We start from the raw sequence: 72,089 nt of genomic DNA, 5'->3' as shown, positions 1-72,089 counted from the left end.
GTTCAAGCCATCCCATTTGTGGTATATTCTTGTCAGAGCAGCACTATGTAACCAAACACAAGTGTAGGATAGTTTTCACTAGTTGCAGGGAGAAGTGTCCAAAAAACCAAATTCACTGCTGCCAAATCGGATCTGACTCATAGGGACCCCTCCCTGGGCTTCCAAGGCAGTATCACTATGGAATTAGATTACCCAATCTTCCTTCCAAGGAGTGGCTGATGGGTTTGAACTGCCAGCCTTCTGGTTAGCAGTCAAATGCCTTAGGCACTACATCACCAGACCTCCTAGGGAGAAGAGTCGCTGGATTTAAATAGGCCACAGGTCTGATGTTAGACACAGTCAAGAGGAGATCTTCATAGGAGGTGAGGCTGTGGGCAGAAAGATGTTATATCAAGGCAGAATTATGGAAGGCAGACACAGCATAGTTGTAGTTGTCTGTAGTTGTCTTGACTTCCCTATCATTTAGAAGTTCTATAACTACAGTTTTTTTCCTCTTCATGGTTTGTAGTTGTCCTCATTTGTCAATTGATGTCTCTGGTTCCCTGTTTACAATCTTGTAGGATTATTTACTTTGGATACTTCCATATCTGGGTTGGTTTCTGGGTTATGTCATCATGTGTGTTAATGGTCAGTTGTTGTTTGCTGTTGTAGCTTCTCTGTCCAAAGGGCTCCCTTTAGCACCTCTTGTAAGGTTGGTCTGGTTTTAACAAATTCCCTTAATTTCTTCTTATCTGAAAATGTCCTAATTTCACCATTATATTTGAGGGACAATTTTGCTGGTATATAATTCTTGGTTGGAAATTTTTCTCTTTCAGTATTTTATATATTGTTGTTGTTATTTGCCGTCGAGTCGGCCCTGACTCATAGCGACCCCTCCTTGGGTTTCCGAGGCAGTATCACTACGGAAGTAGGATTGCCCAACCTTCCTTCCGAGGAGTGGCTGGTGGGTTTGAACCGCCAGCCTTCTGGTTAGCAGTCAAGTGCCTTAGGCACTATGCTACCAGAGCTCCCATTTTTATATATACCATCCTATTATCTTCTTGCCTGCATGGTTTCTGTTGAGAAATCCGAACTTAGTCTTATCAGTTGCACCTTGTAGTTAACTTTTTGTCTTTCCCACGCTGCTCTCATGATTCTTTCTTTGTCTTTGGTTTTGGTAACTTTGATGATGATATGTCTGGGTGATTTTCTTTTGGGGTCTATCCAGTTTGGGGTTCATAGGACTTCCTGAATGGATATATTTTCCTCTTTCATCATACCAGGAAAATTCTCTTCCAACAAATCTTTGACAATTTATCTTGTGGTTTTGTTTGTCTTTTCCTATTCTAGAATTCCAATTGTTGTTGTTAGGTGCCGTCAAGTCATTTCCAACTCATAGTGACCCCATGCACAGCAGAAAGAAACACCGCCCAATCCCGTGCCAGCTCCATGATCCCTTCTATACTTGAGTCCATCGTCGCAGCCACCGTGTCAATCCATTTCGTTGAAGGCCTCCCCCTCTTTCGTCAACCCTCATTTTTATTAAATTGTAAATGGCAATCCATTTGGATAAAAAATCTCTTCCCAATACATTGACAGGGATATCAGAACTGATCAAAAAAAGGAATGCAAGCCTAGGATCAAGAGACTAGAACAGGTTGGAAGTTAATCAGCATTGTTCTTGATTGGTGACCCTAGTACTTTTCAAGTTTTAGTATTCTAGGGAAGAGATGTTTATAAGTAGATGTGGTAAACAGCAGACAGTGTGGTTCTCTAGCTGTCAAATAAAAATTGAGAAATTTCTCTACTAATAAACAAAGTAGTCTCTCCTTGTGAATTAAGAGCTACCATAGGAAAAGTCCCTGTTTTGTCCCCTTCATTATGAATCAGATTGTAGGATTTTAGAAAAGGGGGGGTAGCTATGTCAATTCTTTGTTTATTTTTCAACTTAGAGTTCTCATTTTTCCAATTGCCAGGTGTTTTACAATAGTGACATATAGCCACTTTGCTATTGGAAAGTTTAGTAATTTTATTTTGACTGGAGATTGTTAATTACTGTAACTGAAGGGCCATTAATTTATTAGCTTTAGAAACCCTTTCAACCAAAATCTGGGAAATTTTGTAAGCTCAACAATAGGAGCTGTCTTCCCGATTATTCAATGTCATTTTACTAAGGGTGAGATTTAAGGCTTAAGACTGGTTATGAATACAGCATTGAAAGCAATGGAGGCACTAGGTATAGTCAAAATGCAGTCAGAGTGTTTGAAAAACTTTTGGAACAGACAAGCCTGATAATCATAAGCACTGCCATCTTTGTTTACAAGAGTGAATTGCAGTCAAATTAATTAGTGGAGGAAAGGCCTTTGGGATAGCCTCTAGCAATTTTTCACTCATGGTCCGGTCCAAGACTTTCCAACAGCTCAGTGACCATTTGATCAATATTTAAGGCTAAACTACCTATGAGGTCTTTCAATTCTGCCTGTTCTAGCCATAATTGTATTTGCCCTAGGGCGGTAATCATGTGGACAAGCTGATATAACTTGAGGAGCTCAGGTTGTTAGGCTTCAACAAGGATTGTAAATTCTCTAGAAAATGTGTAGGGGTTCTCATGGAATTCAGGAGTATGTTTCATACTGCTGCATAATTCTGAGCATGTCCATGGGGCATATGTAACAGGAGGGAAATATTTGACATCATTTTTGGGGTAAGATTTCAAGGGCATTTCAGACAAGGGTTTGCTTTTTTTGTTTGGTTTGTTTTAGGGAGAAAGGGAGTAGGAAGACAAAGGAGGGTACAAACAGGTATCAAATGGAAGGGAAGTGAAAGGAGCAGGAGCTGTTGACATTGTGATTCTTTATTCTGCTTAGTTCATTTACAGAAGGTGTCCTTCAGGGAAGCAATTTTACTGTTTTGATCTCTAGTGGCCTAGTGCCTAAGGCATTTGACTGCTAACCAGAAGGCTGCCAGTACAAACCCACCAGCCACTCCTCGAAGGAAGATTAGGCAATCTACTTCTGTAGTGATATTGCCTCAGAAACCCAAGGAAGGGTTGCTATGAGTCGGATTTGACTTAATCGCAGTCAGTTTGTTTTAGGAGCTCTGGTAGGAGCTTAGGTAGTGCCTAAGGCACTTGACTGATAACCAGAAGATTGGTGGTTCAAGCCCACCAGCAACTCCTCAGAAAGAAGATGGGGCAATCTACTTGTGTACAGGTACCACCTTGGAAACCCAAGGAGGGGTTGCTATGAGTTGGATATGACTCTATGGCACATAACAAGAACAACAACATTTACCAATCAGGGAGCTCTGGTGGCATAGTGTTTAAAGCACTTGACTGATAACCAGAAGATTGGTGGTTCAAACCCACCAGCCACTCCTCAGAAGGAAGATAGAGCAATCTATGTGTGCAGAGATACCACCTCGGAAACCCAAGGAGGTGTCACTATGAGTTGGAGATGGCTCAATGGCACATAACAAGAACAATAACATATATCAGTCAGGGAGCTCTGGTGGCATAGTGCTTAAGGCATTTGACTGCTAACCAGAAGGCTGGTGGTTCAAACCCACCAGCTACTTCTGGGAAGGAAGATTGGGCAATATACTTCTGTAGCAATACTGCCTCAGAAACCCAAGGAAGGGTTGTTATGAGTCACAATTGACTCGATGGCAGTGAGTTTTGATATACAAATTAAATTAGGCATCCCACTGGGACTTAATCTGGGAACCTTGGTTTTATAACTTACCAAAAAAAAAAAAAAAAACCAAACTCACTGCTGTCAAGTCAGATCCAACTCATATCAATCCTTCCTTGGGTTTCTGAGGCAGTATCATTACGGAAGTATATTGCCCAATCTTCCTTCTAAAGAGTGGCTGGTAGGTTTGAACTGCCAGCCTTCCAGTTAGTAGTCAAATGCCCTAGGCACTAAGCCACCAGAGTTCCTATACAGTGCATAAAAATTAATTTAGGGAGATTAAAAAAAAAACCAAAGTGGCCACTGATTTTCCAAACTATCTTGAGTGAGGTTATGCCAGACAGACTAGAACATGTACAGCAAGGACCCATAATGCTTATTTATGTAGTGAACAGAAGTCCCAGAAAGTGGCTCCAAATCTCCTTTAAACACAGCATTCCACATTTTGTAATGACAATAACAACAAACAAATTTTAATTGCCAGAACCAAAACAAATTCACAACAAAACTGAAAGAGTTATTAATGCAAGGGAGCAGAGACCACATTTGAGAGGTTTTTTACTTTAAAATATTCCTGAGAATTTGTGGGAGCAGAAAGCCCAAAGTGGCTCAGCAGGTACAATGCCTGGGGATCCTCAGAGATAATGCTCTTTTGAATTCTCACTTCTGATACCAGAAATGTCAAGATGAAAATCTTGTAGCCTGTGGGGGTAAAAGAGAGAGTTTTATTGAGGAACATTGCAATTTGAGCTGAGCAATGCTATGTGAAAATACAAATCACTCCACTGTTTAAGCAGACAGAGAGGTCTATATATAAAGAGAACAAAGAAAAGGTTGAGGGTTAATGATTGATTATAGATAAGATCAGCATCAGCTTGAAGTCTTTTGAAATATAAAAGTCAGACACTTGGCTAGGAGCAATTCTACTGTTTTGATCTCATGTGACCTAGTGCCTATGGCATTTGACTGTTAACCAAAAGGCTGGTGGTTCAAACCCACCAGCCAACTAGGTGAGTGGTACCAGCTGATTTGTTTATACATGGTTTCAGTCATGAACACCCCTCCACCACCACCACCACCACTACCACCAAATTCTTTACATTTTGACCCATTCTTCCCATGATCGAATGGTTTACATCCTGACCTTTTGCTCCCTGGGAATGCATGTTGGCCCCATCATTCTTACTTCAGACACAAGTGCCTCCAGTTTAACTTTTTTCATGTCCAGTGGTACAGATAAGTGCTACTTACATTTTCCACCTCTGGGGTAAATTGCGAAGCTTTTTTCCCATGTATATTTTGTTCTGGCATCAGGATAGGGACTTGGATAACTGTATAAAATAGAGGAAAGTTCATTGGCAATATATTACTGTGTTGAGAGGGCATTGTATGTGTGGTAGTTATGGTTATGTCAACTTGGCTGGGCCTGGTTGAGTGGCTGGGCAGCTAGATGTAGTATTCCCCATGATGAGACTGGTAATCAACTCTGGTGGAAACTACTGCTAGCAGCTGAACAGCTGCCTTTGGGATGTGGTCTGCTCTCAGTATATAAGGAGAAGCTTTAGGAATGGTCTGTAGCTTTTTGGTATGTTTGGACTTTGTAGATGGGTCTTCATTCATTAGCCTGCCATGTTGTCTGCCAATCTTGGGACTCTTAGTGGACTTGAATCAATGGTCTGCCTTGTGGTTTGATAATATCAGGACTGTGCCTTTTTATTTGCGGACCTTAGGTTTGTCAGCTTCAGCAGCCAGCAACTGCCTGGGTGAAAACCCCTCCAGCTCCAGCGGGCCTGGAGCAAGAGGAGGAGCTGAAGCTCAATGCTGATGGGGTTTCACCCAGCCCCTAGAGCCTGGCACTTTGAACTTGTACTTCTAACCTCCAAAACTATAAGAGAATAAATTTGTTTAAAACCATCCATTTGTGGTTGGTGTTTTTCCTGTTAGAGCAGCACAAAGTAACCAAAGCAGTATGAGATGTTGCGTCGTATAATAATGATTCTGTAAAACTTTTTATCTCTTTGACTTCTGTACAGCAAGATAAGGCTTGCAAGTATATTTACTGTTTCTTGTATGCTATTGGAAAGGTATAGTGTTCAGGATTAGGTAATATTCAAGTAAATATCTTTTTCATACCTCATGCCACCTACCCTGCCACCAGAGTCCATTGGGGTATGTATCCCACATAATATTTGTCAACATTCATCACACCTAACAAAAATTTTAAAATATTCAATGATTCAGCATGCATTACATTAGTGAAAAAATATATATCTACAAAATCTTACAAAAAAAAAAAAAGTAATGAAAGGGCTAAAACTTTTTTTTTTTTTTTTACAATACTTCCCATAGGATCATCCTTTGTATTTACTCTCAAACGTTCTCTAAAGAACGCAAAGAATTTTTCAAATGGCATTCTTTTTACTGGGTCTTTTTGGCAGAAGGAAAATGTGCTATGGGCTCTTTTCCAAATTATGGATGTATATAAACAAAGTTCATATTTAGACTTAAATAGCATTTCTCAGACACCTACCAAGTGATAGGCACTGTGGTGTTTTTATAGTTGTGGCTTTCATGTAATTTTCACAAAGACATTTCGAAGTAGATATTAATGTCCCCAATTTACAGATAAGGAAATTGAGGCTCAGGCTCAGGTTCTTGGTTTCAAATGCTTGTTCATTGACTCCAAGTCTCTTATTCATTTCACCTTGCCCTGCATATGATCTAGTAAATGTGTCAAATCCCATGAAATTGGAGGTCTGTTCTCTTTCAGCTTAGAAACAACTACTGTGGTTAAAATGAGTTAGTACTCTACTGATCTTTGTTTCTTATGTGTGAATTAAATGAGATGTAAGCCATATGATTTCAGGTCACACACTCTGGTTAGAAGCTTCATCTTGGAATTTGATTGAAATATTTTTAGAGCATGTGAAATCACTCACTTGCATATAAGTGCACTTGATGAAGTAGTCCTAGCAGGTTGTAGAACAGGGCTCTCACATTTGAGTTTGCCAAAAAAGCAGGCAAGAAAGGATATTCCTAACATATATAAAAGCCCACATGTATTAAAGTGCATGGCCTGATGGCAGAAAAACAAGCTGTCTGACTTTGATGTTGTATGTATGGGAATAATTGTAAAAGTTAAAATAAGAAAAGGAAATGTTATGCAGATGGTGAAGGACCTTTTTTTTTTTTTTTAAAGCAAATTTAGATCAAATTCTATAGATAATGGGAAATTATTAAGGCTATTTTAATTGAGAAAGTAACAGATAAAATGTATGTTTTTGAAAGAAATTCTTTGGACTTAAAATTAGAAGGGAAAGAGAATCAAGATAAGTGTCAACATTGACGCTTATTTGATAGCCCCAATAAGAAAGAAGAGGGGTTGAACTAAAGAAATAGCAATAGATAAGAAGGAGCATAGTTTCAAGGGATTATTAAAAGTGGACCAGATTGAGTAAAGCATAGAGGAGTACGGCTTGATACATTGATCCTAGATGAAAATGTGCTATTGCTGCACTATCGTCTCACCTGGGGGTGACCTTAGGAGACAGTGGTAAGGGAAAATTTTCCTAGTAGATAGAGATTTGGGCAGTGTATTTGATCATTAACTGTGTGAAGAGACAAAAGTGGCACAAGATAAGGGTTTACATCACTCATGGACAGTGATGAATGGCTTGGTTGGTTGATCAGGGTCCTAGAAGGAGCAAGATTGGAGATTTGGGGTAAAACTGGCATGGCAGAAATATCTGACCCCCTCAAACTCCACAAGGTAGGAGGAGGATCAAGATCAACAGGCCAAAGCTGATTCCTGTGGAGGTAGAGGTCAGATATACCTTCACCCTCTAACATTTTTATCAAACTTCTGACACCAACCATCCCTCCCTCAGTACTCTCTACTTCTCTGCTGGCTTCAGTAATCCAGTGAAATGGCCACACAGAACTCACAGACAAAATGTTATAGAGCTTATTAGGGAAGTAACAAGTTAAAACTCAGGATCATAAATGCTCAGGACATAGTTCTTTGATCAGGATGGTCTCCTTTCAGCCATGCCCAAAGGCAAGTCCTTCTCTGGTCTTTGGCCTGTTGGCCTGGCATCTGTCCTGCTCAGGCAAGTGTTACAAAGCTCTTTTAGTTCTGCAAATAGGTGCTCAGAGAAGCACCCCACTTCGCCAGTGTGCCTCCTGCCCGAGGGCACTCAGCTTTCTTGTTCTGTGGGCCAGACAACTTGCAGCTTTGTCTTGTGCAAATCTCTTAGTTCTGCTGCCTCTGCTGCCACCTTTTCTCTTCTACTGCTTCTCACTGTCTGTGGAGTCCTCTGTTGCCTGGATTGAGGAGGTTCAGCACAGGGATCTGAAGTCCAGAGGATGCCTTCCACTCTTGGCTCTTCTTTCTTGATGTTAGATCTCATCTTTCTGCGATGGCTCATTTTAAGGATGACAAAATTGGCCAATCCCTATGTTAGGATTCTATACACCTTACTTTTATGGTCTCACCCCCACAAGGATGTAATACACCTCATTTACATTATTAGCAAGCTTTCCAATCCCTTTTGTAGGCCACAAGCACCTCACATTTGCCTACTCCTACCCAGTCATTTGGTGGGAATCACAAAGGCCATGGCTAGAAGCACCACACAAAGCAATTTACTACACCACAATTGTAAACAAGAAGGTCTGAGCAGGAGACCCGTGGATTAACCCATGGGAGTAGGCACAAAGTATCAGTATTTTTGTATTATATGTTAATACCCATTAGAACTCATCTTCTGGAAAAGACCACCAAACAACCAAGTAGGCAGGAGGAAATGGGAATTACATATCAGCTAGTCTCTGTTTTTGGCCTGCCAGTGTTTACACAATAGGCTCATGAATGAAGTAGATAAGCACACAGATAAAAGTTGTAAATGGGGCCAACAACATGGGCTCCTTCTCATTAAGGCTTCATGGCATAGTACCTAAGGCATTTGACTGCTAACCAGAAGGCTAGTGGTTCAAACCCACCAGCTACTCTTCGGAAGGAAGATTGGACAATCTACTTCCATAGAGATACTGCCTCGGAAACTCAAGGAGGGGTCGCTATAAGTCAAATTGACTTGGCGGCAGTGAGTAAAAACTGCTGCTGTTGAGTCTGACTTTCTAGCAACAGAGACCAATGTTGAATTCCTTGATATAGTACCATACATTGAAGAGACCATTTATCTACTTAGAGGTAATTTTGATTAATCTAACCCATTTTATCTTAGAAAGGAAGATGTTCCATCCTGATTGGGACTGACACACATTCTGGATATAGATTTGCCTACCTGCCTGGAGGACCTCATCCCAGAACCACTATCTGAAGCCTCAAAAAAATATCTGATCTACTGGCATTTAATGCTACATAACATGGCCTAAGACTAAGGGACAATTTCACAGCAAAGGAGTTATGGCAGTGGGCATATGACAATAGAATCTTTCATATACCATGCTATCCAGAATTGCTTTTTAAAGGCACTAGATTAAGATGACACTCTGTGAGAATGGGATATCTTCCTTCAGGCAATTACATGGTATCTTAGGCTAAGTCCTCTGGAGAAGCAAAAGCAATGAAGCATAAAACCAGAGAAAGAGGGAGAGAGAGAGGGAGAGAGAGAGAGATTGATTGATTGATTGATTGATTTATCTTAAGGTCACACAGTTGTAGAAGCTGGCAAGTTGGAGTCTTCTCCAACTCATGTAACTGTAGGGGCTGATATACCAAAGATCAGCAGGCAATATAGCAAACCACTGGGTTTGGAGTCTGATGAGTCCAAGATCATCAGGTAAAATGGTAAATTGTTGGTTCACAGGCTGCAAAGACAACAATCCCAAGATTGGTGGTAACACAGGAGGCCACTGATTCAAGTCCAGGAACCCAGAGATGATGATGAGCCAGATGCAAGATCCAGATCCAGCAGAAAGCTAGAGAAATTTGCCAGGATGTCCATATATACTGGAAACGGGCAACACCTCTGAGGAAACTCTCCTTCAACTGATTAGTTGCTCATAGCACATCTCATCATGGAGGTGATTACATTATATCAGATCTCATCATGGGGGATGACTATATCATAACTGCTAAACCATTGAGAATCATGACCCAGCCAAGTTGACAACCTTAATTGTCACACATGGGGTATGTTCCTAGTATGTGAATCTAAGAATCAAGGAATAGAAGTAAGAATGGTCCCACTCACCATTATTCTCATTGACCTATTTCAGAAATTTGTGTTTAACATCCCTTTGACTATAGTTCTGTGTTCTTAGAGGTCCTTGGTTCCAGAGGGGTACACATCCCCTTGGAGACACAGAGAGAGTTCCACAAAACTTAAAACTATGGCTATCATTTGGTCACTTTGGGATCCTTGTGCTGTAAGACTGCTAAGCAAGAGTAATTGAACCTGATTATCATAAAGAGTTTGGATTATTGCTGCATAATGGAGAAATAGAGGAATTTGTTCAGACTCAAATATTCCTCAAGAATGTCTTTTAACTAAATAGGAAGCACAGCAGCTATAGTCTGAGAAGGACTAAATCTCTAGAGTCTCAGAACCCTCAAGGAAGAGAGTCAGGGTCATCCAACCAAGCAATCTACCTAGAACAGCAGAAGTGCTAGTCAAAGTGAAGAAGAATCTAACATAAGTAGAGGAGGAAGAAGGTGATGAATATCAGTTATGACCTCAATACCAACTACAGAAGTGGTTTATGCCACTAATTCCCCTCTAGAAGTTTTCTAGAAATTATGACCAACTGAAGTCCTAGAGAAGTTGTGCCTGGATATTGTGAACTTAATATAAGAAGCAAATGAATCTGAATAGCACAAGTGTTGCATTAGATTCCCTGCCCTGCTTAGATCGCTTTCACCAGTGTACCAGTACCCCAGTTGCTTAAGTTCTGGCTGCTGAATGTATGTAGCTGCCCTTTAGGAACAGGTAGCCATCTTGTCCAGGAGATATATCTCCAACCTCTCTCCAGGAGCAGTGAGTCACCAATGACTGACTGACATTGGAGTATGAGAAACCGGCCATCTTGGTGCAAGGTGATACCACTAGTTTCCAGCAGAGAACACATAATTGCTTAACATTTTTCTCCCATACTGCTTTTCTCACTTTCTTTCCTATGAGGATATACTACAAATAAATGAACAAGAATCCAAGTCTCAGGCAGTGCCTTTTAGAAACCTGACTTGAGTCAGGAGATCTGGGTGACAGATAAATGTGGAATGGAAAGCCCATAAGTAATAGTTGATTGCATGAATGGAATGGATAATAGTGTTCCAGTAAAATGAGAAGAAAAGAAGAACAAAGAAAAAAACTTTGAAGAGCACCAGTTTTGAATGGAAGTTCAGAAAAAGAACTTAAAGTACAAGATGATAGAAGAGAGAGAGAAGGGACAGTCAGAAAGTAGTGGAACAGAATATTCCAGGACTTAGCTCTTCTAGATTACAGCAGTAAGTTCCTAACTCTTGCCTTGGATGGAGAATCCAGAAAAGAGTTTCACAAAAAGATTGGCATTGTCATGGTAAAGGTTGAGAAGAGACTGCCAAATGTGATTGGAAATTCATTGGGATCCTCAGAAGGAATAGTTTTATATTTACTATAAAAACCTTGTGTATTCATGACTCAATAGATATTCATGACATCCTCCACGGTGTTCTATGTTCTACTCACATGTGCTTACCAATACTGTTCAACGTACGTGATTTTCCTTAAATTATCAGGTTGTAAGTGTTGGGACAGAATAGCTGAAAGATATTTGTGTCTTAGTGTACCATTGAGCATGAAAGTTGTTTCATAAATGATGTTGCAACATGGCTGGCCATCCGAAAAAAAATGAAGTGGGTTTAAAACTCACTTCTTACATTTAAATTAATTCCACATGGGCCAAAGATTTTAACATAAAATATAAACTATAAAAGTCTCTGAAAAAAATGCAAGAATTTTTATTGCTTTGGAGTGGAGAGTCTGCTGCTGTGGGAAAGTGTGGGTGCAGGGAGGAAGTGGGAAGAATGCTGTTACAGTGTGGGGTTTGCATTAAGTGTCACAGAACAGAATGTGGATGGATTGTTGAATGGAAAACCAATTTGCTCTGTAACTTTCACCCAAATCACAATAATGATAATAATAAATACTACAAGGCATCTTCTCAGATCACAGTTCTTTAAAATTAGAAATCAATGACAGGACGATCAAGGGAAAAAAATCAAATACATAGAGCTGAATAACAAGCTGCTTAAAAACTACTGGGTGATAGAAGAAATAAAAAAATGAATCAAAATAATTCCTTGAATCGAACAAGAATGAATGAAAGCACACTATACCAAAATCTTCGAGACACAGAAAAGCAGTGCTTTTAGGATACTTTATGACAATAAACACACACATTGAAGAAGATGAAAAAACCAAAATCAGCACCTTAACCTAACATCTCCAACAATTAGGAAAAGAACAACAAAAAAGGCCTACCATCACCAGAAGAAAATAAATAATAAAGATTATAGCAGTAATAAATGAAACAGAAAAACAAGAGAGAGAAAGAATCAAGACTAGAAGTTAGTTCTTTGAAAGGATTAGTAAAATCGACAGACCACTGGCAAATCTAACAAAGGAAAGGAAGGTGCAAATAACATGAATAAGAAATTAAATGAGCAATGTCATAACAGAATCAACTGAAATAAAAAGGATAATAGTAGAATACTTTGAAGAATTGAATTCCAACATACTTAAAAACTTACAAGAAATGGACAAATTTCTAGAAACACACTACCAGCCTAAATGAACACAGCCTGAGGGAGTAAATTTGAACAGACCCTTTATAAAAGAAAAAAATTGAACAGGTCATTTAAAAAACTCCTAGCAAAAAATTCCTGGCCCACACAGCTTCATTGGCAAATTCCATCAAAGATTCAAAAGCACTGATATCAATTCTACTCAAACTATTTCAGAACATAGAAAAAGATGGAATACTCCCAAACTCATTCTGTGAAGCAAGCATAACCCAGATGCAAAACCAGCAAAGTTGCCACAGAAAAAGAAAATTACAGACCAATGTCACTCATAAACATAGATGCAAAAATTCTCAACAAAATCCTAACTAATAGAATCCAAACACATATCAAATAAATAATACATCATGACCAGGTGAGATTCATAGCAGGTATGCAAGAACGGTTTGAAATTAGAGAAGACAACATAATCCACCACACAAATGAAGCAGAGAAACCTACATATCATTCAATGCAGAAAAGGCATTTGGCAAAATCCAAAACTCATTCCTGATTAAAAAAGCCTCAACAAAGAAGAATAGAATTCTTCAACATAATTAAGAGAAAAACCTGCAGCTAACATTATTCTCAATGGAGAGAGACTGAAAACATTCCACTTGTGAACAAAACCAGAGGAGGATACCATTTATCACCACTCCTACTCAATATTTGTATTGGAAGTCTTAGCCAGAGCAATAAGGCAGGAAAGGGAAATAAAAGGCATTCAAATTGGCAAAGAAGTAAAACTATCTTTATTTGCAGATGATGCAATCCTATACATAGGAAATCCCAGAGACTTAACGTGAAAATCATTAGAACTAAAAGAAGTATTCAGAAAAGTGGCAGGGTACTAGATCACCATAAATCAGTCAGATTTCACTACACTAACAAAGAGATCTCTGAAAAGGAGATCAGGAAAATAATAGCACTTACAATAGCCATGCAAAAAGATGAAAGTACTTAGTAATAAACTGAACCAAACACAAAAAAGACCTAGTCAAAGAAAACTACAAAACACTACTACAAGAAGCCAAAGACCCCGCTTTAGACAAGCACTACTAAAGAAGAACAAAGTAGGAGGCCTCATACTCTACGATCTCAAAACCTACTATACAGCCACAGTAGTCAAAACTGCCTGGTATTTGTTCAATGACAGATACATAGACCAATGGAACAGATTTGAGAACCCAGAAGTAAATCTATCCACCTATGGACAGCTGATTTTTAACACAGGGCTGAAACTCATTAAATGAGGGATAGAAACTTTCTTTAATAAATGCTACTGGCATTTTGCAAAGAAATAAAACAGGATATATATCTCTTACCATATACAAAAGTTAAGGGGAATCAAAAGCTAAAACTTAAACCTATAAAAATCATCAAAGAAAAAATAGGGGCAAACTTAGAGGCTCTAATAAATGACGCAAGTATACTATCAAACATAACTAATAGCACATAAACAGCAGAAGATAAGCTAGACAAGTGGGAACTCCTAAAAATTAAACATTTATGTATATCAGGAAACTTAACCAAAAGAGTGAAAAAGGACCTACAGACTGGGAAAAATGTTTTGGTAACAATGTATCAGACAAGAGATTGATCTCTAAAATTTATAGAAAACTCCAGCACCTCAACAATAAAAAGACAATCCAATTAATAAATGGGTAGAGGACATGAAGAGACACTTCACCAAAGACATTCAGGTGGCCAACAAATACATGAAGAAGTGCTAACCACCACTGGCAATTAGTGTCTAAGGCATTTGACTGCTAACCAGAAGGCTGGCAGTTCAAACCCACCAGCCGCTCCTCCGAAGGAAGGTTGGGCAATCTATTTCTGTAGTGATACTACCTCAGAAACTCAAGGAGGGGTCGCTATGAGTCAGGTTCAACTCTACAGCAGTGAGTTTTATTGGCAATAAGAGAAGAAAATCAAAATGACAGTGAGATATCATTTCACCCTAGCATTAAAAGCAGAATTTGAGAAAAACAGAAAATGGAAAATGCTGACAAGGATGTGGAGAGACTGGAACTGTCAGACACTGTTAGTGGGACTGTAAAATGGTGCCACCACCGTGGAAAACTACGTGGTGCTTCCTTAAAAAGTTGGAAATAGAAATACCATATGATCCAGGAATCCCACTACTAGGTATATATCCTAAAGAAATAAGAGCCATGACATGAAAAGATGTATGCACACCAGTGTTCACTGCAGAATTGTTCACAATAACAAAATGATGGGAACAACCTAAGTATACAATAACAGATGAACAGATAAGTTGGAGTCCACACAATGAAATACTACACAGTGTTAAAGAGTAATGATGAATCTGTGACACATCATAACATGATTGAACCTAGAGGATATTATGCTGAGTGAAATTAGTCAACCACCAAAGGACAAATATTGTATGAGACCACTAATATAAAAAGTCAAGAAAAGGTTTACACACAAAAAGAAACATTCTTCCAAGGTTACAAAGATGATAGAGGAAGGGAGGATAAATCACTAATTAGAGAGTAGATACATATTAACTTGGGTGAGGGGAAGGCAGTATAAAATAAGGTAGAGGTTAGCACAAATGATCAAGGCAAAGGAAGGCACTGAAAGGAGCATAAAAGTTAAAAGCAACAAAGGTAAACAGTATTCCATGTATAATCCTGTAATAATATTAATTTATGAGCAGATACATAGACACACAAGCTGAACAGGTGTGAGAAGACAAATGAAGCTCCTATGAAAACTTCTTAGCCATAGCTAAATATCTTGAGAGAATGAGTCACCGGGCCTGGGCTCAGGAATGTAGTCTTGGGTGACACTAAGGTCAATTGGCATGACATAGTGCACAAACACAATAATTTACATCCTACTTTGGTGACAGGAGCTCTGGTAGCATAGTGCCTAAGGCACTTGACTGCTAACCAGAAGGCTAGCGGTTCAAACCCACCAGCCACTCCTCAGAAGGAAGGTTGGGCAATCTACTTCCGTAGTGATACCGCCTCGGAAACCCAAGGAGAGGTCTCTGTGAGTCGGGTCCGACTTGAGGGCACATAACAACAACAACAACAACTTTGGTGATTAGCAATTGGAGTCCTAAAAGCTTGTGAGAGGCTATCTAAGGTGTGAAGAAGAGTGGAGAAAATCAAAGATGCGTGGAAGCAATTAGTCCAAAAGACTAAGGGACCATGTAAACACCAGCCTCCGTGAACCTTAGGCCAGAAGAACTAGATGGTGTCTGCCTACCACTGCTGAGCACTCTGAAAGGGATCACAATAGGAGGTCTTAGGTAGAATGGGAAAAAAATTGTGGAACGAAACTCAAAACTATAATAAAAGACCAGGCTTAGTGGTCTGATAAAGAGTAATGAAACCCCTGAGACTGTAGCTCTTGGACGTAAGCTTGGAACTGAACTCACCCCATGGCTCAACCTTTAGCCAAACAGTAGGCAGGCCTTTAAGGTGAGCAATAACACCAGATAGGTACACATTCCTTAAAACAATCAACCATACTAGATCGAAAGGATAGGAATAAAACTCAGAAGGCATGAAGGGGTAAGAAAGAAGGAAGAATGGCAAAGGCAAACACAGGGAGGAAGTGAGAAGAGTGCTGTTACATTGAGGGGATTACAGTCAATATCACAAAACAAAGTGTGCATGAATTGTTGAATGGATAACGAATTTACTCCATAAACTTTCACCCAAATCAGAATAAAAATGTTCCATTTGGTCCTTTAAATTAATTTCTTAATTTTATTCATATTATCTTTTAAATATCTGAGCAAAGTTATATTGAGTTTTGAGGCTGAGCCTCTGGTGTTTAAAACCCAGCGAGATGCACCTGGTGCACAGACAACAGCCCAGCTTATAGACTGAGACAGACTAGGAAGAAGGAAGAGGCTGTTTACTTCTCAAAGAATTGGCCAGAAAAAACCTTATGAATAGCAAAGTTATATTAGCACTTTTAAAATCAATGTCTGCTAATTCCATAATCTCTGTTACTTCTTGGTTTGTTTATGTTCCAAGATTTTTTTCTTCTGGTTATTGATCATATTTTCCTGCTTTCATTGCATGTCTCATAAATTTTGATTGGATGCTTGCCATTGTGAAGATTTTGTTGTCCTCTGTTTTATTTTCCTTTAAAGAGTCTTGGAGGACGTTAATGATAGGCAGTTAATTTACTTTTAAATCATTTCAGTCTTTTGAGGATTGTTTTAAATCTTGTTATGGCATGTCTGGAATAGACTCTTCTCTCGGGTTTACTTGATTTTATTTCCAAGGTGTCTTCTTTTCTAGGAGTCTTTCCCAACTCATAGCGACCCCTCCTTGAGTTTCTGAGGCGGTATCTTTATGGAAGTAGATTGCCCAGTCTTCCTTCTGAGGAGTGGCTAGTGGATTTGAACTGCCAGCCTTCTGGTTAGCAGTCAAATGCCTTAGGCACCACACCACCAGAGCTCCCTTATTGAATCTCTCTGTGGTAACAAATATAACAAAACAAAACTCTGTTTTGGCTAGATAAAACTATCTCTGGTCTCATTGTGAGCTGTGGAGAACGTGAGCTCATGATTCCCTCATAGATCTTTGCCTGGCCTTTTGAGTTTTATTGTACACATTCTTAGTTTATTATTCAGCAACAGATTCAAGAGAAACCCTGTGCAGCTTTTTGGAGATCATTCTCTGTGTAAATCTATCTTCTCCAATACTCTACTCTGCAAATTTCATTCATTTCAGTCTCTTTGAATGCTAATCTTTGTCTCCTCGATTCAGTGAGAACACTATGGAAACCCTCTCCCTGTGTTGTGGTTCAGATAGTACCTCCAGGCAGAAATTCAGGACTCACCTTGATGTTTTCTCCTAAGGGTTTATATTCCTGAACCAATTTTTTATTGTCGAATATCAGAAAACAGGTGTTTTATATATATTGTCCTATTTTTTAGCTATGATGTATAAGAAGGCAAGTTTAGTACCACTTACTTTGTCATAGTTAGGGGTAGAAGAAATCTACAAATGCCTTTAATGTTTTGAGAATATGCTCCACTTCACTCATAAATAAAGTACTGCAGATAATTAGAATGTATATATACATATGGGTGTGTATGTGTATGTGTGTATGTGTGTATATATTCCAAGTATATATGTGTATATATATATATATATATATATATACTTGGAAGGAAGGTTGGGCAATCTACTTCCGTAGTGATACCACCTCGGAAACCCAAGGAGGGGTCACTATGAGTTGGGTCTGACTAGACTGCACACAACAACTATATATATATGTAATTCTGAAATTGGAAACATTCATGTATAGGGTAGAAGCAGAGTCCAGTTTGGTAATCTCCCCTATCCTTAATGCACAGAACAGGGAAACCAAGACCTCACATGTAGGTGGTACTCAATATGTTTGTTGGGAAATCCTTCAGGCAATCAGGGGATATTTGTTTGTGTGGAACATAATTCCAGGGGAGATTTTGAGCCCGGATCCAAATGTCTAGCCACCTTATCTTGGTAGTCAGTTTGCTTCTATTTCTAACTTCATTGTAGTAGTTTTGGGTTGTGATTTATTCTCTGCATGACCATTCTTTAAGGCCTTTACTCCTGAATTGCCTTGGGGCAGTCTAGGAAAATTACAGCTTCCACTGCTGTAGTTAATATGTCAGAGAAGGAAACATAATTATTTCCTGCCAGAAACTGAACTCTGTATGAAACATAAGAAAGGCTTGAGTGCATCTGGAGTTTGCTATTGCTGTCATCTTTGGGTAATTTTCATTGAATTCCCAGGATGTAAGTGTCATCATTTTCATCACTGCTGGGGATGTTACAAAGCTCTGGGATAATGTAGGCATTGGTCTTATAAGAAATATGACTGTTTTATTTTTAAGTCATTTTCATAGAGTAAAGGATATTCGTATAGGGGAATCCTGGCATTGGATTCCCATAGGTCTCCATTCCTTTCTTCACTAGTATACCCAGAAAGAGCTCATTGCATTTCTAATGTTAGTTCTGGCCTCAGTACCTGAAAACTATTCTACCTACTAGATTGTATGCTCCCTTTTTTTTTTAGAGATGGTAGCTTTAGGAAGCAGTTGTAATTAAGTGAATAGATTTTGGGCTTATATAAGACACTTGCCTGCTAACCAGACAGCTGGCGGTTCAAACCCACCAGCTACTCCTCGGAAGGAAGGTTGGGCAATCCTACTTCCATAGTGATACTGCCTCGGAAACCCAAGGAGGGGTCGCTATGAATCGGGGCCGACTCGACGGCACATAACAACAACAACAACAACGTAAGATTTCAAAAGCTAGTACAATCACATTTCAATTCTGTGACCTCAGGAAATATATAAATCCTTTCCAGGCCTATTTCTTCATTTGTAAAATTGGGGTAATGCAATAATTCTTCCTTTATAAAGCTGCTATGTAAAATTCTTAGCCTAAAGTTTGGAATGTGATTATATACCGAACAATTTGTAATTATCATTATTAGTGGATATATATTGCTAAATTTCAAGTAACAGTACATTAAATATTTTAGTCATATGGATGTTTTATTTTTATTCTGCCCTTCTTCACCTTATGACCATGAGGTATTTTTAGTCCACAGTCACCTTTCAGAGGCAACAAATATCCAGCTTTTGCATGTTCAGATGACCTTGCATGATTTGATACTGACAAACCCCACAGTGACAGCAGGAGCCAGAGTTGCCTGTGATGTTACAGCCAGACCATGGCCTGGTTGCCATTTGCTGACTTTCCTCTTCTTGATACATCCCCACCCCCAGAACATAGACACAATGACACAGTGCAAGCTCAACCTAAGGCTGAATTTAGGATTTCAGATGTGAAGCTGCCAGAAAACAGTACTGCCTAGAGTTTGTCACTATCCATCCACATGGGATGCCATTCCAGTAATAAACCCATCTGGGTCTCTGCTGTGCAGACAGATGGTAATTGATTGTTTTTACTAAAAATTACAGTCAGAATTATTCTCTAAAGATATTTCTGATGAGCATATGGCCACAGCTTAAATACTTAAGATTATAGGTTATCCACAGGCCTCAAGGATATTGGTGCAGGGTTCTGAGAGGCAGCCCTACTCTGTCTCCCAAGTGTGTGTTGATGAGAGTGATAAGCCTTGCAGAAGACAGCCAGTTACTCTCCCATTTGGATTCCTTTCTTGTCCTCTCTTCAGGGATCTTGGGGAAATTCTGAGCTGGTTGCAGATTGAGATATCTGACCTTCAGCTTCTTCAGCAGGTTGTAACAATTGAAGATTTTTTTCATTACAAGGAAGTATCTTCATTAATTATAAAAGGAAGACATGATTACTGTAGAAAGCTTATAAATGTATATTACTTAAAAGAAAAAGAAAAATCACCCCCTTTCACTCGCTCCCTCAAAATATTCTGTCATCCATAGATAATCACAGTTAGAATTTGGCTCTTTTCCTTCAAGGCTTCCCCTATCCCTTCCTATAATCAGTTTGGCAGGCACAGTTGGTGGCCTATTCAACAACTATTAGTCTTCTTTTCTTTTTATCAGATCCCTGATATTGTCTGAGGATTAATGTGCCTGGCTTTAAGTGGGGATTCATAATCATGATAAGCCAATCATGACAATTCTGTTCCACTCTGTCAATGATTGGGGTAAGGATAATCATTTGTCCCAGGACAGTGAGATGTAGCAAGCTGGGGGATGGGGGTGGGGGTGGGAGTGAGGGAAACATCTTTATCTCTGACAAAAATAGAATCAAACAAAGAGAATTTTGAATGCTGACATCTCAAGATATTCTGTCTGGAGGATTAGCAGCCACTGCAACATGAAGCTATATGCCTCAGGATGGAAGTCAATACCCTGAGGATGATAGAGGGAGAAGCTAAAAGAAACTTGGGTCTTTGATGATGCTGTGGAGCTGGCTAACCAACCCAACTTCTTGTTAATAAACAATAATGTTACAACGGTGTGAACCAGCGTTAGGGGCTTTTGTTGTTGTTGTTGTTACTCAATGTTGAACACGTAGTCTCTGATACACGTTTCTTTTGAAACACTGTGCTGAGCAAGGCATCAACTGTGAGGCTGAACTGTGTGATTCTTGTTAAGAGAACTAGAGAAACAGAAATCTTCAAGATTAGGCAGGTGTCAAAATCCATGATTTGTGCCCTTCAGATATTATATCTCCATTAAATAAATGTTACTTTAGTGAAGGAAAATGAGGCTGTTCTTTCCTCACGTGCATATGTGTTTTTTGGAGCACAGATTTTTCATGAATTATTTGCATTACTGGCCTGCTTAGAATTTATTTTGCAAAATGTTTGAAGCCTGGCAAATGTGATGGTAGAAACTATGCTGGCTGTATTCCACTCTGGAGTCAGTGAATTGCCATTTGTCTGCTCCTGGAAATGGTAACACACAGTTCAGCTGCTTTTGAACAGGTGTTGCAACATCCTGTAGGGAATGTTGTTCTGGCTACTGGTCAAGGTTTATCTGATTCTATAGGACATGATTACAATAAAAGGGAAGGAAGTGATGAGCTTTTTCTCTGTAGAAAAATAGAGGAGTAAAATAGAGCCTGCTAAAATGAGAATGTTATAACCTACAACATCTTGAAAAAGCTATGTGTTGGGGCCAAGAATAATCCCCAACTAATGTGTATGTTATTGCTGTTGTTAGGTGCTCTTGAGTCAGGCTTTGACTTATGGTGACGTCATGCACAGTTGAAAGAAATGCTGCCCAGTCCTGGGCAATTCCCATGATGAGTTACAGATCAGACAGATATGATCCATAGAGTTTTCATTGGCTGATTTTTTGAAGTAGACTACCAGACCTTTCTACCTGGTCCATCTTAGTCCAGAAGCTCCACTGAAACACGTTCAGCATGTTAGCAGCACACAAGCTTGCAGTGACAGACAGGTGGTGGGTGTACATGAGGTGCATTGGCCAGGAATCGAACTGGGTCTCTTGCATGGAAGGCAAGAGTTCTACTCCTGAACTACACTCCTGCCCCCTTGTTATCCAACTCCTAGAATATGCCTATCACTTTATATTTCTCTCATTCAATTTAATCCTCACAGGTAAGATGACTACAATTAGTTTGTAAGATACTATTGAGCTTCCCACTTAAACAGGAAAAACCCACTCTTATCAAATTTCAACTTATAGTAATGCTATAAGACAGAGTAAAACTGCCCCATAGTGTTTCCAAGTCTTTAATCTTTATAGAAGTAGATTGCCACACCTTTCTCGTATGGAGCAGCTGGAGGGTGTGAACTGCTGACCTTTGGTTAGCAGATGAGTGCTTAACCACTGTACCACTAGGGCTCCCTAGGGCTCCCTAACTTAATTATGAGAAGCAACCTTAAGTAGTAGCCACTCTAGTTAATATTTCTTTTCCATTGCTCTCCCAAATGCCTGTATTTTCTTAGATAGGAGTAAGAGCCACCTAGTGTTCTATTCAGGAGCTCTGGTGGCATAGTGCCTAAGGCATTTGGCTGTTAACCAGAAGGCTAGCTGTTCAAACCCATCTGCCACTCCTTAGAAAGAATATTAGGCAATCTACTTCCGCAGTGATGTGGCCTCGGAAACCCAAGGAGGCGTCGCAATGAGTTGGATCTTGCTTGACTGCAGTGAGTTTGGTTTTTGGTTTTTAGTGTTCTACTCAAGGAGTTCTAGTAGCATAGTGGGTAAGGTATTTGGCTGCTAATCTGAAGGTCAGCAGTCCAAACCCACCAGTTGCAACATGGGAGGAAGATGAGGGAATCTACTTCTGTAAAGATTTACAGCCTTAGAAACCCAGAGCAGATTACTGAGTTGAAATCGGCTCAATGACAATGTGTTTGGTTTTAGTTTAGCATTCTGCTAGTTGAATATGTGACCAATTAAGTTATATTTATATGATATATTGATGGTGAGGAGAGTTAGAAATCGACATGGAAACCATGAAGCCCGGCTCACAATACACGCAGAAAGTCAATTTCTATGTGGATTATATATCTCGATGTGAAGATAAAATGGGAGAACACCTTCATAAATTTGGAGGGGAGATTTCTTAAGTAGGAAACAAAAAGCACCAACAATAAAGGAAATGATTATTAAACTAAAATTTAGACTTTTTATTCCTCAAAAAACATCATTAAGAGAGTGTGATGGACACCTATTGTGTCACTCAGATTTTTCTGTGTAGAACTTATTGCTGGGAGAACTTCTGGCAGACAGCCTTTGGGAATTAGCTCAGCTGCAGAGAGCTGCCTTGCTCAAGATCACACCCCTCCCTGGGGTGGTACATAGCCAATAACTGATGTAGGGGTATAAAGGTCTGATCATTTCTACCCAACTCAGGACAACTCTGAACCAGAATTCCCTGTCTTAACTGAGGCTGTCATTAGTCCTGCATCTGCATGACAGATTGACTTCTCTCTCTGTCCAGTCCTGCTTAGGGCTTCTTGTTTCCACAGTTATTAGCCACAGGGGACTCTTTAATAAACATTGTTTATGCTAAACTCTGAGTCTGCCTCCTGAGAACTTGACCTGTGACATAGAATAAAGAGGAGAAAGCCTCAGAGTCAGAGAAAATATTTGCAATTCATATAACTGACAAAGGGTTCATATGAAGAATTTGTAATATAACTTCTAAAAGTCATTAGGAGAGAGGTGTACACAAGAGATATGGACAATAAAGGCAAAGACTATTGCATACACAGTACTGCATTATCAGTAATAGCAAACACTAATATATGGGTGGATACATAGGTAGACAGGCAAGAAGATCAGGTAATGATAGGTGAATGGGAATATATCCATGACAATATGCAGGTTTGCCAGATGATATTCCTACAAATGTATTTGTATGTGCTATAAAAATATCCATATGCAGTTTAAAGCTAACAGGGCAAAGTTAGGATAAGTTCTTAGCCACAACTAAGCACCTCAAGGGAGTGAGTTGGTGGGCCTGTGGGCTGGGGATCATGGTGATGGGAAACATCAAGCTCAATTGGCACAATATAGTATACAAAAATACTATTCTACATCTTACTTTGGTGAGTAAGTGACTAGGGTCTTAAAAGCTTGTGAGTGGCCATCAAGATGTAACAATTGGTTTCTCCTTGTCTGGAGCAAAGAACAGTGAAGAAAATCAAAAGCACATGGAAACAGTCCACAGGACAAATGGGCCACGAGAACCTCAGCCTACATGACCCTGAGACCAGAACTAAATGGTACCTGGCTACCAATGCCAATAACTCAGAAAGGGATCAAAATTGGAGATGCTGGATAGAGTGGGAGAGAAAAGTGGAACAAAACTCAAAGTCATAAAAAAAAAAAAAAGCAGCCTTACTGGTTTGATAGAGATTGGTGAAATCCTCAAGAATATGGCCCTGAGTCACCCTGCGGGCCTGGGATTGAATTCACTCTCCCCAACTTAACTCTCAGCCAAACATTAGACAGGCCTATGTGGCATAATGCCTAAAGAGTCTGACTGCTAACCAGAAGACTGGAGGTTCAAACCCACCAGTCACTCCCTTGGAAGGAAGATTGGGCAATCTACTTCCATAGAGATACCACTTTGGAAACTCAAGGAGGGGTCACTATGAGTCAAATTGACTTGACAGCATGGCATGAGCTGAACAACTATATTAGAGAGATGCACTTCTTAGAACAATCAACCTTGGGTGATTAGAAGGGTAGCATTTGCAGAGGTGGAAAGGCAGGGAGACAGGAATGCACAGGCAAGGAGGACACAGAGAAAGGGTGAACACAGGGAGCAAGTAGGAGGAGAGCTGTTACACTGTGGGAAATGTAACCACTGTCACAAAACAAAATGTATATGAACTGTTGAATGTAAAATGAATCTAGTTCATAAAATTTCACCAAAATCACAATAAAAAGTTAAAAGTCATTAAGAAATTTTAAAGAATCCAATATAAAAATAGGCAAGAAATTTTAACAGCTACTTCACAAAAGAGGATATCCAAAATGACCAAGAAACGAGAGTGAAGGTTTTTAGCAATCAGAGAAATGTAAAATAAAACCACGATGAGCTGTCACTACCTACCCACTAGAGTGGGTAACACTTAAAAAAGACTATTGATATGAGGTATTGGTGAGGGTATGGAGCAGTAGAAACTCTCATGCATGGTTATTGGTAGTGTAAATTGATATAAACCACTTTGGAAAACAGATTGAAATTATCTACTAAGGATTATATGTGTACACTATGACTCAGCAATTCCACTGTAGATATATCCCTGAAAGAAACGTGTGCACATATTTGGAAGTTAAGAAAAGATCTACCTTTGGAGGACTGTGATTAGGAGGAGGTACAGGTGTAGGTGGGTAGGGATGAAGGAAAACAGATACTGTGAATGTTGTATACATCAATTCATTAAGGTGTACATTGATGCTTTTTGTACTCTGTTGTATATATGTTCCATTTCACAATAAAAAAGAGTACAAAGAGTTAGCTATAAAGCCTAAAAAATGAACTCAAATAGAGGTTTAGTATGAAAGTCATTGTAAGAAATTTTCCTTCTCCAGCACAGGAACAGTGAAGCAGAGAAATAATGAGGTCTGGATGGAAAGCAAGGATATAGGCAGACTGTCTAGAATATGATCAGTATTTAATGGGGAAAACAGCTAGGAACACATGATGATGGTATCAAGACATGATCTTAATTTTTCAGCGTTACATAAAGGTCATGCCACATCATGAAATTACAACAGGGTATCTGCATCTCAATCATATGATAGTAGAAAGAGGAGTCACTCTGTTATTTAACCTCTGAGTCTTTGTATCCTTGTTGATAAATGGTTAACAAGACCCATCTTATGATGTTATTATAAAGAATAAATAAATAAAGGTACATCAAATGTAACATAGCTGTTGTTGCATTGTTAAAGGCAATCATGTCGTTTGTGACTCATAGTGACCCTGTGTACAACAAAACACTGCCCAGTTCTACAGCATCCTCACAATCTTTGCCATGTTTGAATCCATCGTTGCAGCCACCATGTAAATCCATATAATTGACGATCTTCCTCAAATTTATCGACCCTCTACTTTACCATGCATGATGTCCTTCTCCAGGGACTGGTCCCTCTCAATGACATGTCCAAAGTATGTGAGATGAAGTCTCATCATCCTCACTTCTCAGGAGCATTCTGGCTGTACTTCTTCCAAGAAAGATTTGTTCGTTCCTCTGGAAGTCCATGGTGTATTCAGTATTCTTCACTGCCAGCATAATTCAAAGGCATCAGTTCTTCTTTGATTTTCCTTTTCTTGGTCCAGCTTTCACTTGTATATGAGGCAATTGAAAAATACCATGGCTTGGGTCAGGAGCACCTTAGTCCTCAAAGTAACATCTTTGCTTTTTTACACTTAAGGGAGGTCTTTTGCAGCAGATTTTCCCAATTCAATACATCATTTGATTTCTTGACTGCTGTTTCCATGGGCATTGATTGTGGATCCAAGTAAAATGAAAGCCTTGACAACTTCAATTTTTTCTGTGTTTGCCAAGATGCTGCTTGTTGGTCCAGTTGTGAGGATTTTTGTTTCATGTTGAGCTGTAATCCATACTGAAGTTTGTGGTCTGATCTTCATCAATAAGTGCTTCAAGTCATCTTCACTTTCAGTAAGCAAGGTTGTTTCATCTGCATATAACAGGTTGTTAATGAGTCTTCCTCCAATCATGATGCCACTTCTTCACATAGTCCAGTTTCTCAGATTATTTGCTTAGCATACAGATTGAATAAGTATGGTGTAAGGATACATACAACCCTGATGTACATATTTCCAGATTTTAAACCAAGTAGTATCCCTTTGTTCTGTTTAAATGACTGCTCTTAATCTAAGTAGAGGTTCCTCATGAGCACAATTAAATGTTCTGGAATTTCCATTCTTCCCAATATTATCCATAATTTGTTATGATCCATGCAGTTGAATGCCTCCATAGAGTCAATAAAACACAGATAAACATCTTTCTGGTATTCTCTGCTTTCAGCCAAGACCCATCTGACATTAGCAATGATATGCCATGTTCCACACCTTCTTATGAACCCAGCTTGAATTTCTAGCAGTTCCCTGTTGATCTACTGCTACAACCATTTGTGAATTATCTTCAGCAAAATTTTACTTGCATGTGATATTAATGTTGTTGTGCTCCAACACGTAGCAAGTGGGCTCCAACTCCTAGCAACCCTATGTACAATAGAGTTTCCATGTTCTTTGGAAGGGGCACAAATATAGATTTCTTCCAATTGTTTGGCCTGGTAGCTGTTTTCCAAATTTCATGGTGTAGAGGCATGAACATTTCCAGCATTGCCTCTGGTTGTGAAATATCTCAACTGATACTCTGTGAACTCCTGGAACCTTGTTTTTTTGCCCAGGCCTTCAGTACAGTTTAATTTCTTCCTTCAGTACCACTGGTTTTTAATCATATGCTGTCTTCTGAAACGGTTGAATGGCAACCAATTCTTTTTGGTGCAGTGACTCTGTTTAATCTGTTCATCATCTTTTGATGCTTACTGTGTCATTCAATGTTTTGTGCCTAGAATCCTTCAGTATTGCAATCCAAAGCTGGAATTTTTCTTCAGTTCTTTCAGCTTGAGAAATGCTGAGCATGTTCTTTCCCTTTGGCTTTGCATATTTCATTATAATACATAACACTGTCACTGCACATTAAAGTTCTTTTGTTACTACATGCCTTTTCATAATCTTGTCACATTATTTTTTTTATTGTTGTGGGCTTTGGGATTGATACTTCAGCTTTCAGTTCACCCCCTCTTTGTCATGGAGCAACATGTGGCTTTAGAGATATGACTGATGTCAATTATTCGTGGATTCTTATTATCAGAAATTTACGTAAACCAAAAAAAAAAAAAAAAAAGCTCTGGTGACATAGTGCCTAAGGCATTTGACCGCTAACCAGAAGGCTGACGGTTCAAACCCACCAGCTACTCCTTGGAAGGAAGATTGGGCAATCTACTTCCGTAGTGATACCACCTCGGGAACCCCCCAAATTAATGCTTACAGAGTTTTTGTGGTCATTTATTGATGTGCACAGAGAGGTGAAAAATTTCAGTTACCCAATGTGCTTATTCCCGATTGAAGCCAAATCAGGAGATACTCTGCCTTCGGATTTCAGTTTTCATGCTGTAAATAAATGTCTTTTTCCTAGTCAAGTTAGTGTCATGTTTTTTGCATTTTTTGCTTTTTGTTGGTATTTTTGCTGTTTAAAATGGCCCCCAGACATGGTGCTTAAGTGCTGTCTAGTGTTCTTAAGCACAAGATATCTGTGATGTGCCTTATGGAGAAAATAAATGAGTTAGGTAAGCTTTGTTCAGGCAAGAGTTGTAGTGCCGTTGGCCATGAGTTCAACATTAATATATTATGTAAAATGTCTTTAAATAGAAACACACATAAAACAAGATTATGTGTTAATCTGTTGATGAAAATGTTGTGACTAGCATTTTACCAGGACCCAACCCTGTATTTCTCCTAGTAGCAATGTTTTGGTATTCACTAATTCAATGCCTGTGTTGACTTCATAAAACATAACTACCATGGATAATGAGAATTGACTGTACATTCTAGTTCCAAGGTTGGATTCAAGATTGATTTAAGCTGGTTTATTTTGTTGTTGTTTGTTTGTTTGTTTTAAACTGCTTATAGCAATTTCAGTTTCCTTGCTGGTGATTGATTTAAGAATCAAAGCAAAGCTTTCTTTTGTAACTCTTATCTTACGGCAATGAGAAATTAAGCCTGAGAATGAAGGTGATTCACGGCAGAGAGCATCCCAGAGAGAATGGTAGGGAGACATAGCTTAAATCCTACTCATGGCACATTCGAAGGACTTCCCTCCTGCACCTCTAGACTTCTGGTTATATAAACAAATTTCATATTTCTTAAAGACCAAATAGGTTGTGTTTCATATTGACTTGTGATCAGAAACCTTAGATCTCCTTCTTATGAAATATTTTAAAGCCCTTTTTCTTTACAGCTGATTTGGGAACTTAAGTATAATACAGATAATTATCAGTATTAAATATCACTTAATTTTAGTCAGACTGTTCTGATTGGTTTGAAGGTTCTTTGTGACACTCATATTAGGAAAACCACTTCACAAAATCACATTTTCTAGGGAAAAAAAAAAAAAACATCTCTGTAAGAGCATTGGTTTTCTCAACACAAAATGAGTATCTCTTTGTAGTAAATTATCACTCCGTCTTTCTCACACTTGGTCTTTACTACTCTGTGCTGCGGTCTAACTCTGGCTCTCTTTGTCTCTGGATCTCTGTGTCATTTCTTTTTCCTTTTGTCTCTCTGTCTATCTCACTCTGTTTGTGGATCTCTTGCCTATCTTGCTGTTTACCTCTATCTATCTCTCTCCATGTTGTCATTCTCTATCTATATCTTTTTCTCTGTCTTTCTGTTTTCTTGCCAGTATGGGGAAACTTTGTTCTTCTTGCCTAGAAGGATTTGATAATTGTTTAGAACAAGAGTAACCATTGATATGCTTCTGACTATCCTGTTTTCTAAATGGGAGTGTTTATTGTGATTATGCTATTGCCCTTCCATCATTATTTACTGGGTATGTTTTGGGGCAGATAACTTATCTTTCTGTGTATAAGTTACTGGACCATCAGGAGCCCCATCTAGAGCTGGTGGAGCAGACTGCATAAACATCCAGAGATCTTGGATCTTGAACTAAGTAGAGAACCTGAACGAGACTTTGGAGATATCTCCCATAGGAAGAAGTGTGTACAAGGATGGGAATAAAGGTACTCATGGAAGTTTGAGCAGCCAAATCAGCAATCAGTGTCAGAGATGACATGTTGCCCCTCTCCCCACCCTACTGCTGCCAACATCTATTCTTTGTTCTCTGATTCTATGCAGGGAGGCAATGAGACCAATTATAAAGACTTCTTTTTCCAGCTTTCCATGCAGCTAGCATTGGCTATGTGACCAAGTTCTAGCAATTGAGATATATATCATAATATTATGTGAGACTTCTGAGGAGCCTGCTTTATTCAGCTGTGAGGATCACACTTTTGTTCTTTCACCTTCCTTCTTTCTTCTGTTGGGAATGAATACAGTAGTTGCATCCTCAAGTACTGTCTTGGCTCATATGGTGACCTTGACAATAAAAGTCAAAGCTTAGACAGTGGAGCAGAATGATAGGAGCTCTTCTCCCTTCTATTCTTTTCCATTTCATTCTATTGTTTCCTTCCCTTTCTTTCTCATCTTTCTGTTCCCAAAGCCATTATGGGGACAGCACAAGGAAAGCATTGCACTGTGTTGTAAGAAAGGTTTCTATGTAGCAGGGCTATTCAACATGGGAAGTCCTAGCCCCAGCAGAGTAAGGAGGGCATCCCTGTGAGGCAGGAGTCTCTGTGAAGGAGTGGGATAGAAGGTTATCATCGTCCCATCAAATGAGAGATGTATCCATGTGGAAAAGGATACCTGGTGGCACAGTAGTCAAGCACTTGGTGCTTTGAACCCACCAGCTACTCTGTAGGGGAAAGATGTGATGATCTGCTTCTATAAAAATTAGTCTTAGAAACTGTATGTGGAGTTCTACTCTGTCCTGTGGGGTCACATTAAGTCAGAATCGACTTGATGGCATACAGCAACAACAGCAACATCCATGTGGATGAGCAGTCTGGCCAAGGATGTCAGAGTCTGAGAGGTGACAACAACAGCCATGTAGGGTGTGTCAGAATTTGAATGGAGTAAGGCAATACCTCCATAGCAGTGAGTACACTTGGCTTCTGAGTATCATTCTCCATTAAAAAGGTCAAAGTTTCATTGTAGAAATGACTGATTCCTGGACAGTAGATGAGCCTCAAACACCCTTCTGTATCAGAAAGTAATTAAGCGTACAGAGGGAAAGAATGTGGAGGATTGCATGGAATGTTTTGTGTCCAAACTTAGAAATGGTGTACATTCCTTTTCCCATTACATTGACCAGACACAATCACATGGCTCCAATCTAACTGCAAAGGAGGCTGTAAATGTAATCTTTTCCCAGGAACAGCAAACAGGAGTGGTTAGTGCCTAGCCAATATCTTACACAATAACTAACAAACAAACAAACAAAATCCAGTATTATTATTAAAGGTTTGTATCATACTTTTGCATTCACCAATAATGATAGTGTAATGGTCAGTTGCTCTATGCATTTTATGAAGTCTCTGTGCAGATGCTTTATATATGTTACCTCTTTTAATCTTCATAACAACTCTATGAGACAATTATTGGTATTACCATTTACAGATGAAGAAATTGAAGAATGGGGAGATTTTACCTGTGTAATTATGTAACTGAGAAGTAGGAGCCCAAATTCAAACCCAGGGTTGTAGGCTTCCAAAGTCATTGCACATTCCACTTCACCATGCATTTTTGCTATAGTAGTCTCCTTATAATGTATGAATACATTCTTCTTAAATCCCAGTATATACTTACATAACTACACTGTTTTCTCTAAAATCATGAGTTTTTTCCTAGTGAAAATTTGCTATTTTCTCATAAGAATATCCATTTTCAGAGCTTTGGGCATTACCTCTGTTAAAAAGTAAAGCATGGTGATTGATAACCTGATTTTTCAGTCGGACTGAATTGAATTTGAATTCTGACCCTGTGACGTACTATCCTTGTGACTTTGGTCAAGTAAATTAACCTCATTGCCTTCAGCTTTATTATCTGTAAATTAGAGAAAATACCTAACCAAGAGTGTTGCTGTTGGGATTACCAGGAATAATATGTTAAGTGTCAAGTACATAACAGGCACTCAGTTAAAAGGAGTCATAATTGCTCTTCTCTCTTGAATTCTCTACTTTAATATAGCCAAAAGAATGTGTCACATTTTCTCTAAATTTTGAGTAATATGTCATTCTAAATTTTTCATATAATTCTGACTCATAGCAACCCCCTTTGGGTTTCTGAGATGGTAAATCTTTATGGAAGTAGATTGCTCAGTCTTCCTTCTGCAGAGTGGCTGGTCAGTTTGAACTTCAAACCTTCTGGTTAGCTGTCAAATACCTTAGTCCTTCTAAATTGTGGGGATACATGAATTATTGTTCTTGGTGCCTCATTTCTCACTTATTGTGAATTTTTAAGATGGCATGGTTGTTGCACTCTTCTAAGGTACTTAACATTTCCACTGATCAACATATTTTTCTCTTTTCTTGTGATGTTAAGTCCAGAAGAGAATAATGCAGTACACAGAATGTGGTCTTTGGTGCAAAATCATCTGTTTCCTCTGTCCAAGTAGTTTGTGAAATGCTGCCATAGCATATCTTTTCTGTTTTTCTGTTATTTAGCTTGTCCTTAGAACTCTTTATCCACCATGTGCTTCCACATTTAGGTCATAGATTTCATTAAAATAATTTTTCATCTTGACTTAGAAACTTTTAAACTCATTTCTAAAAATCTATTTTCTTTAGATCATATATATCCTCCAGTGTTGAATTCTGGTCATGAATTTCATCAATTCAAATCATAGCGACCCCTCCTTGGGTTTCCGAGGCAGTATCACTATGGAAGTAGATTGCCCAACTTTCCTTCCGAGAAGTGGCTGGTGGGTTAGAATTGCCAGCCTTCTGGTTAGCAGTCAAATGCCTTAGGCACTATGCCACCAGAGCCCCCTATTTAAATCTTGGCAATACTTAACATATTTTAGTCTTATGCTAAAATACTAAATTTATTTGATATATGTAGTCTAGTAGTGCATGCAGTGATATTGTTGTTAGGTGCTATCAAGTTCATTTAGACTCACAGTGACCCTATGTACAACAGAACAAAACCCTGCTCAGTCTTGTGCCATCCTCACAGTCATTGCTATGCTTGAGCCCATCGTTGCAGCACTGTGTCAATCCATCTCCTTGAGGGTCTTCCCCTTTTCCATTGACCCTCTACTTTATCAATCATCATATCCTTCTCCAAAAACTGGTCCCTCTTGATAATATTACTGAAATAAGAGAGAAAGTCTGGCCATTTTAACTTCTAAGGAGCATTCTGGCTATACATCTTCGAAGGCGTATTTCTTTGTTCTTCTGGCAGTCCATGGTATTTTCAATATTATTCACCAACACCACATTTCAAATGCATCAATTCTGCTGTAGTCTTCCTTATTCATTGTCCAGCTTTCATATGCATATGAGGCTATTGAAAAGACAATGGTTTGGGTCAGGTGTGCCTTAGTCTTCCAAGAGACATCTTTGCTCTTTAACACTTTTGTGATAGTTAAGGTTTTGTGTCAACTTGGCTGGGCTTGGTTTTGAGTAGCTAGGCAGCTGGATGTAGTGATTCCCTATAATGAGATTGGTAATCAACTCCATAGTGGAATCTGCTGTGAGCAGCTGAATGGCTGCTTTAGGGATGTGGTCTACTTCCAGTATGTAAGAAGCAGCTTTGAGAAACTTCTCTGGGCTTTTTGGCACATCTGGATCCTGCATTTGGTTGAGTTTTCATCTCTGTGGCCTGCCATGTTGTCTGCCAATCTTGAGACTGTTTCTGGACTTGAACTAGTGGCCGGCTGTGTTGCTTCATAATCTTGAGACTGTGGCATTTTACTTATTGACCTTACATTTGTCAACCTCAGCAGTCAGCAGTTATCTGAATTAAGAGCAGCCTCTAGTTTCAGTGGGCTGGGAGCAAGAGGTAGAGCTGAAGTCTAAGGTCGAGGAGCCTTCACCCAGCCCCTAGAGCTGGCACTTTTAACTTGGACTTCTAGCTTCCTAAACTGTAAGAGACTAAATCCCTGTTTATTAAAGTCATCCTCCTGTGGTATTTTCTTTTAGCACAGCACTAGATAATCAAAACAACTTTAAAGAGGTCTTTTGCAGCAGATTGCAATACAACATTTGATTTCTTGACTGCTGCTTCCATGGGTATTGAGTGTGGGTCCAAGTCAGATGAAATCTTTGACAACTTCAGTCTTTTCTCATTTATCATGATGTTGTTTATTGGTCCAGTTGTGAGGACTTTTGTTTTCTTTATGCTAATGTATAATCCATATTGAAGGCTGTACTCTTTGATCTTCATCAGTAAATGTTCCAAATCTTCTTCACTTTCAACAAGCAAGGTTGTATCATCTGCATATTGCAGGTTGTTAATGAGCCTTCCTCCAATTTTGATGCCATGTTTTTCTTCATATGGTCCAGCTTCTCAGATTATGACTCAGCATACAGATAAAAATTTGATGAAAGAATACAACCCTGATGCACACCTTTCCTGATTTTAAACCATGCAGTGTCCTCTTGTTCTCTTGAACAACTGCCTCTTAGTCTAAGTAGAGGTTCTGCATGAGCACAATTAAGTGTCTTGGAATTCCCATTCTTCACAATGTTAACCATAATTTGTTATGAGTCAGACAGTCAAATGCCTTTGCATAGTCAATAAAACACAGGCAAACATCTTTCAGTCAAGATCCATCTCATATCAGCAATGATATCCCTTGTTCTGCATTCTTTTCTGATTCTGGCTTGAATTTCAGGCAGTCCCCTGTCAATGTACAGCTGCAACTGATTTGAATTATTTTCAGCAAAATTTTACTTGTGCATGATATTAATAATATTGTTAAACAATTTCTACATTCTTTTGCATCACATTTCTTTGGACTGGATCTCTTGCAGTCAGTTGACTAGGTACCTGTCTTCTAAATTTCTTGGCATAAAGAAGTGAGCACTTCCAGCATTACATCCATTTGTTGAAATATCTCAATGGGTATTCCTTCAATTTCTGGACCCTTGTTTTTCACCAGTTCCTTCAATGAAACTTAGACTTCTTCTTTTAGTACTATCATTTCTTGACCATATGCTACCTCCCAAAGTGATTGAATGCTGACCAATTCTTTTTGGTACAGTGACTCCGTGTATTCCTTTCATCTTCTTTTGATGCTTCCTGGATCATTCAGTATTTTATCCATAGAATCCTTCAATGTTGCAACTCGAGATTTTGATTTTTTTCTTCAGCTCTTCAGCTTGAGAAATGCTGAGAGTGTTCTTCCTTTTTGATTTTCTAACTCCAGGTCTTTGCACATTTCATGATAATACTTTACTTTGCCTTCTTGAGCTGCCCTTTGAAATCTTCTGTTCAGATCTTTTCATTCATCATTTCTCCCATTCACTTTAGCTAGTCTTTGTTCAAGAGCAAGTTTCAGAGTCTTTTCTGACATCCATTTTGATCTTCTCTTCTTTCCTGTCTTTTTAATTAACTTTTGCTTTCTTCATGTATGATATTCTTGATGTCATCTCAAAACTCATCTCATCTTTGGCCATGAGTTCAATGTGTCAAATCTGTCCTTCAGATGGTCTGTCTCTAAATTCATGTGGGATATACTCAAGGTCATATTTTGGCTCTCTTGGGCTTATTTTAATTTTCTTCAACTTCAACTTCAACTTGCATGTAAGCAACTGATGGTCTGTTCCACATTTGGCCCCTGGCCTTATTCTGACTGATGATATTGAACTTTCTTCTCCATTGTCTCTTTCCACAGATGTAGTTGATTTGATTCCTGTGTATTCCATCTGACAAGGTCCACATGTATCATCACCATTTATTTTGTTTTTGAAAAGTATTTGTAATGAATAAGATGGTCACACAAAATTCTGTCATGCAATCTCCAGCCTCATTTCTGTCACCAATGCCATATTTTCCAACATTCTCATTCTTATCACCAGCAATCATCAATGCATCTTGATTTCATATTTGGTCAATTTTAGACTACAGAAATTGGTAAAAATCTTCAACTTCTTCCTGTTTGGTTCTAGTGGTTGGTGCATAAATTTGAATAATGGTAGTATTACCCAGTCTCCTTGTAAGTGTATGGATGTTATCCTATTGCTGATAGCATTGTACTTCAGGATTGATCTTGAAATGTTCTTTTTGGTGATGAATGCAATGTTCAACCCACTAATGGCTAGGATATTAATCTTTATGCATTCCATTTCATTTCTGTCAACTTCCAATTTTCCCAAATTCACTCCGTGTTCTGATTATTAATGCATGTTTTGCAGCTGTTTCTTCTCATTTAGAGTTGAGCCACATCGGCACATGAAGGTCCTAAAAGCTTTACTCCATCCACATCATTCAGGTTGCCTCTACTTTGAGGATACAGCTTTTTCCCAGTTGTATTTTGAATGCCTTCCAACTTGAGGGGCTCATCTTCTGGCATTACATCTTACAATGTTTCACTGCTATTCATAAGGTGAGTTTCAGTGGCCGATTTTCCAAAAGTGGACTGCCTCTTCCTTTTTTCCTAGTCTTAGTCTGGAAGCTCTGCTGAAACCTGTCCACCATGGGTGACCCTGATGGTATTTGAAATAGTGATGCATAGCTTCCAGCATCATAGCAACATGCAGGCCACCACAGTATGATAAACTGACAGATGAATTTGCAGTGGATGCAATGATATGAGGGTAGCTAATTTATTATATATGTGTGTGTATGTGTGTGTGGTATCTATGTGTATGGGGAGCTCTGGTAGCATAGTGCCTAAGGCACTTGACTGCTAACCACAAGGCTGGTGGTTCAAACCCACCAACCACTCCTCGGAAGGAAGTTTGGGCAATCTACTTCCATAGTGATACCATCTCAGAAACCCAAGGAGGGGTTGCTATGAGTCAGATGAGACTCAATGGCACGTAACAACAACTATGTGTATGTACGTACACATATATGTATGTGTTTCTGTGTGTGATCTCATACAATGTGCTAGGTGCTGGACTCATAATAAGGAATAAGATAAACCTAGTTTTCCTATACTCATGTAGCTAGTCTCCTTCTTAAATTCTCTCTGTACTAACTTCTCTTTTTTTATGTGTGGGGAAGAAATCACTCCTTCACTGTTTTTCTTTCTATGATTGTATTCTATCCATCTCTATACTATTATTAAGGAACTCTGGTACCACAGTGGATAAGGCATTTGGCTGCTAATGAGAAGGTCAGTAGTTCAAACCCACCAGCTGTTCCATGGGAGGAAGATGAAGCAATCTACTTCAGTAAAGACTTACAGCCTTGGAAACCCAATGAGGATCACTGTGAGTCAAAATTGACTTGATGGCAGTGGGTTTGGTTTTGGTTTTGGTCTACACTATTATGGAGGCATTTATCTTCATCTCCTTTGGTCATTTATTGTATGTCTTTGGGGTCATGGTGGTTACTCTTTTCTTCTTCTTTTTCATGACACATGTCCCTTGCCTGCCAATAGCCTTCTGTTTTAGAATCACAAATCACAGTCTGGGAACTTGTTCTTTGAGATCATCTATTGAATCAGCAACAACCCTTTCCAAATTTTCTTTCCCCATCCAAAAGTATGATCTTCAATAGAAAATAAAAAACATGACCTGTGCTTCTAGTCCTTCAGTAATGTACTCATTGCATGTGTTCTTTCAGATAACGTTCTTGCAGATAATTTAAAATCTGATTGAGTTTGACTTGTATACTATGTTTTACATTTATCCTTCTAAAGAAAACATATGTGCACTGAGGGTGGAGAATAGTGTTTTCTAATTCTCCTGTTTTCTCTTCTAAAATGTTTAGTACTTATTGCAAAGTTGAAATTTAATGTTAATTTAGTGACTGATTTTCTTTGACTCTTATCCTCTTACCTCTCCCAGAGAAACTGTGAGGTGCATATGGACATGGTTTACTCAGCAGGCCTTTGGGGAAGCTCTGCTTAGGTCCCTATGATGCTAATTTATGAGAATGTAAGTCAGTTCCTAGATTTTGCTGTTAAGGGGTTTGAAACAATTTTCTGGGGGAGGATCCAGGCTACAATTATTTTCTCCACCAAGTAGAATGAAGGCACTGGAGGATATTCATATTGAATTCAGAAACCTTTGCGATTCCTGTAAAGTCAGTATTGTGCAAGTAAGGGAACCCAAGAGGCTGGGGTCACAGTGCTTAGCACTAGTGATACATTTCATTTGTGCTGGCAGGCTGCCCACAGGCATATGTAAGACGTTGACAGCACAGTTCTTCATGTGGAATAAAAATTATCCATTTGTGAGTGGCTCTGATTGATAACCACCCATCATTTACAGCAGGAGATTTTCTTATTACTTGGTTAGTTGCCAAAGTTTTAAAAATTGAGTTTATTTCTTTCTGTTAAGATCTGACAAAATTTGTAAATTTCTTATGAAGATATATTTTCTTTTCCTGGAGATAATTCCTCAAAGTATAGACTTGGAGGCATAGACTACTTAGGTGAAATGTTCACTTTCTAAAAAAATAGTTCTAAATTATAATGAACATGGCTCTAATCTCACTAAAATCATAGCAATTTCTACATATTAAGAAAAGCTGAACACAACATGGTTGAATAAGCCCAGAGATTATTGTTGAGTTCTTGTTTTTTTTTAAAAACCACATATTTTGGCTCTTCCTAGGTGTGGTAAGAGAAACTGGTCAGCACAAATACACCAAATGAAAAATAATTCGTGGTCTCAGGCATCCAATATTTTTGTATGCTTGTAATTTCTTACTTATGGCTTAGACTGTACTGTAAAAGCACATAGTGAAATGGAGACGGTTGTAAGCTAACCATATGCTAAATTACTCTTTCTAGAAAATGGTTTATACCAAAGTTCTGTTTATGCAACTAAGAATGCTTTATAAGTTTAAACACTATAGTAATTACTTTTGATGATATAAAGATATATGATATGTGACTTCTTTCCATGGATTTTACAATCAGTCTAGTAGGGATAGTAATACAGTATAAATGTAAGGAATGTTTGTCATTCTTTTTGAGTCTCTAGAATTCAACATCCCTTCTTATGTTTAGACAATTTTACATCTTGTGAATCTTGGTGAATGCTTAGGCTTGTCTTCCACTACAGAATTTGAATATTCACACAGTCCATTTCTCAGCCAACCTTACACCTAGGGCATGAGCCTTCAACTGCTTCCTGATAATAAGATGCAACCACTCTGGACACAAAGATTCAGGGATGGGACAAATTGTCTCTGGTAGTTGCTCTTGTGATGTTAAGTTTCTCAGAAAGTAGTGTATCAGGCAAGACTCAGAATCCATGATCAATGCCAGTAGTGTGGTGGGTCAAGGTGTGACCTAGAGGTTAGAAGCAGCAGCAATGATATATATACTCCCAGAACAGTTCTGTAACCTAATTTTGGGGATTATTTCTGGTTACTTTCTATCTGACCTAATTATAGGCTTCCTTGAAATTCTATAAACTATTCAATTCTTCTTAAATAACTATTCTGCTGAAATCATCCACAGTTTTTGTTTCTTAATTAAGAAGCCAGAGTGGTAAAACAAATGTGCTAAAATTCAGTTTGTGATAAATGCCATAACATTGGTAGAAGGATGAGACTGCATCTGAATGGGGCCCTTTCAATGGTCCATCTACCTCTGACAGTAAGGGCCATGTGGGCATCCACCATGATATCAACCTTGAAAGGTTGAGTAGTCTACTTCAGCACTCCAACATAAAACAATAATTTTGTTAATTTATTTATCTACCATCTTTGACAATCTGTAGACTTGGTGAATCTACAAATTACTATAAAATAGTTACAACCTAGACTTCTTTGAGAGATGAGAAATCTGATATATTGATTGTACTATATAAGCATATTTCATATGCTTGCTTTACAATGGGCCTGGTAAATTGGTTTGTTTGATTAATGAAGAAGGTGAATCAGATAATTCAAGTTGAAAATAATAAAAACTACTCTAAGGCTTGAATTAACCACATTCTCTATTTTGATCAGGTAAGTAGGGCAAATGCCAGTGATTCCACTTTCCTTTTGCTTAGGCTGTTTAACCCAGTGGAAAGCCTGGGCCAAGGACAGATGGACTAGATGTTATGGGGTCAGTCTACCAAGGTTCATTTGTAATGAGGAATGCTGAAATATAAATTTCTGTCAAGCGATCACTCATGTACCCTAGAAGGTGAGACAAATGCTGTTTTCCAGATATGCCCATTCAGTAGCAAAAAAAAACCACCAAAAAACAAACCCACTGCTATCTAGTTGATTCCAACTCATGTGACCCTCATTGGGTTTCTAAGGCTGTAAATCTTTATGGAAGTAGATTGCCCCAGCTTCCTCCTGTGGAGCAGCTGTTGGATTTGAACCATCAACCTTCTGGTTAGGAGTCAAATGCCTTAGGCACTGTGCCACCAAAACACCTTCATTCAGTATTCAGTCAACCATATATATTTGGAGTTCTGTAGTAAAATCTTCTTGCTTATAATATTGTTGCTACCACTATAGATTACTTACTATACTCTTACTACCAGTTTGGATGAAGTCTTACAGACAGTAATCAAATAAAGGCATACTCTTCTCTGCTCCATATTCCTCATTCCCATCATATTTTCCCAGAATTTAAATTAATCTAAACCATGTATTCAGGTTGAATATTTTCCCATATGTCTTACACATTGATCAATGAAATTCAAGTCTGCAAGTACTTCAGAGCATTTTCTTTGTGTACAAGCTGAAGCCTAAATATTCAAAGATTCTTTTCTTTGCATCAATCAGAGAAAAATTAGCCATTACAGAGAATTGTGCTAATAAGCTTTTTTGTTTGGCTGATGGTTTTATTTACAGTCATTAAGTTCCAAATGGATTTATTGAACAATAGTCATGAAACTCTACCATATACCTTCTCTCTCCAGTGAAATGCCCTTAACCTACATTTGTACACATTGAAACTCTGAAAACTAATCATCTGTTTAGCCATGTGTTGAACTATCTCAATATTTAGGTGTGTCCATTTGCTTTAGTATTTTAGACTATAAGGTGAAGGATCATCGAGGATAGATTTTATGTTTTTTCTGCCTTTCCTCTAGATATCTTGATTGAGGATCTATTCTAACTTGGACACTTTTGACATAGTTCCACATAGAAGGTAACTGGTTGTTTGAAAAGGACATCATGATATCATACATAGCCGTAAGACTGTAGTTTTCTTTTCTTAGTATTGTATAAAAAGTAGATGAAGGTTCACAAGGATGATTTGGGGGTATGAGGTGTAGGCATAGGAGGTTAAGGAGAGATAAGGTTGAAATGTTAGGTTGAGATGAATTTAGATAAGTGTTCATCCTTAAGACAGTTTGGATACCATTGGCAAGACAAAGAGGAGATATTCAAGGTCTTTGAACAAAGAAGTGACATGACAAGAGTTGTGCTTTGAGAATTCGCTGCATTCAAGTGCAGGCTGGACTGGAGAAGGACTAAGCATGGAGGTGAGAGGCCTTACTGGTCTTGACACTGTCCTGAATTGCTGGGTTGAGCAAATATGACCAGCAGTCAGCTAAGGGTCCCTGTTATTCCAGGACTGCAAGATATTATCTAATAACCTGAAAACTGAAACAATAATTTTCTACCTTCCCAGTTCCCATTTGCCCACAGAAAAAGTCAGGTAGCTAAAGTCGATAAATTGTAAACTGTGGGTAAGCCCCCCCCCCAAAAAAAAAAAACCCACCAAACTCACTGCTGCCAATGACTCCTTGGGTTTCCAAGGTGTATCTCTACAGAGGTAGATTGCCCAATCTTCCTTCTGAGGAGTGGCTGGTGAGTTTGAACCACCAGACTTCTGGTTAGCAGTCAAATGCCTTAGGCAATACACCACCAGAGCTCCTGAAGAACATTAAAAGGGATTATACTGAACAGTATAATATTAGGCTTCTGTGGTATAGATATTGCATGTCTATTTCTATCTCTATGTACATACACCCCCACAGGGTCTAAATATATACTTAGTATCTAGGGCTTCATATAACCAAAGATTTTCATAAGGGGGGACTTTAAAGGGGGAAAGCACTAAAGAATGAACCTTTAATAACAGGTAAACAAGTAATGGAAAGGCCCTCCAAGCTTTTGTGGGGAGGTTATCATTTTCTCAAATTTGGAAGGTTATCATAGAAGCAGCAATAAGCTGAATAAGCAGGATTGAGTAAGTAGAAGGAACTCTGGAGCTCTGGTGGAACAGTGGTTAAAACATTTGGCTGGTAACCAAAAGGTCGGTTATTCAGAACCCCCAGCCATTCTGCACGAGAAAGATGATGCTATCTGCTTCCATAAAGATTTATAGCCTTGGAAACCCTATGGGGCAATTCAACCCTGTCCTAGAAAGCTGCTATGAGTGGGAATCAACTCTATGGCAGAGAGTTTGGTTTGATTTGGGTGGGTAGACATGACAGTGTTGAATTTTGCCTGAACTCTGCACCTAAGGCATTTGACTGCTAACCACAAGGTTGGTGGTTCAAAGCCACCAGCTGCTCTGTGGAAGGACGATGGGGCAATCTACTTACATAAAGTTTCACCACCTTGGAAACTCAATGAGGATAATTACTATGAGAGAAAATAGACTTGATGGCAGTGGGTTTGGGGTTTTTTGTTTTGTTTTGTTTTCTGTACTCCTGGAAAACAAGATTAAGAAATTAAAACATGATTAGAAATTCCCTCACCCTTTTGTGTTCTCAGAAATGTCTTTTTGCAAAGAACTACCATTCTCCATGTGACTTAGATAAGACTGAAGGAAGTTTTCATTTCTTTATGACAATGTCAAATCCAGACCCTCCAAATTTCCATTCTTTGCCTCATAAATGATGAACTGCACTCTTTTTCCCACTGATCGATTTGGATCAAATACCTGTTACCTTAACCTGACTACACTTTAGTTAAGCTTCTCGTCTTCCACCAAGCCACTGAACTTGACCCACCCTCAGCTTAAGGCAACATACAACTTCACTTTAAGGAATGCTGCTGTAGACTCTGGACTCTGGTGGTATCGTGCCTAAGGCACTTAACTGCTAACCAGAGGCTGGTGGTTCAAACCCACCAGTCACTCCTCAGAAAGAAGATTGGGCAATCTACTTCTGCAGAGATACCACCTCAGAAACTCAGAAGGGTCATCAGTGACTTTGACTGGAGACTGATTTTAGGAAAAACATCCCCTGATTAACTGCTTTATCAGGCCATCTGTTCATCCCACTTAACCACGTATGGTTCTTTCTAGTCTTATTTATTCTTCCTTAAAAAGAAAAGCCTCCTCACTTTTTTTTGGTCTGGCCTTAAAGAAGTCTTTAGATTTCATGTTCAGAGTTCTCCCTATTGCAATAGTCCCCCTCTTCCTACTGAAATAATAATTTCCAATTAAGTCACTTCATACTTAAACCTGGACTGTTGTTTTTGTTTCTTCTGTTTTGAAGAGTAAGATGTGGAGAGTGAAATGCTTGTGAGGAGCCTGGAAGGGGGTATTGCTAGCCTGGACTTATTCTCCCCTGCCCCAGGAATTTCAACAACAAAAACAAAAAGAGAGTGTCAGAATGATAATGGGTTTGACAACTTATCATCATAGAAACTTCTAACTAGAATGAATTTTAGGGACTAAAGGTTGGGCAATCTACTTCCGTAGTGATATTGCCTCGGCAACCCAAGGAGGGGTCACTATGAGTGGGGTCCGACTCCGCGGCACATAACAACAACAACAACAATCTTCAGTTTAAGGAGCTCTGGTAGCATAGTGCCTAAGGCACTTGACTGCTAACCAGAAGGCTGGCGGTTCAAACCTACCATCTACTCCTCGGAAGGAAGATTGGGCAATCTACTTCCATAGTGATACTGCCTTGGAAACCCAAGGAGGGGTCTCTATGAGTTGGGTCCGACTAGACAGCACATAACAACAACAACAACAGTCTTCAGCTGGCATATGAGGAAGCCATGGCCCCATGCATCATTTTTTAATTTCCATGTAACAAACCACTCAGAAGTCAGGAGCATGAAACATCTTTATTTAGCCCAAGATTCTGCTGGATGGCGACCTAAGTTGGCCTGAGTTTTTTAGCTGTTTTTAGACTGGATGATGCTAACTTTCAAGTCTGCTGTCAACTGCCAGGTCACCTAGAAGCTGCCGGGTTTAGGGAGGCATCAGCTGAGAGAACTCATCTCTGTTCCACATAGCCTCTCATCCTCCAGCAGGCTAGCCTGAGCTTGCTCAGGTGATGGCTGTGCAGAGTTCCGACAGATTGAGTGAAAGCGTTCTACAATCAGAATGGGATAGCATTGTTTCTAAATGCATTTTACTGAGCAAAACCAGCCACAAGAGAGTCTATATTCAAGAGATGGAGAAATTTCATGCCTTAATAGAAGGATCTGCAAGGGATTATAACCATATTTGTAATCTACAAAATTCTGTGAGGTGAAATAACCAACCAGATGATTATAAGTTGACTCTGATTCATGTTAACCCCACATACGTCAGAAGAGAACTGCGCACCATAGGGTTTTCAAGGGTGATTTTTGGAACTAGATTCCCAGGACTTTTTTTGAAGTGCTTCTGGATAGTCATACCTCCAACCTTTGGGCTAGTAGCCTAGCAGGTTAACTGTTTGCATCACCCAAGGTCTTTGTATGGTGAAATAGCCAAATTCAGTATAAGTAGTCAGTGGCAAAGCAGAGGCTAAAAGAAATGGTGTATATCTCAATTCAGTACATTTCATGTGGTTTCTTCCCTTACGAAATTCGTCACAGCTTTGCAGTCTTCAGATGCCAATATTTTGATTAGGGATTCCTGAATTAGAAGAAAGAGGCAGACAGTTGCTTTTCAAAAAATTTACCATGAAAAACACATGGGATAGGTGAGACAGACAAGGCTACTGTAGACAGATCTTCAGTTTGAGTCCTGCACAAGGGTGACAGGCTGTGAAGGTGAGTATGAGCTGACAGTTTGGGCTGTGCCCACAAAGCCATGTGCTCTTGCAGATTCTTTTGTTTTGTTTTGTTTTGTTTGGAGAAATGACTTTTCCTTTTACTAATCTGTACAAAAACAGTACTCATTAGCCACCTATGCACCTGCCTGAGAGTGAAGTCTATTTCTAATCTACTCCAAGCTCCCTGTGAGCTAGTTTTGGCTTTTAATGCACAGCTCTCAACACTGTTAAGAAGCTAAACGTGAAGACAAATATTCCTAGCTTTTATCCTAAATCAGATATCCTGATGGACAACCCAGAGATGTTTGCATTTTCAAAACTATTAATGAAAACTTTAGTCCAGTTACTGAGAAATAACTGATGATGACAACAAGAAGCACATCCTATTTCGAAAGCTGATAAAGGAATTTTCAGGAACAGGAAGGGTCCTCCTTATTGTTTTGGGTTCATCCCACACTTGGCTTCCTGCGGCCCCTAGATCTTTCTAGAAATAGCTCCTTTGTAGGTGTTATCGGCCACACTGGTTGGATGCTTTGTCTCAGTCTTCTCCCTAGCAACTCCTTCCTTATGTTCACTGATTTCTGTGGGCGGTTCTACTTGAGTTTTCCTCTCCTCATGTGGTGTCTCCCCCTATGAAATCCAGTCTCTTTACTTATAAAATTTTCAAGAAAAATGATTTATTTACAGGAAAGTGATGATAAGAATAATGTATATGATATTCCCTCAAATTGAAAAATCTTCTCTGAAAAAAATTCCACAAGCATTTTCAAACAATTACTTCTGTGCTACCAAACTGTTATGTCACTCACCTCAAGAGTGGCTCTCTGACAATAGTATCCTGTAGCCAGATGATCTCAGGAAACAACCAATATTGTATCTTTCTCTTAGACAGACATGTGTACATTAGCATATTAGAGGCTCTGGAAGGTTCTCCCAGAATTCTCTATTTAACGTTGTTTTAAATTGTTCTCAAACCTGAGTTATGAAAATTTTTGTTTGCTTAAACCTACTGATATCTAGTATATCTAATATTCTGTGGTGCACTTTGGTAACTGTGGATCAACTATTGCTCCTATGCACCTACACAAGCATGTGGTTTAATAGAAATGAGATAAGGTTAAGGACCTCAGGGAGTCCGTGGGTGGTATATGTGGTTCATTCTCTCAGCTGCTAACCGAAAGATTGAAAGTTTAAGTCCACCAAGAGACACTCAGAGGAAAGCCCCAGCAATATACTTCCAAAAAGTCAGGCATTGAAAACCCTACAGAGCACGGTTCTACTCTGACATGTGTAAGGTCACCATCAGAGTCAATTCAAAGTCAACTGGTAAGAACCATGCAGCTTGAGTTCTGACCACATCTATCTAACCAGTCATCTGAATGACTGAGAGGGGACCAGTTACTCAACACTCCTAACTTTATCTCAGTTTCATCTTCCTCATGAAGCTCTCCCTGACCATGTTGGCTTTTATGGCCTCTCATATTCCAGAAATTGTCTTGTATTCTCTGCGTTACTAGTCTTGATTTTATCTTTCTCATATATTCTTGTCATGTTCCTTGCTGTGATTCTGACCCCATCTCTCATGTGGGCATTTGCCAAGTTCTCTGAACTGGAATCCCTGACTCTGATATACAACCTCAAGCCCCACCCAGCTTCTGGTTCTTCCTTCTTCTTGCACTAGAGATATCATTCTGAGACAAAAAAAAATCCAAGTATTTAACTCTCTCACTTCAAAAACTTTGGGGTATGTGTGTGTGTGTATCTGTTGTCTAGAAGGGAAATTTCAGAATTCTCATCTGGCCTACAAATTATATACCAATCTTGCCCAATTTAATTTACCTGTCTTATTTCTCACTACTCTCCACCAAACACCTGATATTCTAGACTCCCTGTCATTCCTAAACACAATAAGTACTTTGCACATATGCTCATACTCCCTCTACTATTTCTGCTTGGAAGCTCTTATCCTCTAAGGTCTATTCCCTTGGTGGCATGGCTCTCTCCTTTACATTGCTATGTTGGTGTGTTATGTGCCGTTGAGTCGGACCTGACTCATAGCGACCCCTCCTTGGGTTTATGAGGTAGTATCACTACAGAAACAGATTGCCCAACCTTCCTTCCGAGGAGTGGCTGGGGGGTTTGAACTGCCAGCCTTCTGGTTAGCAGTCAAGTGCTTTAGGCACTATGCTACCAGAGCTCAGCCTTTTGTATACACCTATATTATAGCACTTGTTCACATTGCATCCTAGATGACCATGAGTCTACATTTCTAAAAATTATGAGCTCTTTAATTACAAAGTCTGTATTATGGGTTCATGGTATGCCAATGCAGGGCATAGTGTCACTCAGATAGAAGACATGCAGTAAATGTGTGTGAGTAAAGTGAAAATGAATGAGCCCTTTCCAATTGAAAACTGGAAAGTATCTTAGTGATTATCTAGTCAAATGGATGGTACATATATGACTCTCTCCCTCCAACATTCTCTCCTCCAAACCCATGACATTCACCGATAATCAAAAATGGCACTTTCCCCCTGCCACTGAGCCCAGATGTAGTTTTAGAATCCATATTAGTACATGGCTCTTGGGAGTCACTACCATTGGTGAGAGACAGCACCTAACTTGAGATCTGTTTGCTATTCTTGATGCATTTACTCTCTTATTTTATAGAGATGAGAAAGAAACTTAATGAGATGTCCAATAGTATCAAATAAATATTAAATTCATAACTTGAATCAGAGTGTCTTGATTCCTACTCCAATATGCTTCTAGTATATTGAGATGTCTACCTCTGTTAAATTTTTATTTTATTCCTGCATTTCCTGGGCTCTTGAAATTCATTGAGGGAGAAAACTAAGGAGGATGCATTTTTCATTCCTCTTGTCTTGCACATTATAGGAGCAAAATGAATATTTACTGATTATGTAAATAGTAATTTGCATATCATTAAGACCTATTTGAAGTCCTTTTGTTTTTCTCCCCTATTTAAAAATCCAACCCCCTCGTCCCACCTGTGTGTTCTCACAATCAATATGAGGAAAGATTATGCTAAGGGCAGATAAACTTCATTCTAGTTCATGCCTGGTACATAATGAATTCTGAATGAAGAGATGAGCTTTTACTGTGCCTCTCTGTTCTGCTACCCCACTTTGCAGTAGTGGCTTTGGCATCACAATGACTTTTCACTTATGGAATCTCCAGACTCTTTGTGAACAGTATATTTACAATATGGTTTCACCAAGAACCCCCACTCAAAACTAGGCAGGCTGCTAGTAACACCTTAGACATCACAGCAGTGGGAAACTGTAACACACATTTGTAAATCTGAGTGTTGAGCATCATGCAACCCATCAGGCACACCCAATCTTTCCTTCTCCATATGGGACTCATGAACATATATTTAAAAGAACAAAAATAAAAATTCTTTACCCTCTATGCCCATTTTCTTGTGTCTGGAATTAGTGATCAATTTTCTTCTTCCTATGGCAGCTGCTAATACATAGTTGTAAATCAGGGGAGAAGTGGGACATATACTCACTTAATTGGTGGGAAGGGGTTCTCAGCTGAAAATTATCCATCTTCCCTTCTCCTACCTGACCTTGATTTACTGACATGCTCATGCTGGAAATTCTACTATTGGAGTCATTCCTTTAGATCAATGAATTGTATTTATAGAAAAGAAAAAAAAAAAACTGCTACAATACAAGCCCATGGGTCAGAAATAACCATGAACATTTCAGTATGAATAATTCAACAAACCAACTTTTCATAGAAGGATACGTATATAAGACCTTGGGTCCACAAATTGTCAAGTTTCAAGAATTGTTCAAGAGTTAGAGAGCAGGAAAGTCTAAAGCATGGCTGTTCCCCTGAATATGGAGATTACAAATACCCAAGAGGCAGCACCTGGACACTGGGTACTGACAATGTGGTGCTGAATAGGCAAAACAAACACAGACACAGAGATGAAGAAAACATAAAAGCAAGCTTTGTATTGAATGTAGCTCATGAATTTGATGACCAAGTGACCAATAATTTCATGAGAAATGCCATTCTTTGTATGATATGATACTTTTACCATTTTTGTTTGGATTTATATTCCACCATCTACCACTGCTTTAGCCTGGCATTTTTTGTTTCTCACCTGAAACAGTGCAGGTGCTACTGACTGGTCTGCTTGCCTCTGGATTCCCCAGCCTAGGTAGTTCTCTCTATACCATCTCTAGGGGTGTCTTTCTAAAACACAGATTTGATCAAAATTTACTTGGTTGTCATTGGTTATTCAGTTCCCTCTACCTGGTGGCTTCCTCTGCCTGGTGGCTCCCTCTCCTTGCTCATTCCTAATCAGTATTCCATCAGGCCCAATCCAAATATTATTTTTCAGTGATGAGTCCCATGTCCACAAGGGAGTGTTAATTGTTAACTTATCTGTGTTCTCATTGTGTTCTAAGGTAGGATTTTGTGACATTTACTATTTGGCTTTATATTCATCAGTGTATCAATTCATTCTCCCCTTTTCAAGTCAGAAACTCCTTTTTCCTATTTATTAGTTTTTGGATGCTTAACACTTAATACAATTCCTTGCACATAGTGTGTTCTCATTAAATGTTTTTGGAATTGCCTTGAACCCAAAAGCAGTTGATATTCTTAATAAAGTAAAACAACCCTGCTATATAAAACAGAAAATCTGCATTTTAGGGCATTCTCAAGAGTTGGAAGCAGCATTGTTTAATGTGTAAAGTATTCATAGCTTTTGGCCATTTAAAAATCTTTTCCTGCTAGCTAGAAGTAAATTGAATCAAAAGGAAGTTTTCTATTTGCACTGAATTCTGTCTTCTATTTTGCTTTTTCTCTTTAAATTAGTTTGACTTAACTTTTATAGAGATTGTTACTCTCTCTCTTTCTAAGGAGATTCGGTTAATATTTTCCTTCTCTCTCCTGCTTCATTCACTTCCTCTCTTTACTTTTCTTCTTTCTGTTAATGTTTTTGCCATTAATTATAATAATTATTATCTTCCCCCTTGCCTTTTTTCTATGAAGCAGATGCTTTATAAATACCATCTTACACTTATTCTTTGCACTAAAGGTTCTTTTTCCCATTTTTTTAAGATAAGAAACTGGGGTTCAAAGAAGTTCAGTGACTTGCCCAGTGTCACTGAGCAAGGATTTTAAAGCCAGGAGTGTCATTCTCTCCTTCCTCTACCTTTTATTTCTATTATTAGAAAGAAAGAAGCAGAATTTCAAATTCTGTCTTTTATTTCTGGAATTGAATTGCTTTTGTGGGTTAATATAAGTGCAGGGTACATATGTGTGTACATATATTTAACATACTTAAACAAACCCCCTTCACACTTAAATGCAAGTGAAGGGGTTGGGTTAGCCTCCCTGTTGTAGAAGGATCCTTGTGCTCTCATGCAGATAGATCTCAGTAGCTCACTAGTTATCAGTCTTAGGTCCACTTTCAGGGCCCAATCAGTGTTCACCATGTGGGTGACTCTTTCTGAGACAGATTTTTCTCTTCTCATTGGTTCATTCTTCCTGATTCCTTATTTTAGATCCAAATAGAAAATATATTTCACTGTGGTCCAGTTTCTATAGTGTAATAGCAATAGAGTCTTGGTGGATTTATATTCAAATTAAAAAAAAAAAAAAAACCCAAACCCAACTATTTTGTATCCTTTAGAAGCTAATTCTTAAACCTGAATAGTCAGCCAGAGATCCTTACTCAGGATTTTGGTACATATGGTGTTGGTAGATTGCCAATGATTCTTTAATAGGAAAAGGGGGGAAAGTCCCAAGTCAAGCTAGGCAATTTTCCCTCTAGCTTGTTAAATTCTTAACCATCACTGACCCAGATAAATGGTAACAGATGGGCTGAGAGCTAACTTGAGCTAGGATGTGGCCACCTGTCTTAGTTATCTAGTGCTGCTATAACAGAAATACCACAAGTGGGTGGTTTTAACAAAGAGAAATTTATTTTATCACTTAGGAGGCTAGAAATCCAAATTCAGAGTGCTGACTCCAGGGGAAAGCTTTCTCTTTCTGTTGGCTCTGGAGGAAGATCCTTGTCTCTTTTGAGCTTCTGCTCCTGCCTGATCTTCATGTGGCTTGACATCTCTCTTCTTCTATCTCTTCCTCCTTTGATTGTTTATTCAATCTATTTTATATCTCAGAGATTAATTTAAGACACACCCTCCACTAATACTGTCTCATTAATATAATAAAGTAACCCATTCTCAAATGGGATTATAAGCACAGGCATAAAATTTAGGATTTATAACACATATTTTGGGGGGATGCAATTCAATCCATGACATTTCATCCTTTGGCCCCACAAAATTCATGTCCTTCCCACATGCAAAACACATTTACCCCATTACATTATCCCCAAAGTCTGAAAACAACATCAAGTCCAAAGTTTCATCTTCTGAATCTTCTAAATCAAATATGGGTGAATTGTTAGGTGTGTTACATCCTGGAGCTAAATTTCTCTTCATCTGTGAACCTGTAAAATCTAGAATACAAGTTATCTTTTTTCAAAGTACAATGATGGAACAGGGACAAGGTAGAAATTTCCATTACAAATGGGAGAAATTGGAGGGAAAGAAGGGATAACAAGCACCAACAAGTTAAAAAACTAGCAGGACAAATACCATTAACTCTCCATGCTTGAAAATAATCCTCTGTTCTTTGAACGCATCTGGGCAATAACCCTAGACTGTAGGTGTTGGCCACGTCCCCTAGATTCTGGGTGGAGGGCCCTTAGCCCTTGGCTTCAGCTCTGACTTCCAGGCCCATCTGGATGGTAACTCTGCTCCCTCAGCCTTGGGTGGTCCCATTCTCCTAGTCCACATGAGTGGCTATCCCAAGCTTTTGGCCCCAGCAATCCCCATTCTTCTGCCCTTTGGGCATGACAGCTCCATCCCCTCAACTTTGGGTGGCAGCCCCATGTCCCTGGAACACAGCAGCCCCACAGTCTGGAACTGAGTTGGCAAAGGCCCAACTCTTTGATACCTGGAGGCTGTAGCCTCACCTTTGAGATCCAGGAGACCATGACTCCTTCCTTTGAAACTGAGAACACATTGCTTCCAACAGTTCTGGTGATCCCTGAGCTGCTCCAGGGATGGTCTGTTTCTTTTCTTGGAGGACAGCAGATGTAGCTCCCTTGGCCTATTTTCCTGCCTATAGAATTCCAAGAGGCAGACAACATTCTTTTATTTTGTTGTTTCTCTGTCCTCTTCAGTCTAAGCTGAAGGTTTTCTATTGTGGTAGTTGGTTAGTTCCATTAGTCACTGGCTTCATATGTTTAACAAATGATTGTGTAGCCACATCAGTGATGAGCCTTCTAGAATATATGTCCTTAGTTTGTACAATAGAATTTTCTGAATCTCTGTGTTTTCATTTTGCACAGTTCATTTTTAAGTCCATTTCTTTCCTCTCCCAATTTACTATAAGCAGCAAGGAGAAACCACATGGCTCCCTTAAGATCTTTCTTAGAAATCTCCTAAGCCAAATAGCCAAGTTCATCACTTACAAGTTCTCTCTCTTAACAAATATTTGAACAAGTTCTTTGCTATCACATAAAAAGTATCACCCTTCTACCGTTGTCCAATCACATGGTCATCATTTTCTTTTAAAGCCTTACCAGAAGCACATTTAAGGTGCACATTTCTAGCAACATTCTATTGCTTGTGCCATATATATTCTCTAAGAGGACAGAGACTTTCTCTGTAGTTCTCCTCACTTACTTCTGAGCCCTCCCTCACTAGTATCACCTTTGACATCCATATTTCTACCAACAGTCTCATCAAGGCAATCTAGGTTTTTACTATTAGGCATGGTATCTTAAAACTCTTCCAGCCTCTACCGATGACCCGATCCCAAACCGCTTCCACACTTCAGGTGTCTCTTTGAGCAGTACCCCACTCTTCCAGTACCAAATTCTGTCTTAATTATTGTCATGGATTGAATTCCCCAGCCCCTAAATGTGTTAACTTGGCTGCACCATGATTCTCAGTGTTTTGGCAGTTATGTAATGATGTAATCACTCCCCATGATGTGATCTGATGTGATCAGCCAATCAGCTGTAAGGGGATTAGGTGGGATGTAATACCTTTACTCAGGTCATAGCCCTGATCTGATGTAAGAGGAGTTTCCCTGGGATGTGGTCTGTATCACTTTTTATGTTACAAGAGATAAAGAGGGAAGTGAACAGAGGGAGAGGGACCTACTACCACCAAAAAAGAAGATCAAGGAGTGGAACATGTCCCTTGGACCCATGGTCCCTGCAATGTGAACCTCTTGTTGTTGTTGTCGTTAGGTGCCGTCGAGTTGTTTCTGACTCATAGAGACCCCATGCACAGCAGAGTGAAACACTGCCTGATCCTGGGCCCGCTCCATGATCCCTGCTATACTTGAGCCCATCATCATAGCCACCATGTCAACCCATCTTGTTGAAGGCCTCCCCCTCTTTCATCGACCCTCCACCCTACCAAGCATGACATCCTTCTCCAGGGAATGGTCCCTTCTGACAACATGACCAAAGTAGGTGAGACAAAGTCTGGCCATTCTTGCTTCCAAACAGCATTTTGGGTGCACTTCCTCCAAGACAGATGTTAGGTCTTTTAGCAGTCCACGGTACTTTCAGCATTCTTCGCCAGCACCACAACTCAAAAGCATCAACTCTTCTTCAGTCTTCCTTATTCATTGTCCAGCTCTCACATGCATATGAGGCAATTGGAAATATCATGGCTTGTGTCAGGTGCACCTTAGTCCTCAAGGGACAACCTTGCTCCTCAGCACTTGAAACAGTTCCTTCGTGGTTGACCTTCCCAGTGCTACACGTCATCTAATGTCCTGACTGCTGCTTACATTGGCATCGATTGTAGAACCAAGCAAAGTGAATTCTTTGACAACCTCAATCTTCTCTCCATTTATCGTGATGCTTTTTATTGGTCCAGTTGTGAGGATTTTTGTTTTCTTTGTATTGAGACATAATCCATACTGCAGACTGTATTCTTCAACTTTCGTCACTAAGTGCCTCAAGTCATTCTCACTTTCAGCAAGCAAAGTTGTATCGTCTGCATATCTCAGGTTGTTAATGATTCTTCCTCCAATCCTGATGCCTTGTTTTTCTTCATATAGTCCAGCTTCTTGGATTATTTACTCAGCATATAGATTGAATAAGTGTGGGAAAAGGATACAACCCTGATGCACTCCCTTCTTGATTTTAAACCATGTAGTGTCCCCTTGTTCCTTTCGAACAACAGCCTCCTGGTCAAGGTACAGGTTCCTCATGAGCACAATCAAGTGTTTGGGAATTCCTAATAATTTGACATGCTCCACACAATCAAATGCCTTTGCATAGTCAATAAAGCACAAGTAAACATCATTCTGGTATTCTTTGCCTTGAGCCAAGATCCATCTGACAACAGCTATGATATCCCTTGTTCCACATTCTCTTCTGAATCCAGCTTGCACCTCTGGAAGTTCTCTGTCAATATACTGCTGCAAACGTTTTTGAATTATCTTCAGTAAGATCTTACTTGCGTGCGATATTAATGAGATTGTTCTATAATTTCCACATTCTGTGGGATCACCTTTCTTTGGACCCAGGGAAAACCTCTTAGACCCAGGGAAAGGTTGATGCCAGGACTCATGGAGATGTCCAAGCCGTGCCAAGCCCACAAATGTTGAAAGGAGAGAAGGACCATCTCCCAGAGGTAACACAGAGAGGAAATCTTCCCCTTCCTGAACTTCTAGGCTCCTAAACCATGAGAGAATAAATTTTTATTTGCTAAAGTCATCCACTTGTGGTATTTCTGTTATAGCAGCACTAGAAAAATAAGACAATTATCTAGTTAGAAGGCTAAAAGTCCAACTTCAGAGCTCTAGTGAGTTTTCTCACTCTGGTGGCTCTGGAAGGAGGTCATTGTCTCCTTTGACATTCTGCTCTGGGTGATCTTCATGTGTCTTGCCATCTCTCTTCCCCCATCTCTTCTTCCTTTGCTTGCTTGTTGAATCTTTTTTATATCTTAGTAGAGAGTGACTTAAGACACACTCTACATTAATCCTGTCTCATTAACATAGCAAAGACAATCCATTCCTAAATGGGATGTAGACAACAGGCATAGAGGTTAGGAATTACAACACATATTCTTTTGGGGGACACAATTCAATCCATAACACTACACATTGCAACCTACTTTGAGTTTATAAAAGGATACTGGCCCCAAGGAATAGAGCTGTCTTAATACCCCAGGGATGCCCAGTATAATGGTGTGATGATTCAAGCATCTTCTCTATTATTTCCTCATGGCCTCAAACTTCAGGTGTTCCTCTGAAGGATGCTGCTCTCATCACTCCCCCCACCCAACACACACACACACGTACAGTTTCTTTCTTCAGGGATGGGCACTGCCTGAGTCAGGAGACATCCTTGGTGCCAGCATTCTTTCCTTCAGACCTGCCATCTGCTCCTGCATATAATTCTACCAACCACATTTCCCATGAATTGCTTCATTATGTCTCAACATCCTTTACATAGTACGTGATTTTTATGGAGTTGGTACTTTTTGGGGAGAAGAGCGGAAAGGGATGAGGGGGTTTATAAAAATAATAAGATTGAGCTTTGCTTAAAGATGTTCTAAATCACCCACTTATAAATCGACTTTTTAGAGAGGCAGCTTTCAAAATTCGCTGGGGAACTAGAAGGAAAAGAAGTAAAAATAATTCAAGCTCAGCAGATATATATTTAGATAGAAAACTCAAAGAGAAGCAGATGAAGAAACCTGGATAAACAACAAAAAAACAGCAAATGAAAATAGCAGACTGCAATTGGGCCACACAGCTGACACATGAATAGTAAATTCTGACAGAGGAAACTTGCAGACGATGCAGCCCAGGGAAGCAGAGATTAGTGGAGATGCTGGGACTCTACAGTCCAAAGTCCCAGTATCCCTGTTTGAGAAAAGCTCTGGAGATAAGGCAGGGTGAAGTTTCCACTTTGCCTCAACATTCAAAGGAGGATAAATCATGCCACTCTATGGTGCCAACATCAGTATCCTCGGCTTTGCTCTGACCACGCCGTGGCTCTCTGCTGAATTTCAGGCCCTTCTTCTGTGTTGCATTTATGAAGGAGCTGCACACTTGTTCCTTCATTTAGTCGATACACTTAAGAAACAGTTGTTGTCAAGCTGATAATGAATCAAGATGACCCCATGTGTGTCAGAGTAGAACTCTGTTCCATAGGATTTTCAATGGCACATTTTTGGAAGCAGATCACCAGGCCTTCTTCCCAAGGCACTTCTGGGTGAATTCAAATTTCCAACTTTTCAGTTAGCAGCCAAACACATTAAACACTTTGCATGTCCCAGGGACTCTCAACACACACTTACTTACCAGGAATTATATTTGCTTCTTGCAAATATTGATTTATATTTACACAGTTTACCAAGTATATTCTGATACAAGCCTCCCAAGTTATAATGCTTTCATTGTATAGATAGGTTAAAGATTGTGAAACTCATGAGGTTAAATGAGTTTGTCTAAGATTTCCTAGCTTTTAAGTAAAAAAAAAAAAACCAACTGGCACTGGAGACCATTAGTCATTATACAAGGCACAGTATTAGTTACTGAGAACCCAAAGATGAATAAGACATTGTCTCTGCCCTTAAAGAGGTTAGTAATCAGATGGGAGAGCAAAGATGAACAAACACTGACTTCTGTATGGATAATACAAGAAAGAAACTAAATGTGATAAGAAACTTACTGATAAGAGAGCTATAATTGAGTGGGAACTGATAAGAGTTTAAGGACTCTTCCCTTCCAAGGGTATTTGAATTATAGTTGAGAACTGCTGAAGCCAAAAGAAGTCTCTGAGATCCAAAGAAATGAATCATAAAGGGCATTTCAGGTAGTGATGACTGGCAGGTGGGAAAGATACTTTTGGATGGAAGTCTTGCTGGCCAACTACCAACTCACACCATGTAGGAATTTTTGTATTGTTTAATCTGACTTCTTGGCCTATGTTTCAGAGGCAAGTGGATAAAAATAGACTTCCAAGTGAGCAGATTAAAATTTCATCATGAGAGGACTCCGGCTTGAAAGTAGTTTCTTCCTTAGATCCTACTCTCTAATTCCTTGGGTCCCAGCCAATCTTTGACTATGTATGTGAGACAACTCAGTAGATTGGTTACAAATCCACCCCTGTGCAATACCTTCTATAACTTTCTTCCTTTAATCTCAATCTCCATTGAGATTACAGGATTATTACATTTTTCCCTGAACTATTACAATGGCCCCGCCTACTGCTTTTCTCCAGTGTTTGGCCTACAGTGCTGCACAGTAACCTAACTCAGAGCCTCAATCTACCTCACCTCTGAGCCAAAATCACTGTATGACTTCCCTTGGTTTAGAGAGAAAAATATATAATACGATATTGAAGGCTGGGGTGGCTATATATTTCTGTAAGTTCCACTTTACATCTGTGGCCCAGCATCCTAGATTTCTCTTCCATTCTCAAATGTGTCCTTGTTTGGATGCCACAGTACTCTAGATCCTTAGCTATTCCTGGCCTATCTTTCTGGGCCCACTGTTCATCCTGCTACTCCCTGTCATAGTAACCAGTGCTGAAGACACAGTCATCCTGGCCATCTTCATACAAGCCTTGAACTTCTGCAACTTTATGCTTTTGCACTGAAGTGTCTCCCCACCCCCCACCCACCCCTGCCATCCCATCTAACTCTTTCTCTTCTTTTAAACCTAGCTTAGATGCCACCACCTCCTCTTCTGGTCATCTCTAATAGCTCCAGAATTAATTCTTTCTCCTACTGACCCTTTATTATTTCTTTGTTATAATTTATTTCTCCTATTTCTTTGTTATAATTTATTTCTCCTATTGAATGGTTTATGGATCTCTATCACAGCACTTGATTACTTCCACCTTGTATTACAATCCTTGTGTACAAACCACACTCCTTCATTACAGTGTCAGTAACTTAGGGGCAGGAACTGTGTTGTCTTTCTTCTTACAGGGTTACCTGGCCCAATATTTTGTAAGTAGAAGTTTAAACAAAACTGTAGATATAGTTGTTGAATAGTTCAGTAAACTGAGAATTGGTTTTGCTAGATTTATGTTAGGAGCTGTATGTCTTGGCTATGATTGCTCATTTTGGATAGGATTGTTCACTTTCCCAATAATTAGCCATCCTGGGGTCTCTGTGACCCTCTGCATTTTGCCAGAGGGGCCTCATCTAACCTCTTCTTATGTAACAAGGTCAGATGTTTCAACCACAGACACATTATCCTTCACCAGATATCCCTTGCATCATTAATAACCACTATCCCTTACCATCCACTTTGTTGATTGAATACTTGTGTCCTACTCTGAGAAAACCAATATAAGTCAATTGAGGTTTATCAAACACATTATGGAATAATTCTTTGCTTTATGAAAGAATGCTCCATAGAATTGCTTTTGATAGTCAGTCCTGCAATGTTCTTTATTATCTCACTTGAAAAAGAAAAATAGTTTGAGGAATACATTTATCAAATAAAGGTAAGCCTTCCTGTATTTTGAGGAAGGTGAGTGGGTTTCTGTTTTGATATTGGCTATCACTTCTTGGCTTCTTGATTGTTTTGAGATAAGACCATTATATCATGACCATTCTGGATTTCTGTTTTATGCTATTAGTAAGGACTTCAGCCCCAATTATCCCTTAAAGACCACCACGCAAACATTTGCTATTCTTTTTGGCCACCCACCATCTTTAAACATCATTCTGTGTTCAAAGGAGTTTCCTATCTTACAAATTTTCACCTGCCAATATGGAAGAAAACAAAAATGTTTTTCTTAGGTATTGTCCTTTGTAACTAGGGTGACTAGGGTATAGACATGTGGCTTTGCTACCTGCAAAACATAGAGTACTTTGCAAAACTTTAAATTGGAAGCTGTGCAACAAAGAAAGAAGTATGTTGGCGAACATCACTGTAGCAAAGATGATGACAGTTATATCTGATTTCATGTGGAAGTGTCAGAGGTTTTAGGGATATGTGTTACACCAGCCTTAGTGATGTTAGAGGGGCAGCTATAAGGCCCAAGACTCTGTGGAGTGATTTTAACATTGTTCTTGGCTGCAGGCCTTGTATTCTGCTTCTCTCGACCTCCAGGAGATTTTGTGAATGACTTAATCTCCTTTGATAATTTTTTTTTTTTTTCTGTTTCAACTAGCTAGAGTTAGTTTCTGTGTTGCAACAAAGAAAATCCTGGTAGTTATAAAACCCACATTATGTCCTGTATAGTCCATAGTATTGATTCTGTCTTTGGTAATAATGTGTCATAGTAGAAATGATGGTGAGACAGGGATTATGCTGTGGCTGGTGTCTCTGTAGTGTAGTTGTTGTCTGTGTCATTAAGTTTTAGTAACTCTAACTTTTAAATAGCTCTCACATCCATTGACTTCTCTCCATCCCTACTGTCATCATCCAAGTGTAGGCTATCATCATTCTCTCTTAAGGCTATTACAATCTGTCTCCTAACATACTTTTCTAGAGACAATGTTGGCTCTCTGTAATCTATCCTACATACTGCAGCTAGAGGGAGCTTTCCAAAACATGCAACTGATCTTGACATTCTACTTTTAAACCCCTTCACTGGTTCTCTAATAGTTTTCAAATAAAATATAAAGTCCTTAACATGGTTATGACACTTTAATATTATAGCTCTGTCTACCTCTGTAGCCTGACATCTAACTTCTTTGTTTCTTCTATTTTATGTTTCGAACATACTGTGTTCTCTAAAAGGTGCTTAAACATGACTCTACCCTCTGAGTTATTTGTCTTCCTGCTTGGAACAAATACTATTCCTGCCTTCATTCAGCCTCTCTTATCTGGCTCACTCTTGTAATAGGCAAGATATTGCTAGCTACTATGAGAGATAAATCTCAAATTATCAGTGGCTTACCAAAATAAGAGTATATTTCTCATTTGCTTCTGGGTCCAGTGATGACATTCCTAGTTGGGACCTCATGGTTATCCAGGAATTCAGGCTCCTTCTGTCTCTGTGGCTTCATTGGTTTTTAAGTCCTCAGAGGTCTTCCAATTCAATGTAGCATTGGGAAAGGGAGACTGAAGGATATCTGGACCATACCTGCAGATGGTGTCTCTCTCTCTTTCTCACACACACACGTGAATACACACCAGTCACACGTCACACCTAATTATAAGGGAAATTTAGTTTATAGATGTGCCCCTGTAGAAATCAGAACTGGAAATCTTTGTCACAGGACTCATTGACTTTCAGGCCTCAGCTGTGACTTCCTTTTAGGAAACTTCTTTAATCCTCTGCTCTCAAATCTGTTCAGGTAGCCCTCCTAGGAATGCAGGTTCTGGAACCAGGCACAGTTGGATTACATCCCAGTTCAACTATTTACTAGCTATTAGATTTGAGCAAGTTACTTAATTACCTTTTGAGCCTAATACATTTTTTTCTGTAAAACTTGGATGCTAGTAGTGCTTTCTGCAGAGAGTTATAATGAGGATTGAATGGGATAATGCCTACAGAACAATTAGCACTCTGTAAGACATACAGTAAATATTTGATAAATATTACCCCTTATTATTATTATTTTTATATGCCACATATCAGGTTGTAAAGCAAATGTTTGCTTACTGGCCTGCTCAGTGGTGTGCTGATCTGGCTCTCACCAGCTCACAGAGCACATTGTAAGCATTTCTTCCCAACTCCACTTTGAGTGATCTCATGTTGATAGGTTGGAATCAGCCTTCATAGGCTATTTACACAACTGAAATAGGCAAACACTACAAAATGTCAGGGGTGGGTTTTTTTTTTTTTTTTTCCAATGAGCACATCACTGCCTATGTTCTCTACCAGATTCTAGGTGGGAAGAGTTTTCTGAAGGCAAGACAAAGAACAGGACTTCAAACATAATAAATAATATGTGTTCAATATCTATATTTTGAGAGACTGGTTGAAAATGGTAGAAGAACATAGGCTGGAGAACTGTAGAGAGGATTTAGCAAAGTAGTGGATGGAGCGTATCTACTTCCTCTCCAAAGACCTGAGCAATAGAAGATTAAAGAGTTATCCAGAGTCAGAAAAGTATGGTGCATACATACAATGAAATATTATTCAGCTGTAGAGATAAAATTTTGATACATGTTATGACATTGAAAACATTATGGTAAATGAAATAAGTCAGTAACAAAAGGACAAATATAAAATATTATATGGTCTCACTTACATGAGATATCTAGAGAACACAAATGCATAGAGACAGGAATTCATTAGTGGTTACCAGGAGTGGTAGAAAAGGGAAATGGGGAGGTATTATTTAAAGGGTTCTAAGTTTCTTTAAGCGTGATAAAAAAAAAAAAATTGGAAACAGATTATGGGGATGGTTGTACAATAAAGTAATTAATGTCATTGTTGTCACTGAATTGGTATATATTTTATTATGTATATTTCATTACAATCAAAATAAAATAAATGAAAGAATTACCCCGAGTCTCCAAAGATTTATGCAACAAGATGAGGACATTTTTTGGCTGAGCTGATTGCAAAACCAAGAGTAGAGGCAGTAGGGTCAGAACTGATTAGCAATACATGTTTGTGTTCTGTGGGTATCACTGAGAAGGGTAAGGTGGTATAAAGATGAAACTGCTCAAGAAAAATGAGCTGGCAATTCCCTGAGAAAGATGATATGAGCAGTGCAATGGAGAAAAAAAGCCTTATAAGTGATTTCGTCTTGAGTTTCATTCACTGTACTTTTGTACCCAGTGAAAATGACTAATTTTCTCTTTCAGTAATTATTTTCCATGTTTGCCCTTGATGCTAGGATCAGCTTAGGTGACTCCTGTTACTTTCTAAATACTTGTGAGGAAATGGGCATTCATTCATTATTTTAGCCGTCTCTGGAGAGTATCATCATATTTCGGGGTAGGGGGTGACCTTAAGTGATTATCTGATTCAGTTTTCTACCTCCAGTGACTGTGTCAGGCTCACCTTTGTCTTTCTCATAGCATTTGGCCCATGTTCAACAAATACTTATTAAAAGACCCAAATCAAATCCAAATTCACTGCCACTGAGTTGATTCCAACTCATAGTGACCCCCATTGGGTTTCCAAGGTGGTAAATCTTTATGGAAGCAGACTGACCCATCTTTTTTCTGTGGAGCAGCTAGTGAGTTCAAACCACCAACCTTTTGGTTAGCAGGCAAATGTCTTAACCACCACACCACCAGAGGTCCTTATTGTTTAAAGAACATATTACTATTAAAAGAACAGAACTGGCTAATTATAGAAGAACCCTCCCTCACAAGAAGGTGATTGCAAAAACGACAAGGAGGCCACATGTTCTGACCTCCTCTAATCTCACAAGAGGAAGACAGGATTACCAGCAGTAACCCAAGGCCTATTCCTACAAGGCCAGACATGCTGCCTCCCTCCAGCCCTTTCACCAACTGTTCCTCCCAAAGCACCCACCACCTCTCCTGGGTTCGATAATTCACTGCAGTGGCCACACAGAACTCACAGATTATGGGGTTTATTAGGGAAGCACCAGGCTACAACTCAAGTTCAGGAAGAACTCTCAGTCTCTCTCCCAGCCCACCGTCCCTCAGCCAAAAGTCTCACAGTCTCTTTCCCAGCAGTGCTGGTCCCTCGGTGTCTCACTCAGTGATGCGTGTCTCTTGTGTCTCTTTCCCAGCAGCACGTGTCTCTTTCAGGGGTGCGTGTCTCTTTCGGCAGCATGTCTTCCTCAACCAGCAGTCAGAAAGAGTTCTTCTTCCAGGAGGCCTCCTTTTGAGCCCGGAGGGTGGTCAAACTAGCCAATCACAGCCTCAGAACTCTAAGCACGTGAGAGAGAGTGGGAACCTCCCAGAACATTGTATTGTGCCACGCCCAACAGAAATACTCCGCGTGGATAACATTTACAATCAGTTCCTCAGTTGCTCATTCCACTACTGAGTTTACAATGACTTATGGGTAGAAAAGCCATACTAAGTAATTTACTACACTGCAGTGATATAATCTATTTTAAATGATATACAGAGAAATTTTCCTATATCTGTCACTCATTTATGTAAAGTTTTTTCTTCCTTCTTTCCTTTGTCCATCCTTCTCTCCCTTCTTTCTTTTCTCCCTTCCTCCTTCACTTCTTTCATTCCTCCTTTACTTTTCTTCCTTCCCTCTTTCCCTCACATCTTCCCTTTTTTGTCTCTCCTAATTTCTCTTCTTTCCCTTCTCCTCTCCCTTTTTTCTTCCCCTCTTTCCCTTCCTTCTTTTCTTCATTTTTAAAACTTCAACCTCCCTCCATGTCTATTACTTCACAGATGTGACTTATTGAAGTTGGTCAATGGAGGTTAAATATTATATATCACTCTCACCTCAAATACAACACATTATGCACATAAAGGCCATTTAGTTCAATTTTAACCCTGTCTTCACTGAACTCCAAATATTTAACTTCTCATTCTTCTTTGTAAGTTACACGCTCTGCAATGCTCTGGATCTGTTATATGAAAGAAGTTTCTTCATAACAGTCATTTCTTTGTGTTGACATTTCTTCTGAACCTGTTTATCTCCCAGTCTAGGTGGTAACTTTCTTAAGAGCATGGACTTTGTTTTATTCTCCTGGTATTTCCACCATGGAGCACAGTGTCTGACAGATAGGAGGAATTTTAGAAATATATATTGAAAGCCTGTACCATCAATGAATGAAAAGGCTGATCCTTATAATACCTCTTTATTCCTTACTGATGGTGTACAGAAGATAGATGCTAAAGGGAATTTAAAAATCTTCTAGACACAAAAATCTCTTTTTTACAGATAAGACAACTAAAGGCTCAGAGATATTGAATGTGTTTCCAGAGGTAACACAGCTAGTAAGTGGCAGAGTTTGGACCTGAACCCAGTTCTCTTGACCCCAAACTGCACTGTTTCTTTAGCACTACCGCTACTCCGTCTACAGCTAAGGACATTATTAAGGATCATCTTAGGCAAATGGTCAGACTGTGGTGATGAATTGGAACTGAGCAGGTTCCTTTTGGTAGTAAGTGCATTTTGTAAACATCCTTGACAACAACTTGGCAGAGGAAGAGACAAGAATTGCTACTCAGAGGTTGCAAAGTTGTGTTAATTTCTGTAGGAAAGGCACCAAATGGAGACTAATTTACATGAGTCACTGCTCCTTCTGGTCCTTTGGTTCAATGTTTGAATTTATCCTCACCACAAAAGAAAAGGGACTAAGGAGAAGTTACTATTTAGAAAACTTAATCCAACAAGAAGCTGTGAAAATGCCAGTCTAGTTCTGATGGAAGGAGAAAATATCCATTTACTAAGAGATTAAAGTAGTTACTATTTCTATTTTTTTTTTTCAAACAGATTTTTAAAAACACTGTGAAGGAATAATACCACTTGCCAAAATACCTGTCCAATTGCAAGCACATAATAAAGATAAGGCAAGAGCATGAAAATGATGATGGAAGAATGACCCAGCTCTAAGCCTGTACCATTCTGAAGGATGTATTTGGAATATTTTATTAAACTAGGTTACTGTGCTCTTTTGACTTTTTTGAATACAGTTTTTTCCCCCTGCCAAGCATAGTAATTTCCCAGGAGGCAGACTCTACGGATGCCTATGGCCTGATCAGCAACAGGAAGCATGTTTCTGAATATCTGATTTTTTTTTTTTTTGGTAAGTCTTCCATAATTGAAATGAAAGGAAGGGAAAACATGCATTTTCACCAATGCTTTTTATTCACCTAAATTTGGAGATGCTGGACAATGTGGCACTACAGACTTGGCAAAGTTAGCCTCAGGAACAGTAATATGAAGTGGTTGTCAAGATGGCTCTTTGCTTTAGGTTTTCCTTAATCCTTTAAGTACCTCTAAGTACCCACTGTCAGAGCCAAAATAATTTGAGACCCACCAATTACCTGGATGACAGGCTATGGATTATATTTCTTTTTTGTTTGTCCACTAAATGTGGCACAGAACAAGTTCTTAGTAAATTCTTTCTGAATAAGTAAATGAACTCCATTTTGTTCTCAAAGTACTTTTATTGACATCAGTGCATTTGATCTAGTATAGTTCAACCTTGAGATATGGGATCTATTAATTCTGTTTTACAACTGTAGGAGTTAAGCCTCAGAGAAGGTAAATGACTAGACGCAAAAGGCATGCAGAAACATTTCAAAAATGAAGCAAAAAAATAATTAATAAACACATCTACATGTTTTCAACTTCATTAGTAATCAAAGAAAAACACCTAAATAAAATACACCATTATCACCCATCATGTTAACAAACATATGGGGGCTGCTTTTCCTTTGTGGGTGGCTCTATTTTAAGGTTGGGGCCTGAGATAGGCAGGCCCAGGGATTGGAGGCTGCTTTTAGCTTGGGTGTGGCCCTATATTAGGACCAGGGCCTGAGGTAGTCAAGCCTGGGGCGTTGAGGCTGCTTTTTGCTTGAGTATGGCTCTATCTTAAGGCCATTGCCCGAGGTAGGCAGATGCAGAGGGGTTAGGAACAACTAAGGGAGATGAACTTGTCTGTCAGTTTGTCATCCTGTGGTGACTTTCATGCTGCTGTGGGGCTGGAGACTATGCCACCGTGTTGCAAAATGCCAGCAGGTTACCCATGGTGGGCAGGTTTCAGCAGAGCTTCCAGCCTAAGACAGACTTGGAAGATGGAAGAGGCCATCCACTTCTCAAACAATTGGCCAGTGAAAACCTTATGAATAACAGTGAAACACTGTCTGATATATTACTGGAAAACTTTATGAATAGTCCTGAAACATTGTGCCAGATGATGAGCCCATTGGGTTGGTAGGCACTCAAAATTTGACTGGGGAAGAGCTGACTCCTTAGAGTAGAGACAACCTTAACAATATGGATAGAGTAAAGCATTCAGGACCCTCATTGGCTGATGTGGCATGACTTAAAATGAGTAGAAACTGATGTAAATATTCATTAATAATTGGAACATGGAATGTCTGAAGAATGGTCTAGGAAAATTGGAAGTTGCCAAAAATGAAATGGAATCCTAGGCATTAGTGAGCTGAAATGGACTGGCTTTGGCCATTTTTAATCAGACAACAATAAGATCTGCTATGCCAGGAATGCCAAATTAAAGAGGAACAGAGTGGCATTTATTGTCACAGAATGTTTCAAGATCTGTCCTGAAGTACAATGCTGTTAGTGATAGGATAATGTCCATACGCCTATAAGGAAGACCAGTTAATAAGACTATTATTAAAATTTACACACCAACCACCAAAGCCAAAGATACAGAATTTAAAGATTTCTACCAACTTCTGCAGTCTGAAATTGACTGAACATGCAATCAGGATGTGTCGATTACCACTTTTGACTGGAATGCACGAGTTGGAAACAAAGAGAAGTTACCTGTAGCTGGAAAATATGGCCTTGGAGTTAGAAATAATGACTTATTGATTGCAAATACCTTTTTTCAACAACATAAGTGATGACTATACACATGGACTTCACCAGATGGAATACACAGGAATCAGATTGACTACATCTGTGGCAAGAGGCAATGGAGAAGTTCAATATCTTCAGCCAAAACAAGGCCAGGAGCTGATTGTGGAACAGATCATCAACTGATCATAAGTACATTCAAGTTGAAGTTGAAGAAAATTAAAACAAGTCCTTGAGAGCCAAAATATGACCTTGATAATATCCCCCCTGAATTTAGAGACCATTTAAAGAATAGAGTTGATGCACTGGACACCAATGACTGAAAACCAGAAGAATTGTGTGATAACATCAAGAACATCATCCATGAAGAGAGCAAGAGGTCATTAAAAAGACAAGAAAGAAAAAAAAGACCAAAACGGATGTCAGAAGAGACTCTGAAACTTGCCTTTGAGTAGAGAGTAGCTGAAGTAAATGGAAGAAATGACAAGATGAAAGAGGTGAACAGAAAATTTCAAAGAGCAGCTCAAGCAGACAAAGCCAATCACTATAATGAAATGTGCAAAGACCTGGAGTTAGAAAACCAAAATGAAAGAACATGCTCAGCATTTCTCAAGCTGAAAGAACTGAGGAAAAATTAAACCTCGAGTTGCAATATTAAAAGATTCTATGGGCAAAATATTGAATGATTCAGGAAGCATCAAAAGAAGATGGAAGGAATACACTGCATTGGTCACTGTACCAAAAAGAATTGGTCAATGTTCATCCATTTCAAAACCAAACCAAACCAAATTCACTGCCACCAAGCGGGATCCAACTCATAGCAACCCCTCCTTGAGTTTCTGAGGCAGTGTCACTACAGAAGTAGATTGCCCAATCTTCCTTCCAAGGGTTTGAACCACCAGCCTTCTGGTTAGCAGTAAAATGCTTTAGGCACTATGCTACCAGAGCTCCAATTTCAGGAGGTGCCAAATTATCAAGAAGCAATGGTAGTGAAGGAAGAAGCCAAAGCTGCACTAAAGGAATTGGTGAAGAATAAGGCTCCAGGAATTGACAGAATACCCACTGAGATGTTTCAACAAATTGATTTCCCACTGGAGGCACTCATTTGGTTGTGCCAAGAGATTTGGAAGATTGCTACCTGGCCAACTGACTAGAAGAGATCGATATTTGTATCCATTCCAAAGAAAGGTGATCCCACAGAATGTGGAAATTATAGAACAATATCATTAATATCATAAGCAGGTAAAATCTTACTGAAGATAATTCAAGAATGGTTGCAGCAGTATATTGACAGAGAACTTCCAGAAATGCCAGCTGGATTCAGAAGAGGAGGTGGAATGAGGGATATCATTGCTGATGTCAGATGGATCTTAGCTGAAAGTAAAGAATACCAGAATGATGTTTACTTATGTTTTATTGACTATGCAAAAGCATTTGATTGTGTGGATCATAACAAATTATGGATACATTGAGAATAATGGGAATTCCAGAACACTTGATTGTACTCATGACTCATAGGTCAGGAGGCTGTCATTCAAAAAGAACAAGGGGACATTGAATGGTTTAAAATCAAGAAGAGAGTAATCAGTGTTATATCTTTTCACCATACTTATTCAATTTGTATGCTGAATAAATAATCTGAGAAGCTGGATTACATGAGGAAGAACATGGCATCAGGATTGGAGGAAGACTCATTAACAACCTGCAATATGCATATGACACAATTTTGCTTGCTGAAAGTGAGGATGACTTGAAGCACTTACTGATGAAGACGAAAGACTGCAGTATGGTTTACAACTCAATATAAAGAAAAGTCCTCACAACTGGTCCAATAAATAACTTCACAGTGGATAGAGAAAAGATTGAAGTTGTCAAGGATTTCATATTACTGGGTTCTACAATCAACACCAATGGAAGCAGCAATCAAGACATCAGATGATATATTACATTGGGCAAATTTGCTGCAAAAGACCTCTTTCAAGTGATGAAGAGCAAAGATGTCTCCTTGAAGACTAAGGTGCACCTAACTCAAGCCATGGTATTTTTAATCACCACTTTTGCATATGAGAGCTGGACAATGAATAAGGGAGACCCAAGAAGAGTTGATGCTTTTGAGTTGTGGTGTTGAAGAAGAATGCTAAGAGTATCATGGTTTGATAAAAAGACTAACAAAACTGTCCTGGAATAAGTGCCTCTGGAATGCTCCTTGGAAGCGAGAATGGCCAGACTTCATCTCACCTACTTTGGTCATGTCAGAAGGAACCATTCCCTGGAGAAGGATATCATGCTTGGTAAAGTGGAGGGTCAATGAAGAAGGGTAAGGCCCTCAACAAGATGGATAGACATAGTGGCTGCAACAATGGGCTCAGGTATAGCAAAGACCATGGCATAAGACCAGGCAGTGTTTCATTCTGCTATGCATAGAGTTGCTATGAGTTGGAGATGACTTGACAGCACCTGATAACAACATTAGCAAACATTAGAAAGAGCATTACTGAGTGTTGGAAAAGGTGTGGGAAAATAGGAGTCTTACATATTTTCAGTACAAGTAGAAATTAATGGAAGCTTTCTAGAAGTCAATTTGTTAATGATTATCAAAGTCCTTGAAAATTTCCAAACATTTTGATCTAGATATTCTGTTAAAAAGACCCCTCCTCGGGTTTCCAAGGTGGTATCACTACAGAAGTAGATTGCCCAACCTTCCTTCAGAGGAGTGGCTGGTGGGTTTGAACTCCTAGCCTTCTGGTTAGCAGTCAAATGCCTTAGGCATTACACCACCAGAGGTCCCTAAAAAAAAAATAAAAAGACATTCATTTTAAGATAATAATTGCATGAAATATGTATAAGGCTGTTTATTAAAGCATTATTTATTCTACAGAAAAGCAGAAATAAAAGATTGAGTAAAAATAAGCTAGGCATGACTATGCACTAGAATATCATTTAGAAATTAAATTCAACTAATTTGGTATAGGGGAGCTCTGGTAGTGTAGGGCCTAGGGCACTTGACTGCTAACCAGAAGGCTGGTGGTTCAAACCCAACAACTACTCCTCTGAAGGAAAGTTGGGCAAATTACTTCCGTAGTGATATGGCCTCGGAAACCCAAGAAGTGGTTGCTATGAGTCAGGTCCGACTCAACAGCACATAACAACAACAATTTGATATAAAGACATTTGCAGGACACATAGTTAAGTAAGAAAAGCAGTTTACAAAATAGTACAGACATGATTGCTTTTTGTTTTAAAAAACCTTTATGTCTGTGCTTGTGGACATATATAGATGAACATATGCTTATGTGTAGGTATTATGTATATGGAAGGATATGTCAAATTGTATGCTAACAAAAATCTTTTGGGTGGGGAAAATTCTGTTTATTTTAGCTTTATCTTGTCTATATGGGTATGAATGTTTATTTCTTAAATATAACATCCTGTTTTATTTTTCCCTTATAGTTTTGATCCCTTTATTTCTTTTACATTCTCTTCTTTTAAAGACCGTCTGATAGCATCTGGTGTTTTGGGAAATCTTATTCCTCTTGTCTCTTGAGTTTGCTGGCTCACTACTAGTAGATTGTTTTATTTTCTATTTATAACTCTGTGAGCTCATCGTAGGAGCTCTGGTGGCATAGTGCCTAAGGCATTTGACTGCTAACCAGAACGCTGGCGGTTCAAACCCACCAGCTACTCCTCGGAAGGAAGGTTGAGCAATCTACTTCTGTAGTGATACTGCCTCGGAAACCCAAGGAAGGATTGCTATGAGTCAGGTCCGACTACGGCAAACAACAACAAGCTCATTTTAGCTGGGCCTTATCTACGGTAGTCTCATATGGCTTCCTAGAAATTTTTTTTTCCAGAGAGGTTTTCCATTCCAACCCAGTGGTATTACCAGTGAGCATCCACTTTTTATATTATTTTCTCATTTGAGGTTTCCCTGGCTATGTTGATCATGTACATTCAATATCCAAACCAGTATAAGGTCAGAACATTATTGTAAATTCTCAAGGGAATTTTTAATTTGCCATTTGGGGTCCAAGTAAGACATACAAAAATCATGTGGTCTTTATAGGATGCTGGCCAACTTTTGTTCATTTTCTAACCTACACTTCCATCAGCTCATCCTTCACTTTTAGATTCTTATTTTCACGTTATCTTTTATCTTCACCAAGATCTTCTTTATCAGTTCCTTGTCATTATAACCTTCTTCACTTCACCCTTCTCTTCATTCTCATGAGGGTACAACCCTACACCTTATTTAAGCCCAGAGACTTATCTGCCATCTTCATTCAGACATTAAAACTGAGAATGGCACATTGCCTCACTGCCTATGGTGTCAGCCCCTGCAGCCTCATTAGATCACTATCAGGCTGCAGTCTCTGGTTTTTAGTTTCATCTGTGTTTTTGACCTCGAGGGTTTCCCTTACTTTCCTAAGAACTCAGCTATGTATTTAAAAGAATGTCATGTTTTATCAAGCTTTACAATATGTTTTGTAACAGGAGGTTTTCAAGTTACTTCTGCAAATATAAATCTTGGATAAACAAGGGGAACAACAACAAGCTGTTTCATTTTGGAAAATGAATATGATTTATCCCAGGTCATGCATTGGTACAAGTAGGACTTTACTGTAGGCCTTCTGGCCCCAAATTCTATTTTCTTTTTCACCCTGCTCACCGATGCATACCTCTCAAAATGACCACGGTGAGGCAGAGGCAATGAGTTCTGTTCAATAAATTTAACACTTCTCTGACCTTGAGCATGTTCTTACTTGTCAAATTCTTAATTTCATTGTTGTCAAAGTGGAAGTAATATCTACCCTGCCTATTGCCTATCCAGCTATTTAGAAGTCCATAAACAAAATACTGTGAGTTATTATAGTAAATTTAGGAAGCCAAAACAAACAAAAACAGAAAGAAAATACTAGTAAAAGGATGTCTTGTCAAAGTGCAAATGATGTTATGGAGACTTTGATCCTTAGACATTTTGTTCACAGCTAACTTTTTATTTTCCAAATAAATGAATGGACAGCTCAAGTTGAGTTTCCTTTTAGGAGAACTGAACAGCATTAACACAATATTTTTATTTTTTATTTTTTTCAGTATGAGTAGCTTTGTATACACAGTTCCTGGGTGGTACAACTGGTTAATGTGCTCTTCTGCTAATTTTCAGGTTGGTGGTTCAAACCCACCCAAAGTCATGTTCGAAGAAAGCCTTGCATATTCTACTGAAACCATCCATTGAAAACCCTACTCTGACACACATGGAGTCACCATGAGCCAGAGATGAAAGCAACTGATTAACTTTACATGTTGTTCTTATTGTTAGTTACCATTGAGTTGATTCAAACTCATGGCAACCCATGTGTGCCGAGTAGAAGTGCACCATAGGATTTTTAAGGCTGTGATTTTCAGAAGCAGATTGCCAGGCCAGTCTTTTGAGGTGCCTCTGGATGGGTTCGAATCATCAACCTTTCAATGGGTAGCCAAGTGCTTCACCATTGGAAAGCTTTCTTTTCATGAAACATTCCACTTCTTTGTAACATATATCCTTGGAGTGATCTTGTTGGAACAATTGCAAAACAAGTGCAAAATTCAGTTTTGCTGTGACCTTTTAAGTTAGCTTGAGATGCTTCTACTTTTTTGAGTTTATCAAAGTTACAGTTACAATAAATTTGCCCTACTGAGGAATTGCTCAAGGAAAACAAATCAGGGGTTGGTGGAGAGAGTGCGTGCGGGTGGTTGAAAGGGGGTGACTAATCCTAGAATAGGTTAAAAAAGCAAAACACCCAAAGTAGAAATATTAAAAATAGAGAAGCCTCCAGGACCAGATGGCCAGAATTGTGAGCAAGCCTGGGGACAAAATTAAATAAGCCCTCAGGGAAATATTTTGTCATCTTTTTAGAAGCCTGGATGGGCACCCAGCACAGCTGAAAAGCTTCCTGTGCCCCCTCCTCCATTTAAAAGCTACCACAGTGAGATCTAGCTAAAATTTGACCTACTTTTCAGGAAAACTTTTTATGGTCAGAAAGAAAGGAAAAAGAAAGCATGAAATGATATGGAGGCAAAGGGGAACAGAGATGAAAGCATTGGATTTTCTGTCAGAAAAACTGGACTACAGTCCTAATTCTCTCAGTTAAATAATAGTAATAATACTAAGGTGACAACTAACGTTTATTGAGGGTTCACCTAAAGCGCCCTGTGTTAAATGCACCGTATACATTACCTATCCAATGGTTACAAAATCGCCATGTATGGGGCTATTGTCCCCATTTTAACCAATGTAAGCCTCTGGCTTAAAGCTGTTAAGGAGCTAGTCTGATATTGCACAGCTGTTAAGGAGCAGAGCCTAGACTTGAGCTTGGGTGTATTAGTTTCCTAGGGCTGCAGTGATAAATAACCACAAACTGGGTGGCTTATGAAAACAGAAATTTATCTCACAGTTCTGTAGTCTAGGACTCTGAAATCAGAATGTTGACTTTGTTGATTCCTTCTGAGGGCTCTGAAGGAAAATCT

The sequence above is a fragment of the Orycteropus afer genome, unplaced genomic scaffold (genome assembly GCF_000298275.1).
Source record: "Orycteropus afer afer isolate SDZICR_OR568_19922 unplaced genomic scaffold, OryAfe1.0 scaffold00036, whole genome shotgun sequence".
Classification (NCBI taxonomy): Eukaryota; Metazoa; Chordata; class Mammalia; order Tubulidentata; family Orycteropodidae; genus Orycteropus; species Orycteropus afer.
The sequence above is the reverse complement of the archived record's forward strand: the minus strand, read 5'-3'. Positions refer to the sequence as shown.